We start from the raw sequence: 72,089 nt of genomic DNA on the forward strand, positions 1-72,089 counted from the left end.
CAGTGGGTTCTAGGTTAAGAAACGTTAATCTACGGTCAAGTTAACCAAGGAGTTTGGTATTTTAGGAAGAGACTAGGGTTGGCTGAGCACTAGGGAACCAGAGCTGGGAAGTCAGTGATGGCCTGGAGGGTACGGACGGTGAAGCCAGCATGAAGTGCTCAGGGAATGTCGTTTGAATAAATAGATGAATAAATGAATGGCCAAAAATGTGGTTACAACCTGATGTTTCTCTAGAATCATGATGGAATCAGATGGGCCAGTGGCTTTAGGGAAGAACACCAGTGTAAGTTACAATCTCATATATGATCTCTTGTCCTTCCTCAAGTTTGTCCTTCTGCTGAGCAGAGTTGGCCTTAAGATTGCAGGCAGGCAAATGCAGACTGAGCAGGGGTAGGGGGTCATGCCTGCACCTAATTTTGACTCTGTTTGAGGGTAGAGATTCTAGACAAGCCAGAAGGCAAACATACTGTCCTTTTGCTGGTCCTTGTACTGTTTCAGGAATTCCCATGCCCTAAGGGGCTCAGCCTTCATTGGGGCGTTCATTGCAAGCCTCCTCTTTTCATGCAGGGCGGCCTGCCTGTTCCTTCCTTTTCTTCCCAGCAAGAGGCCCACATCCCTGGTTCTGTAATCTCAAGAGGTAATCTGATAAATGAATTTATACCAGCCAGTGTATAACAACTGAACTCTGTTACTCAAAGCAATGGCTCTCCAAGGGTGGTAATTTGATTACTGGGACAGGCCAGCAGGGGAGGCGTTTGTGAATGGAGTAGCCGCATGCAGGGAGGTGACAGTGCTCCTTGCCCATGAGGATAGCGTGAGGTCTTGGAGTGCCAGATCCACATTTGGGTCCTGATTCCCCCAGTCACCAGCTGTGGGATCTCATCTCTTATGAATCTTTTTGAGACGTATTTCCTCTTCTCTAAAGTCTAAAGTGAGGGAAATAACTTCCAACCCTCAAAGGGTGGTTGGAAAGAATAGGCGAGTGTGTAAATATAAAAGAAACGACTGGGCATTTGGCAGATCTTTTAATTAATGTCATGTGCAAACCACTCTTGTCAGGGTTGGGGGTTGGAGGTGGGGCATTGTGGAAACAAGTCTAAATAATTCTGTTGAAATTCTGGTATCTAGGGGTCAGGATGGAGATAGATTTTAGATATGATTGAACACCATGATGCTCCTTTACCTCCAAACCCTGCCTCAACTGCCCCAAGTGGGCCTCAGGGTCTCCCAGCTATACATAGGAGGCCACTAGGGAAGCTATGCAGGCATTCTTTAATGAATCCTTCAGGCCTAGACATCACATATTCGCAGGAAGGCAGGAGTCCAGGCAGGAACAAAGGGCGAGAAGTGAGGAACGTGACTTGCGCTCCGTTCCTTTTCTTTTTTTTTTTTTTTTTTTTGAGACGGAGTCTCGCTCTGTCGCCCAGGCTGGAGTGCAGTGGCCGGATCTCAGCTCACTGCAAGCTCCGCCTCCCAGGTTCACACCATTCTCCTGCCTCAGCCTCCCGAGTAGCTGGGACCACAGGCGCCTGCCACCTCGCCCGGCTAGTTTTTTGTATTTTTAGTAGAGACGGGGTTTCACCATGTTAGCCAGGATGGTCTCGATCTCCTGACCTCGTGATCCGCCCGTCTCGGCCTCCCAAAGTGCTGGGATTACAGGCTTGAGCCACCGCGCCCGGCCCCGTTCCTTTTCTTGTCATAGAAGCAGTGGGGGAAACCTTAAGCTCCATGTGTCTTGGATATTTGCAGAGGGGTTTTGTGAATAAATAACTTGATGTCAATGTCAGGTCACATTGAGTCAGCCCCACAGAATGTTCAGCAGAGAGCAGAGAGCCTTGTCTCTGAGAAGCCCTCAAGAGGAGCAGTTTGAGGGACGCCCTTAGTGACTTGTCTTAAAGATGAGGATGCATCTCACACATTCCTGACAGCTCTCTTAATGGCTTGTTATATAGATTCATCTTCTGAGATCTGAATCACAGGGGGAGAAGCCGAGGTAGAGTCCAGTATCAGACACAGTGGGATGTTTAAGTGGAAATGTGCTTTAAGCAGCTGGATGATCCCACCAAGGAAGAGAGAGAGAGGTTCAGAAGCCACTAACTAGGAGGTGATAGGTGAATCTATGGTTGTTGATAATCTCTTCCAGTTGGGGTACTGAGGGAGAGGAGGGACTCGTATATATAGTGTTGCAGGCAAAGACAGCGTAGTGGGAGCAACGAACTGAATGCAGAAATTAAGGGAGCATTGTCTGTAGATAAATTTAAAAAATAATAAACCTAACTAAAAGTCAGCCTGCCCTTTATTATCATTAGTGCAAGTGATTCTAAGCAATGAATCACTGGATAAAATTTTCCTTCCTGCTGAGGCAGATGGCTCCCATGGCTCCATCCTTAGTAGGCCACCACCTATGTCTCTTGAGTTTTTTTCACCTTTTGCTTGAAGAATAACTTCCTGAGTGGCACATCACTCTGTAGGTGTGCTCTCACGAAGTACCAGGCCTGTGTTTGCCTGAGATGCTTGAACAGAATTGCAACATGGTAACCTCAGCAATGAATATAGGGGCTTCTAAGAGATGTGTGTGTGTGTGTGTGTGTGTGTGTGTGAGAGAGAGAGAGAGAGAGAAGAAAGAGAGACAGAGACTCCTGCTAGGGGCAGTTGACCACCTGGATCTAATTACACCTGAGGATTTCCCTAAAATGTTCACTTGCAAAAAATAACAAATTCCTCTTTGTGCTTAAACTGGGTTGATTTGGGTTTTGTTACCTGCAACAGAAAGAGTTCCAGTTATCTAAATACCATATCAATAACTGCAGACATAGGATACTCCAACAAAACTTGGTTGCTATACAAGGTGTTCTAATTTTCACCTAGTGGTTGGGTGAGAGGTTGTGGTTTCTTGGTTTTTTTAGGCTTTGGTGACCCCTGTTATCACTAAGCAACTAAGCAAACAAACATACTGGCAGGTCACAGAGACACCTTTCTGTATACAACTGAACTCAGTAGAAAGTTGCTTGGACCCCATCCAAAGTAATTATTTACAGATGTTCCCAAGGCACATAATTATAGGGTCACAGTACAGGGACCCATATTGTGAGAGGAGCTCTTGAGTGAAACTCTAGAGGGTTATACAAGGAAATCACTTGTTAAATCTACATTTGGGGTGAAGAAAAATTCCACTGTGTCGGGTTAGAGTGAGAACTGCATTAGCAACATTTCGCATGAGAAAGCTTTGAAGATAAAATTTTAGGGAGAAGGAGAAGCAGCCGTTTTAGGATTTTAAATTTATTTGAGGTCCAACACTAACCCGTAGTTGACACAGTGGCTAAAAAAGCTGACATTATATTCCCAATTAGGCACTCTTTCCATGACAGGAATATGATCCTGCAGCTTCAGGCTTACAGGATCCTTATGACTCATGATCTCTTAAAGTAAGAGATACTTTTTATCCCCAGCATTTCCTAAAACTGGCTGTGAATAGTCCTGCTTGGATCACATACCTGCCCGTGAACCAATCACTGCTCAAGGGGACAGGAAATAGGGATTGATGTGTTTGGGTGGTTTGTCTACCCCCGTGGAATAGGAGGTGATATAGCCCCACATAATCCCATGGATTAGTAACGGGCATTTCAACCAAAGACTGGATACAAAATAACGAATGTCCACAGTGATCCTGTGAGTTTCAAAACTTCATTTTATTCCTCCACATTGCTGCTCTTTTTTTTTTTTTTTTTTTTCCCTGATCACTTTGTTTAAAGGCCTACGGGTTGGATAATGTCTGTCCTCAATCAGCTTGCCCTTCTAGTCTCCTCTAGGCTGGAAGCCTGAAAACTACATTTCCCAGAATCCTTTCCAGCTTATTCTGTTAGGATCTTCCAACAGGAGGCACTGGCAGGAGACTGGAAAGTGAAAGAAAGGGAAAAGCCATTTATTCCCGGTTTCTGGTAATGCCTTTGGGAGTCACAGGGTGGGGGTGGGGACTCTTGAGGGTGCGGAGAGAAGAGGGTGTAGAGGCAAAGGCTGTGACCAACGGGGGCAGACGCCTGGATATGGCAGCCTCAGAGGTACAGTGTTTCTGGGCCCCGGGTGACACCATTTTCCCTCTTCAGTCCCAGGGTTAGTAGTCACTTTCTGCAATTGCTAATCTTTTGGAGACTTTTTTTCTTTTTCTCCTTCCAACACCTTTATAACCAATTCCTGGTATTAATTTCTCTTTGTTTAAAATATCTAGAATGATTTCTGTTTCCCTAATTGAAACCTAATACTGTTTTATTTTATTTATTTATTTATTTATTTATTTATTTATTTATTTATGAGACAGGGTCTTGCTCTGTCACCCAGGCTGGAGTGCAGTGGCGCGATCTCGGCTCACTGCAACCTCCACCTCCAGGTTCAAGCGATTCTCCTGCCTCAGCCTCTGGAGTATCTGGGGCTACAGGCACACGCCACCACTCCTGGCTAATTTTTGTATATTTAGTAGAGACAGAGTTTCGCCATGTTGGCCAGGCTGGAGCTCAAGCCATCCGCCCACCTCGGCCTCCCAAAGTGTTGGGATTACAGGCGTGAGCCGCTGCTCCCGGCACATTTTATTTTGTTATGAATTCTTAGTTGTTTCATTTAAAAAACTGTAGTAAAATATGCATAAATGAGTCATTAATTGTTTTGAACATACAGTTCAGTGCCATTAAGCACATTGACACTGCTGTATAACCATCACCACCATCCTTCTCCAGAACTTTTTTATCCTCCCAAACTGAAACTCCATACCCATTAGACAATAACTCCCCATTTTCCTCTTTCCCCCAGGCGCTAGTAACCACCATTCTACTTTGTTTCCATGGATGGGACTACTCTAGGTACCTTATATAAGTGGAATCATAAAATATTTGTCCTTTTGCGAGTGGCTTTTTTCACTTAGCCCAATGTCTTCAAGGTCCATCCATGTGGTGGCATGTATCAGAATATCCTTTATAAGGCTGAAGAATGCTCCATTGTACGTATATACCACTTTTTTGTTTATCCATTCATCTGTCAATGGACACTTGAGTTATGCGTTACTTTGCTTGGGTTATCATAACAAAGTATCACAGACTGGGTGGCTTAAATAACACAAATTTATTTTCTCACAATTCTGGAGGTTGGAAGTCCCAGATCGGTGTCACAGGATTCATTTCTTCTAGGCCTTTCTCTTTGGCTTGTTGATGGCCATCTTTTCCCTGTGTTTTCACATAGTTTCCCCCGTTCTAATTTCCTCTTCTCATAAGAACACCAGTCATATTGAATTAGGACTACCCTAATAATCTCACTTATCCTTAATTATTTCTTTATCTCCAAATACAGCCACATTTTGAAGAACTGGGTGTTAGGACTTCAACATATGAATTTTGTTGGGGGGATTTAGCCCATATTAGGTTGCTTCCACCTTTATTGTGATAACGCTGCTATGAACATAGCGTACCTATATTTATTCAAGTGCTTGCTTTCCTGCACAAGAGGGTGTTGTTTAAAAAAAGCCAGACATAGTGGCTCACACCTGTAATCTCAGATGGCTGAGAGAGGAGGTTTGCTTGAGTGCAGGAGTTCAAGACCAGTCTGATCAACATACTGAGACCTTGTTTCTACAAAATATAAAAAACTAGCTGATTGTGGTGGCTGACACTTGTAGTCCCAGCTACTCAGGAGTCTGAAATAGAAGGACTGCTTGAGCTTAGAAAGTGGAGGCTGCAGTCAGCCATGATGGTGCCACTGCAGTCCAGCCTGAGCAACTAGAAAGACCGTGTATTGGGGGGGGCGGGGGGGGAAAGGAAAAAAAATTCCTGCATTCATATTTTTTTGATATATACCCCATAATAGAATTGCCAGATTATGTAGTACTTCTATGTTTAATTTTGTTGAAAAACTGCCATACTGTTTTCTACAGTGGCTGTAACATTTTACATTCCCACCAGCAATGCACACAGGTTCCAGTTTTTCTACATGTTCACCAACTCTTGGCATTTCCTTTTAAATAATAGATATCCTAATGTGTGTGAGGTGGTATCGCATGGTGATTTTGATTTGCATTTTCCTAATGATTAGTAACATTGGGCGTCTTTTCATGTGATTATTGGCCATTTGTATTATTATTTTTTTTTTTTGAGAAATGTCTGTTCAAGTCGTTTGCTCGTTAAAACTTGTTTATTCTTCAGAGAAATCAGGCCGGGTACAGTGGCTCACACCTCTAATCCCGACACTTTGGGAGGCCGAGGTGGGCAGATCACTTGAGGTCAGGAGTTCAAGACCAGCCTGGCCAACATGGCAAAACTCTGTCTCTACTAAAAGTACAAAAATGAGCCGTGTGTGGTGGTGGACGCCTGTAATCCAGCTACTCAGGAGGCTGAGACAGGAGAATCACTTGAACCCAGGAGGTGGAGGTTGCAGTGAGCCGAGATCGCACCACTGCACTCAGGCTGGGTGACAAAAGCAACTCCGTCTCAAAAAAAAAAAAAAAAAAAAAAATCATATAAACACTATGGCAACATTCATTGACCTTCCAAAGAAATGCAGGAAAATATTCACCCACAATCTTTAAAGAGTTATGAAATGACCACATTGTGTGGCAGAATGTTGGTACAATCTTTCAGAGTCAGCTAAAGCAAGGTGACAAAGCAGGTGGGATCCAGAGCCATGATTGCCTAGGATTTTTCTCCCAGACATGGCTTATTGCATGATTATGTAACCTCATGAAAGTTTCTTAGTCTCTCTGTGCTTTAGTTTTCTGACTTATAAAATGAGAATAATAATACGGCCTACTTCATAGAGTTGTTATAAGTATTAAATGAGTTAACAATGAGAACAGTGTCTAGTACATAGTCAGCACCTAATATAAATTAATTACCATCATTATTCTTCTCTGGGTCCCAAACTTCTGGTCTGCCTCTACGTCTGGGCACCTTCTGGGATCCTCTCTCCTGATTCCTAGTGTTTTGGATTACCCAGTTATCCATGAGGCAAACAGATATATAGCAGTTCAATATGGTAAAATTTTTTTACATATTAACTTTATTTATTTATTTTTTTCAAGATGGAGTCTTACTCTGTCGCACCAGGGTGGAATGCCGTGGTGTGATCTCGGCTCGCTGCAACCTCCGCCTCCCGGGTTCAAATGATTCTCCCACCTCAGTCTCCCAAGTAGCTGGGATTACAGGTACTTGCCACCATGCCCAGCTAATTTTTTGTATTTTTAGTCAAGATGGGGTTTCACCATATTGGCCAGGCTGGTCTTGAACTCCTGACCTCAGGTGATCTGCCTGCCTTGTCCTCCCAAAGTGCTGGGATTATAGGTGTGAGCCACTGTGCCCAGCCTAACTTTAATTTTCACAACTACCATCAGCTATAGCTAGGTGATTATGAGCCCTGGTTCACAGATCATCTGGGAAGAAACTGAAATCCCATCTTTTATGGGAAGTGCTTTTAATAGAAAACAAAACAAAACAAAATAACAACAAAAAACAAATCCTGTCTATCTCTCCTTTTTAATGTGTGATCTTGCATATGGCACTTCATGTCTCTGAGCTTCAATTTCCATATCTGGAAAAAGAAGATAAGAGTCGTTTATAGGATCACTGAAGGATTAAATGAGATAAGGGCTGTAAAGCATTTAGCACACACAGTGCCTGGGAGATAGAAAATGCTTAATGGATATTGATTATTATATTCATATAACATATGAGAAAACTGGGTCTTAGAGAGATGAAATTATTGTGTAAGGTAATAAAGCTACCGTTGAGAGAAGATGGCCCAAAACAACGTTCTTTGTTGTTTCCTTTTACCTTGCATACATAATTTCTGTGTAGTTTCTGTTATGTGATGAGTGCAGACATAGTTTTAGATTAAAAAAATTTTACATTAGAGAGAAAATAATTTTCAAATTGCTACAGAGATATGAAAATCTAACTGAATAACATATCTTCATGCCTATTACTTCCTTTCCTTCTCTTGAGTTATTTTCTCACAAGAAATTCCCAGAAATGGAATTTGATAGGTAAAAGGTAAACATGATTTAGCTTGATGTAAACATGATAGGCAAACATAATTTTGATTCTGGATATAGAACATCCTATTGCTTTCCTAAAGAGTTTATTCATAGTAATTATGTTTGCCTACTGTAATTTATTTTCTAGTATCCTGGAAATAATTGGAACATTCACAAAGAATGAATAACCTTGACAGAGGTAAGAAATCGCCAGGCCGAAGAGGAATGTGGTGTGAAAGTTTTCAGAATCAAAATGGAGTCAGTAATGTTAAGAAAACTCTAACAAATACTGCTGGGGAAAGCCATGAAGTAAGGGTTTTCATGCTTGTATGCCTGTAACAGAAACTGTCACAAAAAATTACTAAAACTGCAACCTTGCACAAAGGCCATTTTGCAAAAACTACTTCTACGAAGACATCTGCCCAGCAGCTGCCTGTCCAGTCTGACTGTTCTTACCCTTGTTATTGATCTTTGTAGCCAAAGATAATTATTTCAGAACAATTATATAATCTTCCTCATTTTTTCTTGAAAAATCTTGTCTTCCTTTCCCTCCCTGAATACATGCGTAGTTTACCATGCCATGCATATTCCTATTGCAATTCTCTATTCCCAAATAATTACCTCTTGTTTTAGAGAGCCTCTCTCTTGCTTAGATTGACAGTGAGAACTTAGAGAAGTTGAATGAATAGGTTGGGAAGATGATAATCATGTTCAGAAACATGAGACAAAACCCCAAGTTACTGTATGTAGGTGTATAGTTTTTTGTCTACTTGATGTGATGCTCATGTTATACAGTTAAGGCATGTGCATATTACCTGCAAATGACCAGCTCAGTCTCTGGGCATGTGAGGAACTGAGAGTACCAGTTAATCAAACATTTACTTTGTTTACTGGGTCTTGCTGCTCGCTTGGCTTACTTGTCCTCTGGGAGAAACCTCTTGCTCTCAAAGGAACCTGAATCTGAGCTGCTGCCCCTGAGTGGGAATCATGCTTCAAATTTTAACTCAGGGTGTAAAGTCCTAGAGAACAACAGGGCTGACATCTTTCTGCCCTTGGTATTGATTTTGGGATCTACAGATAGCTCTGAGAGCCTCGGTTCCTTCATCTGTACAAGGGGAGTGATAAGGTAGATAGTTACTGTGTAGGGAGCTTTCTCTGGGCTTTACATATAAGTCATACAGTTCCCAAAGCAATGATATGAAGGAGGGTTTATCAGTAACTTCATTTTACAGATGAGAAAACTGAGGTTCAACTGGTTAAATAATGTGCCAGGTAACACAGTCAGTAGGCAGAGGGGACAGGGTTTGAATTCAGGCACTTGGGCTCCAGAGCTTCAGTCTTCAACACCACACATAATATTGAACAATATGGGAGGTTAATGATGCTTAGCTTTAAGGGTTGCTGTGAAGATTCAAGATGAAGGCACATGAGGCATATGGCTTCTGATCTCGCTATTCTACAAAAATGGTCACTCTTGCTAAGTTTGCCAATGACTTCTGAATTGCCAAACCTAATAAACACTCAGAAGGGAAAACTACGCTATTGGCTATTTCTCTGTTTTGTTTTCTCTTTTAACTGACCTCTAAATGTTGATTTACTCTGGGCTGTGTCCTTGGTCCTTCTCTTTTCTTTTTCTGGAAGATCTCACACAGTCTCATGGTATAAGACAGGGGTGTCCAATCTTTCGGCTTCCCTGGAACACACTGGAAGAAGAATAGTCTTGGGCCACAAATAGAAAACACGAACCCTGGCAATAGCTGATGAGCTGGAAAAAAAAAAAATCACAACAAAATCTCATAATGTTTTTGGGCCACATTCAAAGCCATTCTGTGTGGCGTGCAGCCCTCAGGCCGCGAGTTGGACAAGCTTGGCATAAGATACCATCTGTATCATGTATTTGTTAAGGACTCCTATATCAGATAGGGTTCAACCAGAGAAAGAGAGCAAGCAAGAATATATATTAAGAGATTTATTGCAAGGCATTTCTTATATGATTCTTACATAGCACAGGCTGTCAGGAAGAGTAACTCTTGGGCATGGAGTGAACTGCTGTTCATAGGCAAAACAACTTCTTTCTCAGGGAAGCCTCAGTTCTACTTTTAAGGTCTTGCAATTGATTGAATCAGGATAATCTCCCTTACTTAAATTCAACTGATTATGAGTTTTAGTCACAGCAATAAAATATTTTCACAGCAATACCTAGGTTAATATTTGATTAACTGGGGGCTCTAGCCCAGGCAACTTGACCTATAAAATTGGCCCTCAAATTCCCAAACTGACATCTCCAACCTCAACCTCCTGGCTGAGCCCCAGGTTTGAATATCCAGCTGCCTACCAGAGATGAGCATTTAGTGCCTCAAACTTGATGTTCTTTAAACTGAACTTTTGATTCCCTCCTGCTCCCCACTCCAGCCTGCTTGCCTTCTGTCTTCCCCATCTCTGTAAGTGGAACTTCACCACTGGCTCATGGAAAAGACCTCAGTGTCATCTTTGATTTTTCTCTCACTTCTGCTTCTGTATGCAAGTACTATGTTCTCCACTTCCCAAGTAGATTTTGGAGACCCAGTTCTCACCATCTCCACTGTCTCCACCCTAGCCCAGGCTCCCTCATCTCCAGCCTGAATGACTGCCAGAGCCACTTAACCAGTCTCTCTGCTCTCACTCTTGCCGCACTCTCTTCCTTTCTCCACCCAGAGTGATCCTTTTAAAGCATAAACCAGATTTACCCGATTCTGCTGATTTAAAACTCATCAATGAGTTTCCATTATTCTTGGATTAAAATGTAAATTTCTTACCTCGGTAGAGTATATAAGTCATGTGCTACATAATGACGTTTCAGACAACGATGGACCATACATACTGTGATGGTTCCATAAGATTATAATGGAGCTGAAAATTTCCTATTACCTAGTGACCCTGTAGCCATCCTAACGTTGTAGCACAATGAACTACTCACATGTTTGTGGCGATGCTGGTGTAAACAAATGCACAGCTCTGCCAATCCTATAAAAGTATAGCACATACAATTATGTACAGGACATAATACTTGATAATGATAATAAATGGCTATTTTACTGGGTTATGTATTTACTGTACTCTAATTTTTACTGTTATTTTAGAATGTACTTTTTCTACTTATAAAAAATATTAATTGTAAAACTACCTCATGCAGGTCCTTCAGGAGATATTATGGAAGAAGGCATATTTTTTGTTTTTGTTTTTTTGAGGAGTCTCACTCAGTCACCCAGGCCGGTGCTAATCTCACCTCTATTTCCTGAATTCAAGTGATTCTCCCACCTCAGTCTCCAGAGTAGCTGGGATTACAGATGTGCACCACTGTGCCTAGGTTTTTTTTTTTTTTTTTTTTGTATTTTTAGTAGAGACAGGTTTTTACTATGTTGGCCAGGCTGGTCTCAAACTCCTGACCTCAAGTGATCTGCCTTCCTCAGCCTCCCAAAGTGCTGGGATTACAGGTGTGAGAAGGCATTCTTATAGATGACAGCTCCATACATGTTGTTGCTCCTGAACACCTTCCTGTGGGACACGATGTGGAGGTGGAAGACAACGGTGTTGATGATCCTGACCTTCTGTAAGCCCAGACTAATGTGTTTGTGTCTTATTTTTTAACAAAAAGGTTAAAAAAAATGCTTATAAAGATATAAAGAAAGAACATATTTTTGTATGGCTATACAACGTGTTTGTGTTTTAAATTAAGTGTTATTACAGCAGTCAAAAAGTTTAAAAAGGTAAACAGTTTATAAAGTAAAACAGTTACAGTAAGCTAAGGTTAACTTATTATTGAAGAAAGAAAAATATTTTTAATAAACTTGGAATAGCCTAAGTGTACAGTCTTTATAGGATCTACAATAATATACAGTAATGTCCTAGGCCCTCACATTCACTCACCACTCACTCACTGACTCACCCAGAGCAACTCCAGTCCTACAAACTCCATTCTTGGTAAGTGCCCTATCCAGGTGTCATACTTTTTAAATCTTTTATACTGTATTTTTTCTGCATCTTTCCCAAGTTTAAATATGTTTATATACACAAATGCTTATCATTGTATTACAATTGCCTACAGTATTCAGTAGGGTAACTTGCTGTGGAGGTTTGTAACCCTGGAACAATAGGTTATACCATATAGCCTAGGTATTTAGTAGGCTATACTATCTAGGTTTGTGTAAATATACTCTATGATGTTTCCATGATGACAAAAGTCACCTAACAACACATTTCTCAGAAGGGATTCTTATTGTTAAGGGACACATGACTGTATATGTCTGCTCTTATGACAGTTCCCTGTGACTTGAAGAGCTTAAAGGCACAGAATAAGTGCTCTGTTAATATTAATTGTCATCCTATTGTTGACAGAAACCAATAAAAGAGAACAATGCTTGGAAGTTCAGTTTCCATGAATTTATCTAGTGCCACTCTGTCTAATATGGTAGTTACTAACCATATGTGGTTATGGAACCCATGAAATGTGGCTATAACAACTAAAGAACTGAATTTTAAATTTTATTTAATATTAATGAATCTAAATTTACATTTAAAAATTGAAACTTCATATAATATTAGAAAATATTTAAGCATGTTCAGAATACTTTGAGTATGTAATCTACATTTTTTTTTTCTGGTGAAAAGATATACATATATTTAGAATTAGCCAGATGGACTCAGTTTAGATGATCCCAATCTTTTTGGCAACGTGGCAACATCCAAAGCATTGTAATCAGGAGCCAGTCAAACATATGCCTTCTTCTCTCCATCAGGGTGAATCAGGGTGTTGACCTTGGCCACATCAATGTCACACAACCTGTTTGATCTGGTGCTTGTTGTTTTTAACATCCAAATGAACACAAGTGTGTTGTCTTCTATCTTCTTCATGGCAGACTCAGTGGTCAGTGGAAACTTGACAGCATAGTGGTCAAGCTTGTTTCTCCTGGGGGCAATCTTCCGAGGATATCTGGGCTGCCTCCGGAGTCGCTGTGTCTTGGGCCACCAGAAAGGTGGGTGACGTGCAGATATTGTTTTTTGTTGTTGACACCTTTCAACACTGCCTTTTTGGCCTTCAAAACCTTTGCTTTGGCTTCTGCTTTAGGAGTGGCAGGAGCTTCCTTCTTTGCTTTTGGCGCCACCTTGTGAAAAGGGCACGTAATCTACTTTTTCAACCATTAATTTTATGAAATATAAATACAGATCAAGTATTACTGGTGAAAATTTAGCATGAGATTTTTCAAACTGAGATGTGCTGTCAGTATAAAATATTTACCAGATTTAGAGACTTAGTGTAAAAAAAGAATATAGAATATCTCAGTAATTTTTATACTGATTACATATTGAAATCATAATATTTTGGATATATTGGTGTAAGTAAAATAGTTCATTTATATTGCCAGTTTCTTTTTACTTTTGAAAATGAAACTATTAGAAAATATGGACATATATAGCTGGCTCTCATTATCTTTATACTAGACAGAGCTGCTGTAGATGTTTTAATAATGAGCCCCCAATGCCATTCAACCCTAAAGTTAATTAATTACACAGCAAAGGCACTATGGTGAGTTCTACAGCGGAGATTTAAAGTTCCAATTAAATGGAGACCATATATGGGATTAATGAGGGAAACTAAGGCAAAGACTGGTCTGTGTGTTGATGAAGCATGACAGGCTCCCATGCCCATTTTTTCTTACTCTTTTGGTCCTTATGTACCTAGGCTTTTTTCTCAGGAGGTGAAGTTCTGCAATCTGTCCAGCCCCAAATTCTGGTGTCCACCTTTTTGTCCTCTCTCAGCCCTTCCCTCTTGTTACCAGTGGGTCTTTGTTCTTAGAGCTCCCAAGATGGTGGCAGGTTGCTCCCAAGATGGTGGTGGGCGCTCCCAAGATGGCAGGAAGCCTTTTGTTCTCTGACCTGGGGTTCTTGGCCTCGTGGATTCCAAGGAATGGAACCTTGGGCCATGCAGTGAGTGTTATAGCTCTATTAGAAGCCATGGGTCACGGAAGAGAATGGTGGACCCATCGATTAGTGTTCAGCTCAATTAGGATGAACCCGGGCACTTAGCCGTGCAGGAACAATGGCGAGCCTTTAGCCTGATGGGAGTGGCAATGGGCACCTTGCTGGATCAAGAGCACAGTGGACACCCTTCTGGATCCAGAGGGGGGAAGTCAGTGGCAGGTCTGTGGCGGCGGCAAACAGCCATGGTGGACGGGGAGCGAAAGCTCAGCTAGAGCCGTTAACAAACATGGACCGGAAGTGAGTGCAGTTGCAAGATTTAACAGAGTGAAAACAAAGCTCCCGTACAATGGGTGGGGACCCAAAGAGGGTTGCCCACTCCCCGCTCGAATGCCTGGGGTTTATATCCCCAATCATCCCCAATCATTGTCCCCTCCCCCTGTGCTCTCAGGTGATCAGGTGATAGATGATTGACTATTTCTTTACCTCCTGCCTTTAGCCTAATTGGTATTTTAGTGAGCTGTCTTTACTACCTGATTGGTTGGGTGTGAGCTGAATTATAAGCCCTGTGTTTAAAGGTAGATGTGGTCACCTTCCCCAGCTAGGCTTAGGAATCCTTAGTTGGCCTAGGAAATCCAGCCAGTCCTGTCTGTCACTCTCAGGGGCTCACATCCTTCTTACTCTATGTACCACCAATCTTCTTTGGAGAAACACAGGAAAGAAACTTAACTCTAAAGTACAGGTTGGGAAACTTTCTTAAGGGTTAGGGAGTAAATATTTTGAGCTTTGTAGACCAAAGAGCCTCCATCACAACCAGTCAACAGCCACGGTAGTCATAGACAATATGTAAACCAAGAGGGCTGTGTTCTGGTACATTTTTCTTTATGGACAATGAAATTAGAATTTGTATAGTTTTCTCATATCCAGAAATATACTTCTTTTGATTTTTTTCATTAGCCCTTTCAAAATGTATTCTAAGGTCATGGGCAGTACAAACACGAGTGGGCAGGATTTGGCCTGTGGGTCCTGGTTTGCTGACCCCTGCACTAAAGTACAAGTGAAGACCCAAATATAATGGACTAACCTTTTGGAAATGTTGAGGCAGAGGCTGGGTGTGGTGGCTCATGCTTGTAATCCCAGCACTTTAGGAGGCTGAGGCAGGCGGATCACCTGAGGTCAGGAGTTCAAGACCAGCCTGGTCAACATGGTGAAACCCCATCTCTATTAAAAATACAAAAATTAGCCGGGCGTGGTGGTGGGTGCCTGTAATCCCAGCTAGTCACGAGGCTGAGGCAGGAGAATTGCTTGAACCTGGGAGGCAGAGGTTGCAGTGAGAGGTTGAGATCGCTCCACTGCACTCCAGCCTGGCAACAGAGCGAGACTCTGTCTGGAAAAAAAAAAAAAAAAAAAGAAAGAAATGTTGAGGCAGAAGAATCTTTTCCTTCCTTTGCTGTCAGCTCAGAGCCAGCACATTGTAGTAACCAGTACATACTGTCTGAGTGATTGGAATTTCAGGGGCCTCAATGAGGGAGGGATGTTTAACACTGAAGGTCATCAGAAGATCCTGACAGAGGAGAGACTTTTGTGCAGTAGTCACTCTCAGGAGTGGGAGAGAAAGTGCACTGACCTGAGTCCTGTACTTTAAAAGGCCCATGTTGGTCCTGGGCCATGTTGGTCTTGGGCCCAAAGAGTGAGGGATCCCCAGAGCAACGAGGACATGCCCTCTTGGAGCCTAACCCCCACCTCCATGCTTCAGGCACTTGAGGCCCTGTAATTCCCTTCTCAAATAACCACCAGTCCACTTTTAGGTGAATGTGGCCTCCTCCCTCATCCCATTCTGTGCACAGACTACCCTTTCAATGTGCTCACACCCAGGCCTAAGAAATGGCCAAGGGGCAGCTGTTTGCAGAGTGTGTGGTTAGAGCTTGGAAGCAAGGGCTAGGGCTTGTCGGTGCTGAGGGTGGGAAGAGAAGGGGAGTTAGCCTGAGATGGAGGGCCAGAGATGGCTTCTTCTATGTAACCGTGTTCAGGCATAGAATTCTAAATTTAAACCTGGCTTTCCAGGTAGTTATAAAGGTATATTTGTCAAGGCAACAGAATAAAACATATTTTAGCAAACAGTTTGTTAGTTTGATTTATACCTTAAATGTCTAGACATAAAGTATGTGGGCCTCCATTTGTACCTGTATCCTAAACCCTAAAAATATTAGGGACAGGCCTGCTTTTACAGTAAAGATGTAACTTTGAAATGGAGGTGGGAGCTAGGAGTCAGTGGCGTGGTTAAGCAGGCGTGTTGTGGTTGGCAAGAGCCCATTGTGTGCATCTCTTCCCAACTGTGTATTCAGTGACACCATATTGGAAGCTTAAAGTTGGCCAAGGAAGGAGTATGTGCACCATAAAAACTGGCAAATGCTACAAGTCAGAGCTGTTTTGTTTGTTTGTTTTGAGAGCTGGTTGCCAAACCTTTTCCAGCTACTGAACACTGTGATTGCCCATTGCCCACTGGGAGAGGCTGGCTTATCCCTACTCTGCTCCATAGTCTTTCCCCAAAGAATGTATGATTATCAAAGAGATTACCTTTGACAGACGTGTTCAGCAGAAAAGTGTGACTGTGAGAGAGCATATGGAATCTCTTACTTATTTGTAAGAATTTCTGAAAGAAGCCATGTTCCTGGTTGTCCTGAGCTAGGCCCCTAAGCAATGCCAAGCTCTGATTCTTAGAGCAGACTCTCTATAGAGGTCAGCTCTTGCAAAGCATGAACACTCCCACCCTCATACTTTATGTTTGCAGAATACTTCTAAACTCAGAAAAACACAAAATGACTTTTGTGGTTGATCCCTGGATTCTTTTCTCTGAACATACCAGTAGTTGCAAAATCTGTGGTTTTTCATCTTTTATTTTCCATGTCTGCCCTCTAATGGTGAATTGAGAGAAATACAGGTAGATTCCTATCAATGTCATAGAATATGGAAGAGGGGTTGGTTTACAAACAGCCATCTCGTGGTCACAGGCAGAAAATATAGAAGAATGAAGATGGCAGGATGTGAGAAGAATGGGGAGTTGTGGAAGAGCTCATGTCCTATCTAAAAGGAATGACCTTACTTACTCGGGGCCTAATACTACCTCTAAGAGACTATGAGTAGAAGAGAAGTCATAGCCTGGCAACTTACAAATGGATGGCTTTTGTTTGACCTTCATAGTATTGATTCATTTACCATTTCCAAATAGTTAAATTAGTTGCATACATGAAAAACTTTTATTTCCAGCTTTTCTTGTAAAGATCTGAATATTTGGCAACCCCAAGTTCACACTACCATTTGGCAACAACGTGGTGATACTTTTGAAAATGGCAAATGACATTCAAGAACAAGTTATGATTTTCCCAGTCAAAGCAAGCATTATGTCTTCAGTATACCAAACAGATGTTTCCATATGCTTTATGCTCTAGATTTTCTAGAAACAAATAATCATATTTTAGTTGCTTTTAAAAATTAGATAATATATCATACCAATAAAACCACGCACACACACACACTACAAGGTATATGGAATAATAAACAGCTTTCTCCACACTACCAGTGTCCTAACGCATTGGAATCCTCTTCTTACTTCCACCCCTGAGGAAGAAAACCATTCTGACTGTTATCTTTATTATTCCCTTGCTAAACTCCTAGTGATTGTAGAAAGAAAGTTAGGCAGATAAGAGCAGGCCAGGAGAGGCCCTCACCCTATAACCAGGAATGTCAGACAACCATCAGTGATGGTCAGGTGGTTGTTAAACTGTCGTTCTACAATAATAACTGGTCGCAGCCAGCTCCAGGGAAAGACTCCAGGGAAAGTCTCCCAATGGATAGAAAACACCTAAAATGGTGATCAGTAGCTTTCTGATAAGCTCTCAGGAGCTAGGCAAGTAGGCTCAAGCATGTGCACTAAGAGGCAAAATGTTGGAGTTTAACTGGTAAATGACCTTCCTTTAGGAACACTCAACTGGTAAGGGAAAAACGCCTTAATGTGTGCAGACTGCCTGCACTCACCACTGTTATCAGGGCATGGCAAGAGTGAGACCGGCCTTGCCAACTGCATCTCAGCTGGGTGAGGCCTATTGCTACCGGCTTTCCCCCACTTCCATGGTGACAGAGGCAGCCATAATCTGCTCTGAAACATACCCCATTGGCCCAAGAGCCCCCCACCCCGCCCGCCAATTCTCTACAGTGGCTGCAGCAAGCCCTGCCCAAGGAGAGTCTGAGTCAGACTTGCCTAACCCTGTCCCCATCTGATGGTCTTTCTCTACTTACCCTGGTAGCCAATCACAAAATACATAAATTCTTGGGAGCTTTATGGCCCTGCCCCTTGCCTGAGAAACCTGAATACTTACACTGGCCAACTTAGAGCAAGCTTATATCCCCTTTCTACTAGTGCAGCTGGTGTACTCTTGAAAGTGCCATCTCTTGGATGGAAGCCAGCCAACTCAGGACATTAGAGTAATTCATGACAGAATAACCCTGCTCCAAGGAAGGAGCAAATAATAGCTAATTCAATTGCCTGCAATATCCTGGCTAACCAGAGATACTCAGTCTGTCCATGGGACAATTTCATTGCTAGCATAACCAACATATGTTCAGTACACTGAACATATCTACAACCAAGGACTCTCAAAGAGTCTATTTCATTCCTCTACTGCCTCCACCAGATCTGGTGCTGGTATCCATGGCTGAGAGACCTGAAGATGGATGACATCACAGGACTCTTTGCAGACATTCCCCAGCACCAGCCCAGAGCCTGGTAGCCCCACTGGGTGGCTAGACCCAGAAGAGCAATAACAATCACTGCAGTATGGCTCTCAGGAAGCCCCATCTCTAGGGGAAGGGGGAGAGCACCACATCAAGGGATCATCCCATGGGACAAAAAATCTGAACATTGGGCTGTGACTTCCAGATTTTTCCACCGAAACGGTCTACCCAAATGAGAAGGAACCAGAAAAGTAATTCTGGTAATATGACAAAACAAGGTTCTATAAAACACCCCCAAAAGATCACACTAGCTCACCAGAAATTGATCCAAATCAAGAAGAAATCTCTGAATTGCCAGAAAAAAATTAGAAGGTTGATCATTAAGCTACTCAAGGAGATACCAGAGAAAGGTGAAAACCAACTTAAAGATAGTCAAAAAACAATACAGGATATGGATGAAAAATTCCCCAGAGAAATAAATATCATAAAGAAGAAACAATCACAACATCTGGAAATGAAAGACACACTTGGAGAAATACAAAATGCACTGGAAAGTGTCAACAACAGACTAGAACAAATAGAAGACAGAACTTCAGAGCTCAAAGACAAGGCTTTCAAAGACAAAGACAAAGAAAAAAGAATAAAAAAATGAAGAACGCCTCCAAGAAATGTGGGATTATGTTAAATGGCCAAACCTAAGGATAATTGGTTTTCCTGAGAAATAAGAGAAATCTAAAAGTTCAGAAAACATATTTGAGGGAATAATTGAGGGAAGCTTCCCTGGACTCACTAGAGATCTAGACATCTAAACACAAGACATCCAAATACAAGACATTCAATATAAGTTCTTTCCCAGGCAAAGAAAAACTGGGAAATTCATTGCATAAAGATCATCATGCAGGCACAGAGTCATCAGATTATTTAAAGTAAACACTAAGGAAACAATCTTAAGAGATGTGAGGCAAAAGCATCAGGTAACCTATGAAGGAAAACCTATCAGCTTAAAAGCAGATTTCTCAGCAGAAACCCTACAAACTCAAAGAGATTGGGGTTCTATCTTTCACCTCCTCAAACAAAATAATGTCCAGCCAAGAATTTTGTATCCGGCAAAACTAAGCTTCATCGATGAATTAGAGATAAAGCTTTTTTCAGACCAACAAATGCAAAGAGAATTCACCATTACCAAGCCAGCACTACAAGAAATGATAAAAGTAGTTCTAAATCTTGGAACAAAACTTCAAAATACACCAAAATAGAAACTTCTTAACACATAAATCTCACAATAAAAACAATAATGATAAACAATAATGCAATGAAGAAAAACCATCTGGCAACAACTAGCATGATGAATAAAATAGTACCTCATATCTCAATACTAACATTTAATGCTGAACTTAAAATATACAGAATGGCAGAATGGATAAATGTTCACCAACCAAGTATCTGCTATCTTCAAGAGACTCACCTAACACATAAGGACTCACATAAACTTAGGGTGGAGGGGTAGAAAAAGATATTCCATGCAATTGGAAACCAAAAGTGAGCAGGAGTACCTATTCCTATATCAGACAAAACAGATTTTAAAGTAACAACCATTAAAAAAGACAAAGAGGGACATTATATAATGATAAAAGGATCAGTCCAATAGGAAAATATCACAATCCTAAACATATATACACCTAACACTGGAGCTCCCAAAGTTATAAAACAATTATTACTAGACATAAGAAACAAGATAGACAGCAACACAATCATAGCAGGTGGCTTCAATACTTCAGTAGAGCACTAAACAGGTCATCAAGACAGAAAACCAACAAAGAAACAATGGATTTAAACTGTACCCTATGGACTTAAGAACAAATGGACTTAACAGATGTTTACAGTGCATTCTAACCAACATATACTTTTTTTTTTTTTTTTTATCAGCACATGGAACATTCTCCAAGATAGGCCATATGATAGGCCAAAAACAAGTCTCAATAAATTTAAGAAAATCAGAATTATATCAAGTGCGCTTTCAGACAACAGTGGAATAAAACTGGAAATCAACTCCAAAAGGAACCCTCAAAACTATAAAAACACATGAAAATTAAGTAATCTATTCCTGAATGATCTTTGAGTCAACAATGAAATCAAGATAGAAATTAAAACATTCTTTGAACTGAATGATAACAGTGACACAAGTTATCAAAATCTCTGAGATGCAGCCAAATCATTGCTAAAAGGAAAGTTCATAACATTAAATGCCTACATCAAAAAGTCTGAAAGAGCATGAATAGACAATCTAAGGTCACTCCTCAAGGAACTAGAGAAACAAGAACAAACAAACTCAAACCTAGCAGACGAAAAGAAAGAAACAAAGATCAGAGCAGAACTAAATGAAATTCAAACAAAAAAAGAAGAAAAAAAGGAAGAAACAAAGATCAGAGCAGAACTAAATGAAATTCAAACAAAAAAATACAAAAGACTTATGAAACAAAAAGCTGGTTCTTTGAAAAGATGAACAAGATTGATTGACCATTAGTGGCAGTAGCCAAGAAAAGAAGAGAGAAGATCCAAATAAGCTCAATTAGAAACAAAACAGGAGATATTACAACTGATAACACAGAAATACAAAAGATCATTTAAGGCTACTATGAACACTTTTCCATGCATGAACTAGAAAGTCTGGAGGAGATGGATAAATTCCTGGAAATATAAAACCCTCCTAGATTAAATGAGGAAGAAATAGAAACTCTGAACAGACCAAGTAAAACTAATGAGACTGAAACAGTAATAAAAAAATTACCAACAAAAAAGTTCAGGACCAGATGGATTCACAACTGAATTCTATCAGATATTCAAGGAAGAATTGGTACCAATTTTACTGAAACTATTCCAAAAGATAGAGGAAAGAGAGAATCCTCCCTAAATCATTCTATGAAGCCAGTATCACCCTAATACCAAAATCAGGAAGAGACATTAAAAAAGGAGAAAACTACAGACCAATATCCCTGATGAACATAGATGCAAAAATCCTCAACAAAATAGTGCTAACCAAATCCAACACCATATCAAAAAGATAATACACCATGGTTTCATACCAAGGATGCAGGTTTGGTTTAACATACACAAGTCAATAAATGTGATACATCACATAAACAGAATTAAAAGCAAAATCATATCTCAATAGATGGAGAAAAAATATTTGACAAAATCCAGTATCCCGTTATGATTAAAACCCTCAGTGAAATCGACATGGAAGGGATATACCTCAAGGTAATAAAAACCATCTATGACAAACCCACAACCAACATTATACTGAATGGGGAGAAGTTGAAAGCATTCCTGCTGAGAACTAGAACAAGACAAGGATGCCCACTTTCACCACTGCTATTCAACAGTGTACTGGAAGTCCTAACCAGAGCAACCAGAAAAAAGAAATAAATAAAGGGCATCTAAATTGGTGAAGGGGAAGTCAAACTGTTGCTGTTCACCGATGACAGGATTGTATACCTAGAAAACCCTAAAGACCCGTCCAAAAAGTTCCTAGATCTGATAAATGAATTCAGTAAAGTTTCAGGATACAAAATCGATGTATACAAATCCATAGCACTGCTATACACCACCACCAACCAAGCTGAGAATCAAATCAAGAACTCAAATCCTTTTATAATAGCTGCAAAAAAACCCCCCCGAAAAACAAACAAACAAACAAACAAACAAAAAAACCCAACAAACAAAAAACAAACAAAAAACAAACATAGGAATATACCTAACTAAGGAGGTGAAAGATCTCTACAAGGAAAACTATAAAACACTGCTGAAAGAAATCATAGATGACACAAACAAATGGAAACACATCCCATGGTCATGGATGGTTAGAATCAATATTGTAGAAATGACCATACTGCCAAAAGCAATCTACAGATTCAATGCAATTCCCATCAAAATACCATCGTCATTCTTCACAGAACTAGAAAAAACAATCCTAAAATTCACATGAAGCCAAAAAAGAGCCCACATAACCAAAACAAGACTAAGCAAAAAGAACAAATCCAGAGGCATCACATTACAGGACTTCAAACTATACTACAAGTCTATCACCACCAAAACAGCATTATATTGATATAAAAATAGGCACATAGACCAATGGAACAGAATAGAGAATCCAGAAATAAAGTCAAATATTTACAACCAACTGATCTTCAACAAAGCAAGAACATAAAGTGGGGAAAGAATATCCTATTCAACAAACAGTGGTGGTATAATTGGCAAGCCACATGTAGAAGAATGAAACTCGGTCCTCATCTCTCACCTTATACAAAAATCAACTCAAGATGGATCAAATAATTAAATCTAAAACCTGAAATCATAAAAATTCTAGACGATAACATAGAAAAAAACTCTTCTAAACATTGGTTTAGGCAAAGAGTTCATAACCAGGAGCCCCAAAGCAAACACAACAAAAACAAAGATAAATAGATGGCCCCTAATTAAACTAAGAAACTTCTGCACAGCGAAAGAAGGAATGAGCAGAATAAACAGACCACCCACAGAGTGGGAGAAAATATTCACAAACTATGCATCCAACAAAAGACTAATATCCAGAATCTACAAAGAACTCAAACAAATCAGCAAGAAAAAAGCAAACAATTTCATCAAAAAGTAGGCAAAGACATGAATAGACAACTCTCTCTCTCTCTCTCTTTTTGAAACAGAGTACAGAGTTTCACTCTTGTTGCCCAGGCTGGAGTGCAATGGCACGATCTTGGCTCACTGCAACCTCCGCCTCCTGGGCTCAAGCAATTTCTCCTGCCTCAGCCTCCCAAGTAGTTGGGATTACAGGCACATACCACCATGCCCGGCTAATTTTTGTATTTTTAGTAGACACAGGGATTCACCATGTTGGCCAGGCTGGTCTCGAACTCCTGACCTTAGGTGATCTGTCTGCCTTGGCCTCCCAAAGTGTGGATTACAGGCGTGAGCCACCGCGCTGGGATGAATAGACAATTCTCAAAAGAACATCTACAAATGGCTAACAGACATATGAAAAAATGCTCAACATCACTAAATGGAAATGGAAATCAAAACCGTGATGAGATGCCACCTTACCCCTGCAAGAATAGCCATAATTAAAAAATTAAAAAATTACAAATGTTGACATGGATATAGTAAAAAGGGAACACTTTTACATTGTTCGTGGGACTGTAAACTAGTACAAGCACTGGAAAACACTATGGGAATTCCTTAAAGAACTAAAAGTAGAACTACCATTTGATCCAGCAATCCCACTACTGGGTATCTACCCAGAGGAAAATAAATCATCAAATGAAAAAAAAGTCTTACATACATATGTTTATAGCAGCACAATTTGTGATTGCAAAAATATGGAACAAGCCTACATACCCATCAACCAATGAGTGGATAAAGAAAATATGATATATATACACCATAGAATACTACTCAGCCATAAAAAGGAATGAAATAATGGCACTGACAAGAACTTGGGTGGAATTGGACATCATTATTCCAAGTGAAGTAACTCAGGAATGGAAAACCAAACATTGTGTATTCTCACTTATAAGTAGGAGCTAAGATATGAGGATTCAAAGGCATAAAGAATGATATAATGGACTTTGGGGACTCATGGGGAAGGGTTGGAGGGGGGTGAGGGATAAAAGACTATACATTGGGTACAGTGTGCACTGCTGGGGTGATGGGTATACCAGAATCTCAGAAATCGCCACTAAAGAACTTTTCCATGCAACCAAACATTTCCTGTTCCCCAAAAACTATTTAAATGAGAAAATAAAATAGATTAAAAAAGATGTGGTCTTCATGGTTCAGGCTTTCCCTGCCCTCTTGTTTCTTTGTTTGTAGGCCTCCTTGCTTGCTTGTTTTGGTTGCTGCCCTCATTGCTATCAGTACTATCATCTCCAATCCTTGTTCCATTCCCCTAGAACTCCAAGTGCAATGCCTACTATGGGGTACCCTCAGCAGAAGGGATGGCAAAACAAGCAAACAAACAAACAGCCTCAAGTGAGCATCAGTATAACTTCAGTAAAACACTGTGCATGTGGCCCCTTCCAAGTGCTGGCAGACCACTGTGCCTGCGGACAGCCCACCCCAAATGAAAAATCAGGGGAGAAGGCCATGTCAAAGGCCAAATAGAGCACTTGAATCTCTCAAGTTGCCCGCTGGGCCTCACTTCCAAGTGTACTTTACTGCCTTTTGTTCCTGCTCTAAAACCTTTTAATAAACTTTCACTCCTGCTCTAAAACTTGCTTTAGTCTCTTCCTCTGCCTTATGCCTCTTGGTCGAATTCTTTCTTCTAAGGAAGCAATAATTGAGGTTGCAGCAGATTCGTATGCAGATGCTAACAAATCTAATTTTTTACAGTTACTTTGGATTTTCTGTATAGACAATCATTTTATCTGAGAAAATGAGCTCTTTCTTTCTTCTTACTCCTGGCTTATACTGAGTCCTCTAATTCAGTGTAGCTGAGAAATAGTAATATTAGAGATAAAATATCCTCGTTTTATTCCTGATTCAAAAAAAGGAACTTCTGTTTCATTATTAACCGTAATGTTTACTGTAGATTTTGAAAGCACACTTTGTCAGGTTAAGTAAATTCCCTTCTATTACCAATTTGCTGAGAATAGTAAGTATGAATGAATTATGAATGAATGTTGAACATGATCGAATGAATTTTTCTGCATTAATTAAGATGATCATGTTTATCTTTTACTTTTTTATTACAGAGATTTTCAAACATACACAAAACTAGAGAGAATGTTATAATGAATCCTCATAACCCATCACCCAACTTCACTAATTATCAATTTTCTGCCATTCTTGTGTCATCTCTTCCCCATAGTTTTTTTTGGGGGGGAGTATTTGAAAGTAATTTCCAGGCATCTTATTATTTCATCTGTAAATATAGTACAAAACTATTTACCTCTAACAGATAAAGATTTTTCAGAAGCTTAGTCACAATACCCATGACCACACCATGATAACACCCCCCAAATAATAATATTAATCTATTATAACTATAATTTCATAATCATCTATATTGAAATATTAATACTACTTATTTGATGAGAAACGGAGTCATTTGAACTATAGAATTGCCTTTTATATTTATTTGACTTTATTTTTAAACTGTGATTTTACATGTTACATATTATTCCATTCCCTTTTTTTTCCTGAAAATGAGCAATTAGTACTGTGGATTTGATTACATTTAGGTTTTTCATTCATTTTTTTTTTTTTCGAGACAGGTATTTCTCACTATTTTGCTCAGGTTGGCCTCAAAAGCCTGGGCTGAAGTGATCCTTCCTCCTCAGCCTCCCAAGTAGCTGGAACTCCAGGCACGTGCCACTGCACCCAGCTATAAAAATTTTAAATACAAGTAGCTGGAACTCCAGGCACGTGCCACTGCACCCAGCTATAAAAATTTTAAATATGTATTTATTTGGCAAAAGTACTGTATGGGTGGTGCTGTGTATTTCCCATTGAATCACATCAGGAAACACATAAAATCTATTTTTTTAGCTTTCAGTGATCTTAATACTGATCAACTGGTTCAGGTGGTTTCAGCCTGATCCTTCCATTATAAAGTCTTTCATTCATCTTTCACCCACTGCTTTGGAAGCCATTGATGATCATTATCTGTATCTATGATTTCATTACATGTTGCAAAATAGTGGTTTTCCTAAATCATTTACTCTTCTTACACTTATTAGGTGTGATTCTTCGACAAAGAATTTTCATCAATTATTTGGTTACCCCAAAATATAGTCTGAATAAGAAAGGCAGGATAAATGCTTGATTCTTTCCTTTTGTGTGTCATTTCAGAATAAGTTGGTACCCCAGCAACCCCAAAGATATCCATTGATGGCTTTATAAAATTATCATTATGGATCAGTGAATTTTTATATCTTGTATGTGTTAAAAATATATTTGTACACATTTGGTATGTTTCAATCTGTCACAATTATCATTATTTTTGATGCTCACTTGATGCCATCTTTGGCCAGTGGGTGCTCCTTCAAGTTGGCTCCAATGTGCTATTGATGGGTCCCAGTAGTCTTTGATAAATTCTTTGATTTCTGTTATGACAAGATGTACTAGGTTCCTGTGTGTTTCCTTCCCCATATGTGGGGTAGTCATTTGTCCAAAGAGCTTTTGTTTCCTTTAAAAAATAATGGTTTTAGAAAGCATAATTTTGGGGCTAGGGGTGTGCCTGTTGCTTCTACACCTTTTCAAAATAACAATACCAGTATTGCAACCAGCCACATTACCACTGAATATATTATTGATTCCTTTTGGTTTGTTTTGACCTTATGATCCCTTCTAGGGATGTACAATCAAAATACTGTATATTCAGTCACTTGAAATAATTTTCTGTATGGTTATGGTACTAACTTGATATAGAGTTAGGTTCCTTTGTTTCAGTTTTTAATTTTTAGGGATTGCTTTTCATCTTGATTCCATTTTGTGATTCAATTTTGTAAAAACAATTTCATGATTTTAAAGTCAAGACCTAAAACAAGGTACTTTCAGAGAGGTATAACTTCCACCCTGTCCCAGTCCATCTGTGCTCTTCCTCCTCTTTTATATCATCATTTATTATTAGTTTTTGGTTTGATTGCTCATTGCTTCAGTAATTTCCAACACTAGCTACCCAGAGTTAGGCCAAACTTTATCAATTAAAAGCACAGTCCTCTACCAGGCTCTCTTTACTTCAGAAGCCAGCCACAGGTTTATGAGGTTTCCAGGGCCACCCTCATTTCTGAGCAACTGGCTACAAATTTAGGGGTGCTCACTACCTCCTCAGGTTTGATAATCTGCTAGAGTGACTCACAGAACTCAGGAAAGCATTATAGTTACATTTACAGTTTTATTATAGCAAAAAGGATGCAAATCAGAAATAGCCAAAAGAATAGTCACACAGGGCAAAGTCTAGAAGGGTCCCTAATGCCAAGCTTCCAGTGTCCTTTGCCTGTAGAGTCAGGATGTCACCCTCCCAGCACGTTGATGTGTAACAATATGCACAGAGGATTGCCAATCAGGGAAGCACAACTGAGTTTAGTGTCCAGAGTTTTTCTTGGGGTTTCATTATGTGGGCATGATTGACTGAATCATTGGCCAGGCAATTGAACTTAATCACTTAATCTCTATTTCCCCTTCCCTTCCCTGGAGGTCAGGCTGATATCACCCGGTTCAAAGTGTTAACCTTTTAATCACATGGTTGGTCTTTTGGCATGGCTAGCCCCCATGTTAAGCCAATTTAGCATAAACTCTCTAGTGAATCACCATGTGTTATCTGATTAGCACAAGCTCAGGGGTGATCTCAGGGGGCACACTATGAATAACAAAGATACTCTTATCACTCTGGAAATTTTAAAGATTTAGAAGCTACCTCTCAGGAACCAGGGACAAAGGCCAGCTGAATTCTTTTTTTCTCTCTCTTTTTTTTTTTTTTTTCTTGAGACAGAGCCTTGCTCTGTTGCCCAGGCCAGAGTGAGGTGGTCAGATCTTGGCTCACTGCAACCTCCACTTCCCAGGTTCAAGTGATCCTCCCACCTCAGCCTCCTGAGTAGCTAGGACTACAGGTGCATGCCAGCTAATTTTTCTATTTTTGTAGAGATGGGGTTTCATCATATTGTTCAGGCTGGTCTCGAACTCCTGAGGTCAAGTGATCTTCCCAACTCAGCCTCCCAAAGTGCTGGAATTACAGGTGTGAGCTTGTATTAGTCTGTTCTCATGCTGCTGATAAAGATATACCTGAGACTGGGCAATTTACAAAAGAAAAAGGTTTATTGGACTTACAGTTCCACATGGCTGGGGAGGCCTCACAATCATGGTGGAAGGTGAAAGGCACATCCTACATGGCAGCAGACAAAAGAAGAGAGCTTGTGCAGGGAAACTCCCCTTTATAAAACCATCAGATCTCATGAAACTTATTCACTATCATGAGAACAGCATGGGAAAGACCAGTTCCCATGATTCAATTACCTCCCACCGGGTCCCTCCCACAACATATGGGAATTCAAAGTGAGATTTGGGTGGAGACACAGCCAAACCATATCACTGTGCTCCCAGCCCCTCCCAAATCTCACGTTCTCACATTTGAAAACCAACCATGCCTTCCTAACAGTCTGCCAGAGTCTTAACTCATTTCAGCATTAACTCAAAAGTCCAAAGTCCAAAGTCTTATCTGAGACAAGGCAAGTCCCTTCCACCTATGAGCCTGTAAAATCAAAAGGAAGTTAGTTACTTCCTGGCCAAAACAAAGGGGCTACAGGCCCCGTGCAATTCTGAAATCCAGCAGGGTAGTCAAATCTTGGTTTCAAAATGATCTCCTTTGATTCCATTTCTCACATCCAAGTAACACTGATGTAAGAGATGGGTTCCCATGGTCTTGGACAACTCCACCCTATGGCTTTGCAGGGTACAGCCTCCCTCCCAGCTGTTTTCACGGATTGGCATTGAGTGTCTGTGACTTTTCTAGGTGCATGGTGCAAGCTCTCAGTGGATCTACCATTCTGGGGTCTAGAGGACAGTGGCCCTCTTCTCATAGCTCCACTAGATAGTGCCCCTGTGGGGACTCTGTGTTGGGACTCTGACCCCACATTTTCCTTCTGCACTGCCCTAGCAGAGGTTCTCCATGAGAGCCCTACCCCTGCAGCAAACTTCTGCCTGAACATATAGGCATCAGATCTGGCTGGGCACAGTGGCTCACATCTGTAATCCCAGCACTTTCGGAGGCAGAGGTTGGTGGATCACCTGAGGTCAGGAGTTCGAGACCAGCCTCACCAATATGGAGAAACCCCGTCTCTACTAAAAATACAAAAACTAGCCAGGTATGATGGCACACATCTGTAATCCCAGCTACTCGGGAGACTGAGGCAGGAGAATCACTTGAACCCAGGAGGTGGAGGCTGCAGTGGGCCGAGATTGTGCCACTGTATACCAGCCTGGACAACAGAGTGAGACTCCGTCTCAAAAAAACAAAACAAAAAAAACCAAAAAAAAAAAACAAACCAAAAAACCATCGGATCTCATGAGACTTACTCACTATCATGAGAACAGCATGGGAAAGACCTGCCCCACTATTCAATGACTTCCCACAGGGTACCTCCTATAACACGTGGGAATTCAAGATGAGATTTGGGTGGCGACATAGCCAAACCAAATCAGAGCCACTGCACCTGGCCAGGATTCTTTGTTATATAGAAATTGTTCTTTTATTTTTAAAAATGTAGGAAAATATGCATTGTACTTTTTCTTTAATATGTTAATTAAATACATTATATTAAGGGATTTTTTTTACAGTAAACATACTTTGAATTCCTAAGATAAACTTGACTTGGTAATGAATACATTATATTTTTCACAGATTGTTGGATTCAGTTTGCCAATATTTTATGATTTTTGTATCTATGTTAATGAGTGAGATTGGCCTGCAGTTTTCCTTATTTTATCCTTTTATGCCTTGATATCAAGGTTATGATTGCTTGAAAGCATAAAGGTGGGGAGTTTGAAGTATCTGTTTCTTAGAAGTTTGGTAGAACTCACTTGCATATCTGTCTGGTTTAGCCTGATGTTTAATTTTTGGAAAGGATTTTAAAATGTTTTAAACTATTTAACACACTTTCTTTAATGACTATAAATCAATTTAAGTTTTCTTGCTGAGTAATTTTGAAACCACATTTGTAAAAATTATGACAGTGAGAAATCCGATACAGCTGACTCCACCGTGCTTCCAATATCACAAGCTAACTGCCTTTGTTAACTTTGAAACAAAGATGATAACAGTCCCTTAATGAAACTAACTCCCTCCTTGCTCAGGGACCAAAACCATCTTTGTAAGAAGAGTGAGAAGTCACAAGATTAAGATTACGGTAGGGGTCTGAATCTGCTAAAATATGAGTATAGTTAAATGATAACAAGTCATTATTCCCTAGCCTGCCTTTCTATACTCATTTACTGCTCTCGAGTTCACAAGATTTGTAACTTCCCCAATTGCTCCTCTAGATAACATCATTATTGTCAAAACCTAAGAGTGGTGTTTTCTAGACCCTGCATTCTGATGGACCAGCTGATGTGCTATGTGGACTGATAATGCATACCAATAAACCGGCTCATCTGGTCTTGTGGTCCCACTCAGGAACTGACTCAGTGCAAGAACAGCTTTAACCCAACCAATCATGTTCCCCATTTCCTAGCCCTCTGCCAGCCAAACTATCCTTAAAAACCCTAGCCTCTGAACTTTGAAGAAGGGCTGATTTGAGTGATAAGCTCCTGTTCTTCCTGTTGGCTAGCCTCGTGATTATTAAACTCTTTATTGCGATATGACTGTTTCAGTGAATTAGCCCTAACTGTGCAGCATGCAAGAAGAACCCATCAGGTGATTGCAGTTTTATTAAGTTAGATTTTTCTGGGAATATGTATTTTTTATATTTTAAAATTTACTGATACAATATTGTTCACAATATTCCCTTCCATTCCCTTTCCTTCCCTTCCCTTCTCTCTCTCTCTTTCTCTCCCCCCTCCCTCTCCTTCCCTTCTCCTTCCTTCCTTCCTTCCCTCCCTCCCTCCCTCCTTCCTTCCTTCCCTCCCTCCCTCCCTCCTTCCTTCCTTCCCTCCCTCCCTCCCTCCCCCCTCCCTCCCTCCCTCCCTCCCTCCCTCCCTCCCTCCCTTCCTTCCTTCCTTCCTTCCTTCCTTCCTTCCTTCCTTCCTTCCTTCCTTCCTTCCTTCCTTCCTTCCTTCCTTCCTCTCTCTTCTTTCTTTTCTTTTCCTTTCTTTCTTTCTCTTTCTTGACAGTCTGGCTCTGTTGCCCATGTTGGAGTGCAGTGGCACAATCTCAGTTCACTGGCACCTCCATCCCCTGCCCCAGCCTCCTAAGGAGCCAGGGCTACAGGCATGCACCACCACACCCGGATAATTTTTTTTCTTTATATTTTTATCCTATAAGCTTTTTTTTTTAAAAATTATACTTTAAATTCTGGGGTACATGTGCAGAACATGCGGGTTTGTTACATAGGTATACATGTGCCTTGGTGATTTGCTGCACCCATCAACCCATTGTCTACATTAGGTATTTCTCTATTGCTATCCCTCCCCTAGACCCCACCCCTGGACAAGCCCCATGTGTGATGTTCCCCTCCCTGTGCACATGTGTTCTCATTGTTCAACTCCCACTTATGAGTGAGAACATGTGTTTGCTTTTCTGTTCTTGTGTTTGCTGAGAATGATGGTCTCCAGCTTCATCCATGTCCCTGCAAAGCATGTGAACTCATCCTTTTTTTATGGGTGTGTAGTATTCTATGGTGTATATGTGCCACATTTTCTTTATCCAATCTGTCATTGATGCGAATTTGGGTTGGCTCCAAGTCTTTGCTATTGTAAATAGTGCTGCAGTAAACATAAGTGTCCATGTGTCTTTATAGCAGAATGATTTATAATCCTTTGGGTATATACCCAGTAATGGGATGGCTGGGTCAAATGGTATTTCTAGTTCTAGATCCTTGAGGAATCACCACAGTCTTCCACAATGGTTGAACTAATTTACATTCCCACCAACAATGTAAAAGTGTTCCTATTTCTCAACATCCTCTCCAGCATCTGTTGTTTCCTGACTTTTTAATGATCGCTATTCTAATTGGTGTGAGATGGTATCTCATTGTGGTTTTGATTTGCATTTCTGTAATGACTAGTGATGATGAGCTTTCCTTCATATGTTTGTTGACTGCATAAATGTCTTCTTTTGAGAAGTGTCTGTTCATATCCTTTGCCCACTTTTTGATGGGGTTGTTTTTTTCTTGTAAATTTAAGTTCCCTGCAGATTCTGGATATTAGTCCTTTGTTAGATGGATAGGTTGCAAAAATTTTCTCCCAAACTGTAGGTTGCCTGTTTGTTCTGATGACAGTTTCTTTTGCTGTGCAGAAGCTCTTTAGTTTAATTAGATCCCATTTATTTATTTTGGCTTTTGTTGCCATTGCTTTTGGTGTTTTAGTCATGAAGTCTTTGCCCATGCCTATGTCCTGAATGGTATTGCCTAGGTTTTCTTCTAGAGTTTTTATGGTTTTAGGTCTTACATTTAAATCTTTAATCTATCTTGAGTTAATTTTTGTATGAGGTGTAAGGAAGGGATCCAGTTTCAGCTTTCTGCATATGGCTAGCCAGTTTTCCCAACACCATTTATTAAATAGGGACTCCTTTCCCCATTGCTTGTTTTTGTTAGGTTTGTCAAAGATCAGATGGTTGTAGATGTGTGGCATTATTTCTGAGGCCTCTGTTCTGTTCCATTGGTCTATATATCTGTTTTGGTTCCAGTACCATGCTGTTTTGGTGATTGTAGCCTTGTAGTATAGTTTGAAGTCAGGTAGCATGATGCCTCCTGGTTTGTTATTTTTGCTTAGGATTGTCTTGGCTATGCAGGCTCTTTTTTGTTTCCATATGAAATTTAAAGTAGTTTTTTATTCTGTGAATAAAGTCAATGGTAGCTTGATGGGGATAGCATTGAATCTGTAAATTACTTTGGGTTGTATGGCCATTTTTACGATATTGATTTTTCCTATCCATGAGCATGGAACATTTTTCCATTTGTTTGTGTCCTCTCTTATTTCGTTGAGCAGTGGTTTGTAGTTCTCCTTGAAGAGGTCCTTCACATCCCTGTAAGTTGTATTCCTAGGCATTTTTTCCTCTTTGTAGCAATTGTGAATAGGAGTTCACACACACACACACACACATATGTATGTGTGTATATATATGTTTGTGTGCGTGTGTGTGTGTATATATATATTTTTTAGACGGATTCTCACTCTGTGGCCCAGACTGGGAGTGCAATGGTGTGATCTCAGCTCACTGCAACCTCTGCCTCACAGGTTCAAGGGATTCTCCTGCCTCAGCCTCCCAAGTAGCTGGGATTACAGGCGCCCACTACCACTCCTGGCTAATTTTTGTATTTTTAGTAGAGATGGAGTTTCGCTGTGTTAGCCAGGCTGGTTTCCAACTCTTGACCTCAAGTAATCTTCCTGCCTCGGCCTCCCAAAGTTCTGGGATTACAGGCATGAGCCACTGCACCTGGCTCTACAATATTTTCTTATCCCTTTATTCTTAAAGCTTGTTTACATTTTTATATTGAAGTAATTTCAAACTTACAGAAAAATTATAAGAATCATAGTAAATCCTGTATATCTTTTAACCAGATTCACCCATTGTTAATATTTTGCCATATTTGCTTTATCATTCATCTTTATATCATATATATGAAATATATGATATGTACATATATCACATATATGAAATATATGATACATGTATATATCATATATAACATATTGAATATGTCATCTATATGAAATGTATATGATATAAATGTATATATCATATATGAAATGTATATGATATAAATGTATATATTTCACAGGAAATATATATATTTGACACACACACATATATATATTTTTTTCTGAATCATTTGAGAATAAGTTAGAGACATTATGCTCCTTCAAACCTTAGTAATTCAGTATTTATTTCCTAAGAACAAGATAACTGTTTTATATAACCACAGTATAATTAATGAAATATATATGATATATATAATATAATATAAATATAATATAAATATAATAATATAAATATAAATATAATATAAATGATATATACATATGTATCATATATGAAATATGTATCATTTCTCCATATATATGAAATATATGATACATATGTATATGTATCATATATGAATAGTATATGATATAAATGTATATATCATATATAAACTGTATAATATAAAACGTATATTATATATCATATATGAAATGTGTATATGTATCATATATGAAATGTATATATGTTTACATATATGTATGAAATGTATATGATATAAATGCATATATATCGTATATATGAAATGTATGATATAAATGCATATGTATCATATATATGAAATGTATATGATATAAATGTATATATATCATATATATGAAATGTATATGATGTAAATGTATCATATATGAAATGTATGATATAAATATATATCATATATGAAATGTATATGATATAAATGCGTATATTTCACATGGAATATATATATTTGACACACACACACACACATATATATTTCTTTTCCCGCGAATCATCTGAGAATTAGAGACATTATGCTCCTTCAAACTTTAGTAATTCAGTATTTATTTCCTAAGAACAAGATAACTCTTTTATATAATCACAGTATAATTAATAAAGAAACTTGATGTTTAAGCATTAAACAATTTGACATATAGTCCACATTCCGCTTTTGCTAGTTGTTCAATAATGCTTTTCATTGTTTCTTCTGGTGCAAGAAGAAGGTTGCATTTAGTTGTCATCGCTCTTAGTCTTTAGATTTCCTTCAATCTGGAATAGTTCCTCAGAGATTCCTTGGTCTTTCACAACGTTTATATCTTAGACAGTACAAGATAGTTATTTTGTAGAAGTTGCTCATCTTGAATTTGTCTCGTGTTTCTGCTGGTCAGATTTGGTCTATGCATTTTTTTGGTAAAAGTACTACATAAGTGATACTGTTTGCTTCTCAGTGCATAATGGTAGAAGTCAACTGATGATGATTTGGGATTCTAACTTTAATCACTTGGTTAAGATGGTGTCCAATAGTTTTCTCCATAGTAAAGTTAGTATTTTACTTTCTGTAATAAATAAGTAATTTGGGGGAGGTACTTTGAAATAGTGGACAAACTTTTACAAATGCATATTCATTATTGATTCTTGCCTGTATCAACCATCATTATGATGTTTTCAAAATAATGATTTTCTTATACCTTCATTCCTTCTATATTTATAAGTTGACATTCTCATTTCTAGTAAGGATGAATTGTAATGTCCTCCAGGGTGGAAGAGACCTGGGGTAATAAACTTGCCACTGAGTGACTGCTTTATGTCTTCAAGTGATTGTACCGTATCAAGCACTCAGTACTGGTGACTGTGGCTAATGGTCAGGCATTCAGTAATGGTGGTAGCTAGATCAGCCTTGGAGAGAGAGATCCCATCATTTCAGGCCATCACGACTAATCCATTCATTCATGGGCCCTTTGTAAGGATTGAGATGGCTGAGGACAGGGGCCTACAGGTGTTCATTAGATCGGTCATCCTGTCCATATGCTTATTCAGTGCATCTTCTGCCACATATGCTTTCTGGTGGGTACTAGTGTGAGACAAAAAGATTAACACATAATGTGCCCATTCTTATAGCTCCAGCCACATGCCTCTTCCTCAGACATGATTGGTTTTAATCCTCTAGTGTTGTTCCCTTAAGGCCCTTGACTAGGCAACCAAGCCATTCTCCACCACCTAGAAGACTGTGTATATTCTTACTTTGGGCCACTTCTCCCCAGACACAAAGCAGATGACCACAGGACTTGAATTAGCACCCAGGGTTATTTTGGGTGTATCTTTAGTGCAGCAACAGTCCATCTTTTTAGCTCACACCAGCATATCTTGCTAGCCTAATCATTATAAAGCCCTTTTGCTGCTCCTTTTCTATTCTGTCAACTGTCTGTGGAGAAATCCCCAAGGGGCCATAAGTATTGTGTCTGGAATTGGTTCCTTCCGGTGGGTTCTTGGTCTCACTGACTTCAAGAATGAAGCCGCAGACTCTCGCAGTGAGTGTTACAGTTCTTAAAGATGATGTGTCCAGAGTTTGTTCCTTCAGATGTTCAGATGTGTCTGGAGTTTCTTCCTTCTGGTGGGTTCCTGGTCACGCTGACTTCAGGAGCGAAGTCGCAGACCTTCGCAGTGAATGTTACAGCTCTTAAAGGTGGCACGTCCAGAGTTGTTTGTTCCTCCCGGTGGGTTTGTGGTCTCACTGGCTTCAGGAGTGAAGCTGCAGACCTTCGCGGTAAGTGTTACAGCTCATAAAGGTAGTGCGGACCCGAAGAGTGAGCAGCAGCAAGATTTATTGTGAAGAGAGAAAGAACAAAGCTTCCACAGCGTGGAAGGGGACCTGAGTGGATTGCCATGGCTGGCCTGGGTGGCCAGCTTTTATTCCCTTATTTAGCCCTGCCCATGTCCTGCTGATTGGTCCATTTTACAGGGCGCTGGTTGGCCCATTTTACAGTTTGGTCCGTTTTTACAGAGTGTTGATTGGTGTGTTTACAAATCTTTAGCTAGACACAGAGTGCTGATTGGTGCATTTTTACAGAGTGCTGATTGGTGCGTTTACAATCTTTAGCTAGACACAGAGCACTGATTGGTTTTTACAGACTGCTGATTGGTGTGTTTACAAACCTTTAGCTAGACACAGAGCAATGATTGGCACATTTACAATCCTTTAGCTAGACAGAAAATTTCTTCAAGTCCCCACCCGATTAGCTAGAAACAGAGTGCTGATTGGTGTGTGTACAAACCTTTAGCTAGACACAGAGCACTGATTGGTGCATTTACAATCCTTTAGCTAGGCAGAAAAGTTCTCCAAGTCCCCACAAGACCCAGAAGCCCAGCCGGCTTCACCTCTCAATCCCCCCTCTAAGCAGGACACCCCAACTACTGTTAGGAATTGGCCAATGACTGCTCTAGCTACTTCCTGCTGGATAGCGGCAAAGAAGGGGCCCTGCAGTTGTAGTGTCCTCCAAAGGGGAACTCTTTAGGCCAGTGAAAGGGCCAGCAGGTCAGTCCAGGGATCCTCGGTAGAAGTTGTGAGTTGAGCTCATTTGGGGTTTCATTTGTAAGACCATCTGTAGCTTGATGGCCTCGATTCTAGAGGAAACAAATTTGACAAGGAGGTTAAAAACACAGGGCCTGAAGGTGAGTAATAGCAAGGTGGCTGCCATGGGACCTAGAAAGGGGAGAAGCCATGTTGCTTAACTCCAGAGGTTGGTGTAAGAGTTTGAAAGGCGTTGTCTGATTTCAGAAGCCTTTTCCTATAAACACTGGGCAGCATCTCGTACTATCCCCAACTGGTTAGTGTAAAAACAACACTCTTCCCCTAAGAAGATGCAAAGTACTCCTTTCTCAGCAATGAGGAGGTCTAGGCCTCAACAGTTTTGGAGAGTCACTGCTGCCAAAGAGTCTGTTTGGGATTGGTAAAATAAGGATAGATTTCATTATGTCTTGCAAACTGTCTGAGAAATCCTTTGAGAGTGTGTGGTAGTAGGATAATGAAGTAGATAAACTGGCTATTCCAGTTCCTGTAGCAGTAGCCATTCCTAACCCTGTAAGTAGGAGTATTAGTTGTATGGCTCTACGCTGATGGACTTGAGCTTTGAAGGGCACTGATAGGGTCTGATTTCCACAAGATTAGAAGTTAGGATAATATATGTTTACACTATTAACTTTTAGCAAACTTTACTTTTGTTGAAAACCTTGAAAGTTTGGAATTTCAATTATTCTTTGCTATTAATAAGACCTTGTTCAGTCCATATTAACTTAGAATTGGTATAGATGGCTTCTTCCTGATTCTGTAAGTACTTTAAGGTTTGGCTGAGTGCAAACAGCTTGCACATTTGAGCAGACCAATTATTAGGCAATTCTCCTAACTCTGCTTCTGTAAGAGTTTCCTTATCACTTACTGAATACCCATTGTGTCTTTTTCCTTAATCTCCTGGGAGGAACCCTATCGCCCTGTCCTGAAGGGAGTTCCTCCTGTGTCTGGTTGGACCTTCAGATTTAGATCTCCTGTTAGGAAACCTGCTGGGTTAAGGATTTTTGATCGGAAGGCTATGGGTTGTCAGTGGCCTCAGTGCTTTCAGGATTTGCCCTTGTTTACACTGACAGCAAGGTGATATTGGGGTGTTATAGAGTTACAGAGAAGACCTTCAATGATCAATTATAGGTTTTAAATTTACCCTGGCTCTTAAAGGAATAGGGTACACTGTTTTTTCTTTACTACTTCTAGCTCTTTCTCTGTCTTTGACTCCTTTGTGTCTTCCTCTCTTTCCTTCTCTCTTTGACTTTCTGTCTGTCTCTTCCTCTCTCTCTCTCCCTCTTTCTGTCTCTCTCTTCCTCTCTCTGTCTCTCTCTCTGACTTTATGTCTCTGTCTCTCTCTTTGACTCCTTTCTGCTGGTCTTTCCCTGCCTCTACCTGCCTCTTATGCTGCTGTTCTCCCCTCTCCTTCCCCTTTTGATGGCTTTGGCAGTGTAAGCCTGCCACTTCCTTGGGTTTTTGCACTGCATGCAATAACTCCATGGTTTCCTTATGGTATTTAATGGGGGTTCCCCCAGAGGTTAGGAACTCCCTTTCTTTCCATATTGCAGCATGGGCATGTAGGATTAGATAAGCATGCTTGCTATCTATATACACATTTATTCTTTTTCCCTTTCCCAGTTCTAAGGCTCGGGTAAGCACCACTAATTTTCCTAACTGGGTGCTGGTCCCTGGGGGAATAGGCTTACTTTCAAGTATGGTTACATCACTAACTATGGCATAACCTGCCCTTCGCATCCCATTTGCCACAAATGAACTTCCATCAGTATATAGGTTAAGATCAGGATTAGCTAAGGGGACTTCTAAGAGATCATCTTGGGTGGCATAAGTCTGGACTACGACCTATTGGCAGCCACCCTCGACTGGCTCCTCATCCTCTGGGAGAAAAGCGGCATGGCTGAGGGCTGCACACATACGCACTTGAAGCACTGGTTCTTCAAGGAGTAGCACCTGGTATCGAAGCAGGTGGTTGTCTGATAGCCATAAACTTCCTTTGGCACCTAGTATGCCATTTACTTCATGAGTAGTCCAGACAGTGAGATCCCTTCCTTGTATTATTTTGATAGCCTCTGACACTAAGACAGCCACCGCCACAACTACCTGTAAACAGTGAGGCCAGCCTTTTGCTACTATATCAATTTCCTAACTTAGGTATGCCCCTGGTTGTGTGGTTGTCCCATGAGTCTGAGTAAGGACCCCAAGAGCTATTCCTTCTCTCTCTGTGACGTATAAAGAAAAATTTTGTCCTGTGGGAAGGCTTAATGCTGGAGCTTGAGTTTGTTCCTTCCAATGCCCAGACTTCAGGGTTGATTCCCTCCTCAAGCAGGGGACAACAAATGGGTAATTTGTTCCCCATATTCATGTAGATAATAGCTCCAGCCTTGGCTAATATATCCCTCCCTAATAAGGGTGTGGGACTTTCAGGCATAACAAGAAAGGCATGTGAAAAGAGCAAAGTCTCCCAATTATAACTGAGGAGGTGGGAGAAATACCTGGTTACAGGCTGTCCCAGGATTCTTCTGATGGTAATGGACCTTGAGGATGGCTTTCCAGGACAGGAAATTAACCCTGAGAAAGCTGTGCCAGTGTCCAGGAGGAAGACAATTTCCTGGCCCTCAACGGTTATACATACCTGGGGCTCAGTGAGAGTGATGACATGAGCTGGCGCTTGCCCCGGACACCCTCAGTCCTGTTGTTGGATCATCTGGTTGGGGGCTTCTGTCCTTTGTCCTCTGGGGCACTGTGCCTTCCAGTGATTGCCTTGGCATAGTGGACATGGGTAAGGGGGCAGCTTGTTTCTCATAGGGCAATCTTTTTTAAAGTGTCCTTGTAAACCACCAGGTGATTGGCCTGCTCCATTTTCTGTCCTCTCTGAACCACCAATGTTTGTTTGTCTGAGGGCCATGACCAACGCTGTGGCCTTTCTCTGATCTCACTTTTCCTTTTGGGTCTGTTCCTCTTGGTCCCTATTATAGAACACCGAGGTTGCCACGTTTAATAATGCCTACAGATTTTGTTCAGGGCCCAGGGCTTGCTTTTGGAGCTTTCTCCTGATATCTGCAACTGATTGGGTAATAAACTTATCTTTTAGGATCAATTGACCCTCCAGTGAGTTGGGTGACAGGAGAGTATATTTTCTTAAGGCCTCCCGTAGCCACTCGAGGAAGGCAGAAGGATTTTCTTCCTTTCCCTGAGTTATGGTAGACATCATTGAATAATTCATGGGCTTTTTCCTAATTCTCCTTAGTCCTTCTAGAACACAAGTCAGCAGATGTTTACGACTCCAGTCCCCATGATCTGAGTCGAGGTCCCAGTGGGGATCCATTCCGGGGGTGGCTTGCTGACTGGTAGGGAATTTGTCCCTTTCTTTGGCTGTTATTCTATCATTTACTTGACTGAGATACCAGGTGTCTCCAAACTCTCAGGCTGCAGCTAAAACCACATTCTTTTCATTAAAGGCCAGGGTTTGATCTAACAATAGCATGACATCTCTCCAAGTGAGATCAAAGGTTTGCCCTAGACCCTGTAGGACATCTATGTACCTATCAGGATCATCTGAAAACTTCCCCAGATCTAACTTGATCTGCTTTAAATCAGAGATGGAGAAAGGGATATTTACCTGGGCTGGGCCAAATTCCCCTCCCCCTACAGTTTGAAGGGGATATAACCAATAGCCTGGGGGTTTTTGTGGTCCTTTGGAGATTTCTTTGCTTGTTTCCTTCTGGGGAGGGGAGATTAGAGGAGGCTTATCATTAATAGGAAGGGGAGCTATAGGGAGGTTAGGATATGGAGGTAAGCTGAGAGGTCCTCCTGTGGGATATAAATTGCAAGCTTTGCATAGTTGTGGATTCTCCGTCAATGAAAAGAAAGCTTGGACATAAGGTATTTCACTCCATTTGCCTTCCCTCTTACAGAAAAGGTCAAGCTGCAGGATAGTATTGTAATTTATACTTCCTGCAGGTGGCCATTTTTCCCCATAAGAGAGAGCATACTGGGGCCAAGCCATAGTGCAGAAAAAAATGAGCTGCCTCTTTTTCAGGGTTTGCAGGTCAAATTGGTCCCAATGGCTTGGGATGCATTTCAAGGGTGAGCCTGTTGATGCCTGAGTGTTTCGCATCTAAAAGACAAAACTGCCTGCGGTTTTGATTTGTTTGTTTCTCCCCCTGCCCAAGAACCTGCAAGGGTCCCTGGACCCTGCTGATCACAATAGTTGTGCTCACCGATGCAGCAGTAGAAACACTAGTTTTCCTCTTAGACCACAAGGAGGACCGAGGAATGTCAGATTTAGAAGTCCTTACCAATGCATTCTCAAAAATCTGCACCCTTGCCTGCCCTCCTAGACCACAAAGAGGACTGAGGAAAATCCGATATAGTGGCCCTTACTGATGCATTCTTGAAAACCTGTTAGAGTCCTAAGCATTCTCCTGTTAGTACTGGGACCTTACCCATGTCCTATAAAGATGTTATGCTCCAAAAATGAAGTGGAGGGCCATACCCTGAGGGAGGGGAGGGATCTCCAGAGTTGGAAGAGTGATACCTTTTTGTCCTCACTTATATGAATAGGAAGGATATCATTTCTGAAGCTCCTGATATCCTAGCTTCCAGAATAGCTTTTGTTAGGCCTGCTAGTCTGAGGAGGGATCCTAAAATTCCAGATAAGATAGTCCCCCGCCCCAATGGGGCTTTGGGCAAAAATTATGTCTTTCTGATTGGTGAGCCCAGGTGCCTAAAGAAGTTAACAGAATCCTGAAGTTTATACTAGAAATCATTCTTACAGGAGAAACTAGAAAAGCACCAGAGACAGAGAGTGGTTTTTAGAAGTGGGACTAGCCTTGGAGAAGAGAGGCGAGAGGAAGTTTGTCTGACAGGCATTAGGACCCAGGAGGCAAGGGTTAGGATAGATAGGATAGATGGGTGAGTCTCGCTTGGGCGATATGACTTTGAGAGTTCTGCTCATGGCCATAGGGTCAACCAACATGTTGTCGGGACCCCAGAGCTGAATGGCTTTCCTCTCTGTTTACTCTCGGCTCAGCCCAAAAGTACAGGAAAAGTGAAAGCTGGTTCCAGGCATACCAATGCTCCCAACTCTGAAGAGTCAGAGGTTGTTAGAGAGCCCTTTCCCAGAAAGCCTGACACCCGTGTCTTTAGTCCAGCGGCCACGCTAGTCACTTTTAACTGGCCAACAGGTGCCTGGTATCTAGCCCCCAAATTCGAAGGAAAAATAGGACAGAATAGCAAGCAAAAGGGGTCCAATGGGTACTCACTGCTTGGTGATAGGCGATAGTCCCTGTGGTCACCAAAATGTGTCCAGAATTGGTTCCTTCCAGTGGGTTCTTGGTCTCACTGACTTCAAGAATGAAGCTCTGGACCCTCGTGGCACGTGTTACAGTTCTTAAAGATGGTGTGTCTGGAGTTTGTTCCTTCAGATGTTCAGATGTGTCCACAGTTTCTTCCTTCTGGTGGGTTCGTGGTCTCGCTGACTTCATGAGTGAAGCCGCAGATGTTCACAGTGAGTGTTACAGCTCTTAAAGATGGTGCGTCTGGAGTTGTTTGTTCCTCCTGGTGGGTTCATGGTCTCACTGTCTATAGGAGTGAAGCTACAGACCTTCGTGGTGAGTGTTACAGCTCATAAAGGTAGTATGGACCCAAAGAGTGAGCAGCAGCAAGATTTATTGTGAAGAGCAAAACAACAAAACTTCACAGTGTGGAAAGGGACGCCAGCGGGTTGCCGCTGCTGGCTCGGGTTGCCAGCTTTTATTCCCTTATTTGGCCCTGCCCATGTCCTGCTGATTGGTCCATTTTACAGGGTGCTGATTGGCCGATTTTACAGAGTGCTGATTGGTCAGTTTTTACAGAGTGCTAATTGGTGCATTTACAAACATTTAGCTAGACACAAAGTGCTGATTGGTGCATTTTTACAGAGTGCTGATTGGTGCATTTACAAACCTTTAACTAGGCACGGAGTGCTAATTGGTGCATTTACAATCCTTTAGCTAGACAGAAAAGTTCTCCAAGTCCCCACCTGACCCAGAAGTCCAGCCGGCTTCACCTCTCAGTATAAGCTGATGGTGAGACATCAGTGCTAGAGAGGCAGAGTACCTAGGGGTCTGGGCCACCTGTTCATATAATTTAACTTTTCTCCTACTTGCTTGAGGCTGATCCCAAATGTACCATTTGTATTGCATAACAGAGTGCAACTGGGCCTGCCCGAGCTTATGATTTGGTGGGTCTGAGAATTATACCAGCTTATGATGTTCAATGGTCATGCTCAGTTTCTTCCAGTGTCCAGTAGTGTGCCAGAGCTGCTTTTAAAAGTGGCAAATAGTTCTCTGCTGTAGGCAGCATGACCTTGCTTCAGAACCTTAGGGGTCTGGGCTGCAACTCTCCTATAAAGGCTCACCAGAGACACAATAAAGTGTCCTTAATGACCACATTTGCCTCTAACATCACTGGATCTGCCAAACCATATGGCCCAAACAGTAGGATCTCATACAGCAGCCTGAATGTGCTGCAAAGGTCTCTCTTGGCCTTCCATGTTATCTGGAAGTGGGTCAGAGAAGTATTTTTAGTGCAGTATATGCCATCTCCCAAACCTGAAGCAAGCATTATATTTCTTGTTAGTGGTAGGTGGCACAAAGTACAATAACTTGTTCTTTACTCTGGAGAAAATATGTTGGCATATCCCAGACCATGGACTCCTAAAAACTTGGATGACAGTTCCTAAGAACCAACATGGCAGTCTCTGAACCTTTGTTAGGGTTTATTTCCCACTCTCTGGTATGAATACATCTTGCCAGCATGTCCAAAGCGCTTGCTACTTCCTAGTCTCCAGGTCCAATTAATGTGATGTCATCAATGTTATGGACTAACCTTTGAATGTCAGGATTCCTGACATTTGGAAAGTCAAGATTCCTTCCCAATATTGTAACACAGAAGGAACATTTCTTTAGCCCAAGGGCAAGATTATGAATATGCACTGCTGTCCACTCCAGGTGAATGTAAAGTTATTTAATTATTTTTCTTACTGGGGATAGATCAATTGTTGCATTTGAAGTTTCAGAGGCTATGTTCATCTGTTCTAATAAAGGTATCATCTCTGGCACAGCAGCTACAAATGTGGTTGGCCCTGTAGTTAAGTTTACAGTAGTCTATCATCATCCACTATGACCCATCTGGTTTTGAAGGGGTTACACCAATGAATTAAAAGGGCATATGTATCCTTTAAGTCTTTGAGAGTGGCACTTCTTTGGTATCAGTGTCACCTCACAACTTGTATGCAACAGCACTCAAAAGATTTGCGTATTCCCTTGCCTCAATGCACAGTTACTCTGGAAAGTGGCTGGTGGTCACTTAAGGATAAGAACTGGAAGAAACGCTTCTTTGAGTACTTTGATGCAAGGTTCTTCATCAGTGGAACCTGGCCTCCTCTTCTGTAAATGAGCTCTGGATTTGAGAAGTGTCTTATTTTGTGAATGAGGCAGGAGCTGTGATTTTCCATTGCTGCAGCAGACTCCAGCATTCTGTTCACTGGCTCATGATCATTTTTGCTTATATAACTGAGGGACAGATCCTTGTTATTAATGTTTTTTAAACCTTGTTATTAATATAACAAAGTCTAAAGTTAGTTTCTTATTTTTCTTCTAAATCTTAGCTCACTTCAACATTAATCACCTTCATTCAGCTTATATCTATTTTTGTTCAGTATTTTAAATCTTTTTATTATTGTTATGTTGACCACACAAATTAGAAATTATTATTATTCTTTTATACAACTGATGCTTGTTTAGATATACCCATATATTTCCTGATTTCTTTGCTCATCATTCCTTTCAACCATTCTATACATACTTCTTGGGATTACTTCCCTGCTTCCTAGAGTACATCCTTTGAACGTTCCTTTTGTGAGTTTTTTTTTTTGGACAATGAATAATCACTTTTTAAAATTTATCTGATGATATCATCACTATTATTCTTTTCATGAATTGTTACATTGAATTACCACATATATACAGTAAAGTGCACAATATTTAGTGTACAGCTCAATGAATTGGGGAGAACTCAGCTAGTGCCTATGGAGAGAGTATTTAGATAAACCCTAGAGAGAGGGGAATTGCCCATCGCAGTGGTTGGAGTCTGAGTTCTGGCAGGCCTAGCCACCGTGGGCTAAAATACATTGAGTCCTAAATGAACTTGAAAGGCAATTTAGGTCATGGGGACCACCATTCCTGGGCAAGTTCTGACACTGTGCTAGGCTCGGAACCACTGGACTTGGAGGGCACATAACCTAATGACACATCAGCTGAGGCAGCCAAGGGAGTGAGTGCTTGTGTTACCCCTCCTCCCAACCCCAGGCAGTGTAGCTTGTAGCTCCAGGAAGAACTCCTTCCTTCTGCTTTGGGAGAGGAGAGGGAAGAGTAAAGAGGACTTTGTCTTGCAACTTGGATACCAGTTCAGCCACAGTAATATGAGCACTAGGCAGTTCAAAGCTTCCATTCCAGGCCCTAGCTCCCAGGTGACATTTCTAGACACACTTTGGGCCAGAATGGAACCTACTGTCTTAAAGGGAAGGACTCAGTCCTGGCAGGATTCATCACCTACAGACTAAAGAGCCCTTGGGCCCTGAATAATCAGCAGTGGTAGCCAGGCAGTTCTTACCATGGGCCTTGGGTGACACTCAGAGATATGCTGGCTTCAGGTGTGACCCAGTGCATTCCTAGCTATACTAGATACAGGGAGACTCCTTCTGCTTCATAAAAGAAAAGGGAAGAGTAAAGGGGACTTTATCTTGCAGCTTAGATACCAACTTGGCCACAGTGGAGGTAGAGCAATAAGCAGGCTTTGGGGGTCCCTGATTCTAGGCCTTGGCTCTTGGATGGCATTTCTAGACCTGTCCTGGACCAGAGGGAAGCCCACTGCCCTGAAGAGAGAGTCCCAAGCCTGGCAGCATTTACCAAAAGCTGAGTGGAGAATCTTTGAGGCCTTCGGTAAACATTGGCATTAGCCAGACAATACTCCTCGTGTGCCTGGGGCAGTGGTGGCCACAAGGAGAGAATCCTCTGCTTATGGAAAGGGGAGGGAAGAATGGGAAGGACTTTGTATTGTGGCTTGGGTGCCAGCTCAGCTATAATAGAATAGAGCACCAGGTAAATTCCTAAGGTTTCTGATGCCAGACTCTGGATCCTGGATATCATCTCTGGACTTGCTTAGGGCCAGGGGAACTTGTCACCCTTAAGGGAAGGACACAAGCTTGGCTGGCTTTGCCACATGCTGATTTTTTGTGCCCTATGGCCTTAAATGAACATAACATAGGCAGTAACCAGGCAGTGGTTATCACAGGCCTTGGGCAAGACCCAGTGATATGCGGGCTTCAGGTCTGATCCAGAACAGTCTCAGTGGTGGTAGCCAGAGGGGTACATGTGTTACCCCTCTCCCAGCTTCAGGCAGCCCAGCACAGAGAGAGAGAGAGAGAGAGAGAGAGACTGCATTCGTTTGGGAGAAAGTAAGGAAAAAGAGTAAGAGTTCCTCTTTGGTAATCCAGAGAATTCTGGATCTTATCCAAGATCATCAAGGCAGTACCTCTATGAGTCTTCAAGAGGCACAGGATTACTGGTCTTGGGGTGCCCCCTAATGCAGATATGGCTGCAGTGACCAAAAACCAATTAAAACACTCGAGTCTCTTTGAATACCTGGAAAGCCTTCACAACAAGGATGGGTACAAACAAGTCCAGACAATGAAGACTATAATAAATACCTAACTCTTCAACGTCCAGATACTGATGAACATCCACAAGCATCAAGACCATCCACGAAAACATGACCTCACCTAATGAACTAAATGAAGCACCAGGGACCAATCCTGCAGAGACAGAGATATGTAACATTTTAGACAGAGAATTCAAAATAGCTGTTTTAAGGAAACTCAATGAAATTCAAGATAACACAGAGAAGGAATTGAGGGTTCTCTCAGACAAAATTATCAAAGAGATTGAAATAATTAAAACGAATCAAGCAGAAATTCTGGAGTTAAAAAATGCAACTGACATACTGAAGAATGCATCAGGGTCTCTTAACAAGAGACTTGATCTTTCAGAAGAAAGAATTAGTGAGCTCGGAGATAGACTATTTGACAACATACAGTCAGAGGAGACAAACTAAGAGAAAAAGAGAGACAACCCAAATAATTAGAATCAGAGATTTTGAAGGAATACTTCCTAACTCATTCTACCGGGCCAGTATTACTCTGATACAAAAACCAGATTAAGACACATCAAAGAGAGAAAACTACAGGCCAATATATCTGATGAACATTAATGCAAAAATCTTTAGCAAAATACTAGCAAACCAAAACCAACAACACATTAAAAAGTTCACTCATCATGGCCAAGTAGAATTTATTCCAGGGATACAAGGATGCTTCAACATACACAAATCAATCAATGTGACACATCATATCAACAGAATGAAGGACAAAAATCATATAGTCACTTCAATTGATACTGAAAAAGCCTTTGATAATATTCAACATCCTTTTGTGATAAAAATCCTAAAAAATCTGGGTATATCTCAACACAATAAAAGTCATATAAAACAGACCCACAACTAGTATCGTACTGAATGGGGAAAAACTGAAAGACTATCTTCTAAGATCTGAAAGAAGACAAGAACGCCCACGTTCACCTCTGTTATTCAACATTGCACTGGACGTCCTAGCTAGAGCAATTAGACAAGAGAAAGAAATAAAGAACCTCCAAACTGGAAAGGAAGAAGTCAAATTATCCTTGTTTGTAGATAATATAATCTTATATTTGGAAAAACCTAAAGACTCCACAAGAAAACTCAGAACTGATAAATTCAGTAAAATTGCAGGATACAAAATCTACATATAAAAATGAGTACTATTTCCATATGTCAGCACCAAACAAGCTGAAAAAGAAATTAAGAAAGTAATCCCATTCACAATACCTACAAATACTGTAAAATACCTAGGAATTGAGCAAAGGAGTGAAAGATCTCTACAATGAAAACTATAAAATATTGATTGAAGAAATCGAAGAGGACACAAAAAAATGGAAAGATATTCCATGTTCATGGATTTGGAGAATCAATATTGTTAAAATATCCACACTACCCAAAGCAATCTACAGATGCAATGCAATCCTTATCAAACTACCAATAACATTCTTCAGAGAAATAGAAAAAATAATCTTAAAATTTATACAGAATCACAAAAGACCCAGAATAGCCAAAGCTAGCTTGAGCAAAAAGAACAAAACTGTAGGAATCATATTACCTGACCTCAAATTATACTACAGAGCTATAGTAACCAAAACAGCATGGTATTGGCATAAACATAGACACATAGACCAATGGAACAGAATAGATAACCCAGAAACAAATCAATACAACTACAATCGACTCATTTTCAACAAAGTTGCCAAGAACGTACACTGGGGGAAAGGACAGTGTCTTCAATAAATGGTACTGGGAAAGCTGGACATCCATATACAGAAGAATGAAACTAGACATCTATCTCTCACTGTATACAAACATCAAATCAAAATGTACAAAAGACTTAAATATAGGACCTGAAATTATGACACCATGGAAAGAAAACATTAGGGAAACTCTCTAGCATTGGACTGGGCAAAGATTTCTTGTGTAATACCCCACAATGATAGACAACCAAAGCAAAAATGGACAAATGAGATCACTTCAAGTTAAAAAGCTTCTTCAATGGAAACAATCAACAAAGTGAAGAGGTAAGCCACAGAATTGAAGAAAATATTTGCAAACTACCCATCTAACAATGGATTCATAATTAAAATACATAAGGAGCTCGAACAATATAGGAAAAAATATAATAAGTTAAAAATAGGCAAAATATGTGAATAGACATTTCTCAAAACAAGGCATTCAAATGGCAAAGAGGTGTATGTAAAGGTGCTCAACATTGCTAATTATCAGAGAAATGCAAATCAAAACTACAATGAGATATCATCTTACCCCAGTTAAAATGGCCTTTATCCAAAAGACAGGCAATAACAATTGCTGGAGAAGATGTGGAGAAAAGGGAACCCTTATAAACTCAGGGTGGGGATGTAAATTAGTACAACTATTAGGGAGAACAGTTTGGAGATTCCCCAGAAAACTAAAAATAGAGCTACCATATGATCCAGCAATCCCACTGCTAGGTATATACCCAAAATAAAGGAGATCAGTGTATCAAAGAGATATCTGCATTCTCATTTTGTTTCAGCACTATTCAAAATAGCCAAGATTTGGAGGCAACCTAAGTATCTATCAACAGATGAATGACTAAAGAAAATGTGGTACATACACACAATGGAGTACTATTCAGCCATAAAAATGAATAAGATCTTGTCATTAGCAACAACACGGATGGAACTAAGGTCATTATGTTAAGTGATACAAACCAGGCAAAGAAAGACAACTTTGCATGTTCTCACTTACTTGTGGATGCTAAAAATTAAAACAATTGAATTCATGGAAATAGAGAGTCAAAAGATGGTTACAAGAGGTTGGCAAGGCTAGTGGGAAGGGTAGTGGGGGTGGTTAATGAGTGCAAAAATATAACTAGAATGAATAAGATATAGTATTTGATAGCACAACAGGGTGACTACAGTCAACAATCATTTATTGGACATGTAAAAATAACTGAAAGAATATAATCAGATTGTAACACAAAAAATAAATGCCTGAGATGATGAATATCCTATTTACTCTGATGTGATTATTACATATTATATGCCTATATCAAAATATCTCATGTTACCCATGAGATACATACATACACACATATACCTGTAGTATGTACCCATACACACACAAACAGATTTCTTCAGCTTGGTTATTCATTCCCCCATCTGTCTTTTCTGCTGCTCCCTGTTTTTCTAGGATTATCAACTAGTCAGGTATCAGCATGCTTCACAGGAGGTTTGGGAAGAGGCATGATGGAAAAACCTTTGCCCATAAGGCAGCCAGGTCAAGGGTTCAGGTCATGAAACACAGAAAGGGGCACCTCAGTTCCTGGAGTCTGTAAGAAAGTGGAAAAGAGAGCAGGAAGTTGTCCTGGACTGGGGTTCATGTGTGGGGCTGTGTCATTCCCTGAGGTCTCAGACCTAAAGGAGTAAGTGAAGCTTTCCAGTATAGGAAGTGGAGGAGTTGCAGGAGGTGGCCATAAGTCATGTGCAAAGCTGGTTTTCCACCACCCTAACTCCAAATCCTGTTGGATTTCCAGCACGTGCCAGGCTCTTTACACACTTGATGTCTTTTATTCCCCTCAACAACTGTGAGTTGAGAAGTATTATCTCACTTTATGGACGTCAAGACCAAAGGTAAGATAAGTGAAGTGATTTTACCAAGTAAGTAGTAGAGCTTGGTTTTGAATGCAGGAGTCTCAGGTGAGGCTCCCCTCTCCGGTTATTGCATTAAACTCTAATAATATTCTTTTAATAATAAGTGTTACTCTAATTTGGTCTTTTGTAACTTCAAGGAAGTTGCCTGCAATTACTGTTTTTTTATTTTTTTATATTTTAATTTTTTTAGGTTCTCTCTTTGAATATTTGATTGAACCAAATTCAAAATTTGCCAGCAGGTGGCGACACAAAACCAATAACTCAGGATACCAATCTCGGCGCTTTCCAGAGGACAGAATGGGACTTGCCACTGTGTCCTTCGCAGGTTGGGTGTCTGGCTTCATTTTGTGATTTCTAGGCCACTAGGCCCTCCACCTCTGCTCCCTGGGGGCTCATTCCGGTTTCTCAAGGGCCTCAGGACAAAGTCCCTACACCCTAGCCCTGTCTCACTTCCTGCCACTAAACTTCTCAGGTGACTTAATGCCCCTCGCCTCTCCACACTCTCCTACACACCCATTGCTTTGTCCCTGCTAGCCCCTCTGCCTGGACAACCCCTTATCCCCTCCCCCATCTGGCTATTCTTTTTCATCCTTGGGGACTCAGCTAAAAGGTCACCTACGAGGAGCCCACCCTGCTACTGCCCCCCTGCCAGGCTGTGTGGGGCCGTTTCTCTGTGTATGTCCCTGTTAGAGCGCTGGTGGTCCTGGGGTCCTACTCTTTTTTGCTTGACTGCCTTCCTAGTAGACACTCCCCTTGAGGGCAGGGACTGTGTCCTATCTGTGTTAGGTCATTTTTGCATTGCTATAAAGAAATGCCTGAGGCTTAGTAACTAATTTCTTATTTATTTATTTTTAACGTTTAAGTCCAGGGGTACATGTGCAGGTTTGTTACATAGGTAAATGGGTGTTATGGGGGTTTGTTGTACAGATTATTTCATCACCCATATATTCAGCCTAGTACCCATTAGTTACTTTTCCTGATTTTCTCCCTCCTCTCACCCTCTGATAGGCCCCAGTGTGTGTTGTTCCCTTCTATGTGGCCATGTTTTCTCATCATTTAGCTCCCACTTATAAGTGATAACATGTGGTATTTTGTTTTCTGTCCTGTGTTAGTTTTCTTAGGATAATGGCCTCCAGCTCCATCCATGTCCCTGCAAAGGACATGATCTCATTCTCTTTTATGGCTGCATAGTATTCCACGGTGTGTATGTACCACATTTTCTTTATCCAGTCTATCATTGATGGGCATTTAGGTTGATTACATGTCTTTGGTATTGTGAATAGTGCTGCAACGAACATGTGTCTTTATGATAGAATGATTTGTGTTCTTTTGGGTATATACCCAGTAATGGAATTGTTGGGTCGAATGGTATTTCTGTCTTTAGGTCTTTGCAGAATTGCCACCCTGTCTTCCACAATGTTTGAACTAATTTACACTCACATGAACAGTGTATAAGTGTTCCTTTTTCTCCAAAACCTTGAAGAATCTGTTATTTTTGGATTTTTTAATAATAGCCATTCTGACTAGCGTGAGATGGTATCTCATTGTGGTTTTGATTTGCATTTCTCTAATGATCAGTGATGTTAAGTTTTTTTTATATGCTTGTTGATCACATGTATATCTTTTTTTGAAACGTGTCTGTTCATGTCCTTTGCCTATTTTTTAGTGTTTTTTTCTTGTAAATTTGTTTAAATTCCTTATAGACACTGAATATTAGACGTTTGTCAGGTGCATAGTTTGCAAAATTTTTCTCCCATTCTGTAGGTTGTCTGTTTACTCTGTTGACAGTTTCTTTTGCTGTGCAGGAGCTCTTAAGTTTAATTAGATCCCATTTGTCAACTTCTGCTTTCGTTATGTTTGCTTTTGGTGTCTTTATCATAAGATCTTTGCTCATGCCTATGTCCTGAATGATATTGCCTAGGTTGTCTTCCAGGGTTTTTATAGTTTTGGGTTTTACATTTAAGTCTTTAATCCATCTTGAGTTAATTTTTGCATATGGTATAAGGAAAGGGTTCAGTTTCAATTTTCTGCATATGGCTAGCCATTTATCCCCACAATGTTTATTGAACAGGGAATCCTTTTCCCATTGCTTTCTTTTGTCAGATTGGTTGAAGATCAGATGGCTGTAGGTATACAGGTTTATTTCTGGGTTCTCTATTCTGTTCCATTGATCCATGTGTCTGTTCTTGTACCAGTACCATGTTGTTTTGGTTACTGTAGCCTTGTAGTATAGTTTGAAATCAGATAGCATGATGCTTCCAGCTTTGTTCTTTTTTTTTCTTAGGATTGCCTTGACTATTTGGGCTCTTTTTTGGTTCTACATGAATTTTAAAATAGTTTTCTCTAGTTCTGTGAATAATGTCAATGGTAGTTTAATGGAAATAGCATTGAATCTATAAATTGCTTTGGGCAGCATGGCCATTGTAATGATGTTAATTCTTCCTATCCATGAGTGTGAAATGTTTTTTCATTTGTTTATGTCATCTCTGATATCTTTGAGCAGTGGTTTGTAGTTCTTCTTGTATAGCTCTTTCACCTCCCTCTTTAACTATATTCCTAGGTATTTCATTCTTTTTGTGGCAATTGTGAATGGGAGTTCATTCATGATTTGGCTCTCTGCTTGATGTCTGTTGTTGTATAGGAATGCTAGTGATTTCTACACTTTGATTTTGTATCCTGAGACTTTGCTGAAGTTGCTTATCAGCTTAGGAAGCTTTCGGGTGAGATGATGGGGTTTTCTAGATATAGGATCATGTCATCTGCAAACAGATATAATTTGACTTGCTCTCTTCCAATTTCAATGTCCTTTATTTCTTTCTGTTGCCTGATTGCCCTAGCCAGAACTTCCAATACTGTGTTCAATAGGAGTGGTGACAGTGGGCATCCTTGTCTTGTGCTAGTTTTCAAGGGGAGTGTGCTTCCAACATTTTCCCTTTTATCACGACGTTGGCTGTAGGTTTGTCATAGATGGCTATTATTATTTTGAGGTATGTTCTTTCAATATCTAATTTATTGAGAGTTTTTAACAGGAATGGATGTTGAATTTTATTGAAGAGGCTTGGTAATTTATAAAGAAAAGCAGTTTAATTGACTCACAGTTCTGCAGACTGTACAGAAAGTGTGGCACTGATATCTATTTCTGGGAAGGCCTCAGGAAGCTTGCAATCATGGTGGAAGGCAAAGGGGGAGAAGGTGTCTTACGTGGCCAGAGCAGGAGCAAGAGAGCAGGAGGTGCCACACATTTTTAAACAACCAGATCTTGCATGAACTCACTCATCACCAAGGTAATGGTGCCAAGCCATTCATGAGGGATATGCCCTCATGACCCAAACACCTCCACCAGACCCCACCTCCAATACCAGGGATTACATTTCAACATGAGATTGGAAGAAGCACAAATATTCAAACAATATCACTATCCATCTCAGTATTCCTAGTGCCAGGCCCAGAGATTCCTAGTGCCAGCACAGAAGAAAATTTTGAGAGAATGTACAAATACAGAAACAAGTGTTTACCGAGAGGGCTAGTGACCTGGTCCTGGGAAATTCCATCCAAGGGCCTTTGTGGAGCCCCAAAGTCCAGAGTCTTTTGTAGACATGGGCAGTCATCACTGTGGGGAGGGTGGCTCTCCTTGGCTTTCAGGATGGAGTGTTTGTATTTTGTATTTGGGGCATTTCTTGCTTCACTTTAACAATCTCTTTGAATCTTTTTAAATACTTCCAAGAAAGGATGTACTTCCTTCAGATGTAAAAAAGAGTAATTTAAATAAGTGGAAGGAAAATGCATTTTAATTGCATTATTATACTAATTTATGTCTCCTTCCCCCCTTGAAAAAGTACTTTTTCACAGTATGGAAGCACATTAGGGCTGAGAATTGAGACTAATTGTTTCAGATGGCTGCTGAGAGACAATGTGCTTTGTTTTTACAGCTCTCAAAGCAGGTGGGTAAACAGGCCTATTTTATTCTCTCTACAAGGCCAGGTTGGGTTTCATGAGTCAGGGACCACAGCTGCAGTGTCTGTCCACATAGCATTGTGCTTGGCCCATAGTAGATGCTCAGAAAGAATTTTCTCTGTAGATACATGAATGAATAATATAGAGAGCTAGGTGCAAGATTGAGAATGATTCAAGATGGCTGGGTCTCTTCCACCACAAAGTCCTGCTAGGTCTGGTTGTAGGGAGAAGAGAAAATGACCAGATATCTGCTGGACTCCTTTGTGTTGCCAGGTGCAGGGCAGCCACTGAACACATGATTTCTCTCTTAAGTTTCACAACCACCCTGTGAGGTAAGCCCAGTTTACAGATCAGCAAGTCAAGGCTCAGAGGAGTTAAATAATTTGCCCGAGGTCTCATTGTCACAGAGGGGCAGAGACAGTGTGAGGGCTGGTGGTGTCAGATTCCAACATTCAGGCTCCTTCCTTCTCGTGAGTCAGGCTTTTTTAAACAGTAGCTGCCACATATTGAACATTTATTGTCTTAGTCCATTTGTGCTTCTATAACAAAATTCCATAGGCCGGACAGCTTATAAATAACAGAAGTTTAGGCTAGACATGGTGCCTTATTCCTGTAATCTCAGCACTTTGGGAGCCTGAGGTGGGAGCCAGGAGTTCAAGACCAGCCTGGGCAACAAAGCAAGACCCTATCTCTACAAAAAATAAAAATAACAAACATCACAGAAATTCATTTCTTGCAGTTCTGGAGGCTGGAAGGTCCACGGTCAAGGCACTGGTGGACTTGATATCTAGTGAGTGCTTGTTTCTTGGTTTATAGTGGGTGCCTTCTTGCTGTGACCTCACATAGTAGATAGGCATGGGCAGGTCTCTAGGCCTTCTTCTATAGGGACACTAATCCCATTCATAAGGCTTCACTCTTATGACTTAATTACCTTCCAAAGGCCCCACCTCCATCACCTTGGGGTTTAGGTGTCAACAGGTGAATTTTGGAGGAATTCAGACACAGCACTTACTATGTGCAGGCACTAAGCTAAGCCCCTCCTCTAGATTATCCTAGTATCTAGCACATAGTGAGTATCAGGTAAATGGCAGTAATAGTGTTAAGAATCTTCACAAAGTTCTTTTGAAAAAGGTATTATTTCCACTGTGTAACTCAGTGCTTGCTGAACTTCAATAAAACACAGATTCTGATTCTGTAGTTCTGGGGTGCAGCCTAAGATTCTGCATGTCTAACAGCTTGATCTTGTTGGTCAGGAGCACGCTTTAAGTGACAGGAATGTAGACAGTAGAACTGGAGCTCAAAAGAAGAAACTGACTTGCCATGCACACCAGCTCTCAGGCCCAGGTGCGTCTGGTGCTAAAGCTCAACTTCCTTCCCTCACATTCTCCTGCCTTTTGGTCTCTGGGTCCAGTCCCCCGATCCTGAAAGCAGACTACTTGCAAGGCTGTGCTCTCCACATGTGGTCAGGACACTCTGTTCTGGGACCTCCCAGGGGCTATCTCATGGTGCTCAGGAACAAGTACACCCCTGAATGAGAACCACTGCTCCAGGCCAGCTCAATCCATCCACTGAAATCATTTCTGTTTTTGCCTGGATGTTGTTTTCCATTATGTCACCTTTTTTTTCATTAGTGGCTTGATTGAAATATAATTCACATACCATGCAATTCACTCATTTAAAGTGTACAAGTCAGTGCTTTTTAGTGTATTCACAGAAGTGTGCAACCATCATCACAATAAATTTTGCAATGTTCTAATCATTTCCCAAAGAAACACTGTACCCTGTAGCTGTCACTTTCCAATCTCTCCAGCCCTAGGCAAGCGCTATTCTGTTTTCTATCTTTATAGATTTACCTATTCTGGACATTTCACATAAATGAAATCATAAGTGTGACTGGCTTCTTTTACTTTGCATAATGTTTTGAAGATTCACCCGTGTTGCAGCATGAGTATTTCATTCTTTTTTATGACAAAATAAATTTCCATCTTATGAATATACCACATTTATCCACTCATCACTTGATGGACATTTGGATTGTTCCCACTTTTTTTTAGCTATTATGAATAATGCCCTGAACATATGCATTCAAGTTTTTTTGTGGACATGTATGTTTTTATTTCTTTAGGATATAATATACCTAGAAGGGGAATTTTTGAATCAAATGATAACTCTATGTTTAACTTTTGGCAAACTGCCACCCTGTTTTCCAAAGTGGCTGTGCAATTTTTATGTTCCCACTAGCAACAAATCAAGTTTCTGATTTCTCTACATCCTTTACAATATTTGTTATTATCTGACATTTTTATTACAGTTATCCTAGTGGATGTGAAGTGGATAACACTAGTTGCTATGAGTTGAATGTGTGTGTCCCTCCAAAATTTATATATTGGAATTTAAACCCCAAGATGATAGTATTGAGAGGTGTGGGGCCTTTGGGGGAAGTGATTAAGTCATGAGGGCTCTTTCCTCATGAATGGAATTAATGCCCTTATGAAGGTTTCAGAGAGCTGCCTAGCCCTTTCATTCCTTCTGCCACGTGAGAACACAGTGTTCATCCTTCTGCCATGAGGGGGTACAGTGACAATGTGCCATCTTTGGAGCAAAGAGCAAGCCCTTACCAGACATAGAATCTGCTGTCCCCTGGATTTTGGACATCTCAGTCTCCAGAATTGTGAGAGATAAATTTCTGTTCTTTATCAATTATCCAGTTTCAGGCATTCTGTGATAGCAACCCCAAATGAACTAAGACACTCTATCTCCTAATACCATCACCCTGGGAGTTAGCATTTCAAAATATGAATTTTGGAGAACACATACACTAACCTCATTACTTTCTGCTCTGTAGGGCAGGGAGGAGGCCTTACAGGGCATCTGAGTAGGATGAGGAAGAGCTGTTTCTGAGAAGACTCAAGCTAGGCAGACAAAGCAATTGTAAATTGCTAGGTGATCTTGGTAGTTGTAAATTTGAATGATATTCTAATGAATAGGTGTGAAAAGCATTTCCCAGGGTTGGGGTCACCAGTGTGGAAGCAGACACAAAATGTAGGAATAGGCAGTTGAGAAAGCCCTATCAATCAGCCTCAGCATGCTTATCTTGCACCTTTTCAGCACATGCACTCCCAGCCTGGACTGGACTGAATAGTATTTACTATTTGGGTGGGGCATGGTTTCCAATCCATTTATCAAGTTCCTAGCACAGTGGCTAAGAGCGTTGCAATTGGGTTCATGCTGCTTGGCTTCAAATCCCTACTCTACTAGCCATGGCAACTAGAGGGAGTCACTCAGCATTTCTAAGCTCTAGGGTCTTTGTCTGTAAAATGGAAACATCAACACTCCTACCTCATAGGCTTGTGAGACTGAAAAAAGGCAATGAGTGCATGTACCTTATTTCAAGACTGTACAAATGGAGTACTCAATTTTCCCTTCCACACTTCCATCACAATTTGCTCTCAATGAATAATTTAACATATGAATTTAAGTAACCTGCCTTCTCTAATTGCAGAAGGAAAGACTTACGTCCTGGTGTAGAGAAAGCCATCAACAGTGGGAGAGAGAGGTTATGTGGAGAGGTTTGAAGGGTATCTGCAGAAGCTTCTCACCCTGGCAACTTCTCTGCCACTTCCACTTTCACACAAAGTTGACCCAGATGCTTAGGGGACTCCCTTCCACTGATGGAAGTGATTGTGTGATTTTGCCCAATCACACAAGATGGAGTAGCTATACAAGAAGGGACCGTTAATGTTGCTTGATCTAGTGCTATGTTAACAAATTCAAATCTAGCCTGATTCAGATAATATAATAGTAAAAAGAATGAAATTGTATTAGTTTGTTCTCATGCTGCTAATAAAGACATAGCCAAAACTGGGTAATTTATAAAGGAAAGAAGTTTAATTGAATCACAGTTCCACATGGCTGGGGAGGCCTCACAATCATGGCAGGAGGCAAGGAGAATCAAAACCACATCTTACATGGCGGCAAGCAAAAAAGAGCTTGTGTAGGGGAACTGTCCTTTATAAAACCATCAGATCTTGTGAGACTTCTTCACTACTACAAGAACAGCACGGGCAAACCCATGTCCACGATTTAATTACCTCCCACTGGGTCCCTCCCATGGAAAGTGGGAATTATGGGAGCTAAAATTCGAGATGAGATTTGGGTGGGGACACAGCCAAACCATATCAGAAATATTTTTTAAAGCTCCACATTGTGTCTAGATCTAGAAAATAATAAAAGCACTTTTAATTTTATTGAATATTATAAGGAAAATCACAAATTAAAAACCGAGACTACAGGGATTTTATGTTATAGAAAACAGAGAGGCAGGTAAATAATTTTAAAAAGTTCATTTTGGGTTAATAACAGCTCAATTTCTGATGACTCATAAATACAATTAATAAACTATGAGTATCTCATAATCTTATCATTATATGATATTCCACAATTAACATTTTTTTCACACTTAGACGTCTCTATGAATAAAGGGCTATCATTTAGATGTGTAAGGACAAAATCTGTAACACATGAAAATAATAAACACAAAAAATTTTGCTCCAAAATATACAGAAGAGCATGGTTATCTCTGGTCTTACTTAGGACCTTCGAAACCACCTTTGCAAAAATTGTAACAGTGAGAAAATTATGACAGTGAAAGGGATCTGACCTGACTCCATCTTGCTTCTAACCTCCAACCTGTCCTTATTCATTCCTGCATGTAGGCCAGACTAACTTTGGGAGGAATTTAGCTTATAGTTTAACTTTGAAACAAAGATGATAACAGCCCTTTCCTGAAAGAAAGCCCTTTCTTGCCTGGGGACCAGACTGCCTTTTTAAGACTAACAAATTAGCCACAAAATTAGAAATTATGGGTCAGGAATCATGCAGCCAGAGGTCATAAGATTCCGAACCTCCCCTGTTACTCCTAGGGATAACATTACTGTTGTAAAATCTATGACTGGTGCTGGAGATATTTTTCAGACCCTGCATTCTGGTGTACCAGCTGACATCACCCAGACTGACAATCTGGCTCAGCCAGTTCTGCGATCTCACCCAGGAACACAAGACAGCAAGAAGAACCACTTTAACCACCTGTGATTTCATCTCAGGCCCAACCAATCAGTACTTCCCACTCCCTGGCACCCTACCTGCCAACTTATCCTTAAGAAATCCCAGTCTCTGAATTTTTGGGGAGATTGATTTTAGTGATAAAACTCCAGTTGCTCATTTAGCCATGTCTGTGAGAGTTAAGCTCTTTCTCTATGGAAATTCACCTGTCTTAATAAATTGGCTGTATGTGGACAGTGGGCAAAATAAACCATTAAGTTCTTACACCTTCACCTCTGTTAACCAATCAGCCAACCACAACCTCTCTGTATAAACAACTTGAACATTCAGTTTCCTTTTATAGATAGCATCTTAATTTTTAAAGCACTTCTGGATGCTAGGAGATGGTTCCATAGTTTTCTCTTAGTTAGACATGATTTTCTTGTCAGATGGAGATAGAAGTTCTGGTCTTTTGAATCTGTTTTGTCCTAGTTTCATCCCAGCACGCTAGTGCAAGCTCTTAACTTCCAGTATGCTGCCTTACCTCTTTTGGAATCTGAGAAAGGATACCAGGTTGGCGTATCAAGGATCTGACTGATTTTCAGCCAACAGTCAGAGTCTCAGATGCCTCAGTAACAACATCAACTGATTTTGATGACTCAGTGAGAATATCAAGCAATCAGCTTCATCCCTGATTTCTGTCCCTGACACATGCTGTTACCTCTCTTGGGTGCAGTAGGTTTCTTTGTTACCTTCATCCTGTGAGAGGGGAGAATTAAGAATTATGCCTCAGTCTGACTGGGTCCTGTCCCCTTCACCCTTTATCCCAGCTCCTTCTTAGGGGTACTTGGCTTTTCCCTATTCTTACCTGTTTTTGTTTCTCCACATCTGACATTACTCAGCTTGATACTGATTCTTCCCTACCACACCCACGTGTCTGCTTGTTGTCTCTGAATCCACACCCCTTTACCATTAGGTGTCTAATCATCAGTGCCTGGCCTAGAAGGGGACAGGTTTCCCAAATGGGTATTAATTAATCATTGTATATTTCATGTATAGAACACTCTTACACAGACTGTCTGTTTCTCTTCCTGTACACACACACACACACACACACTCTTAACTTTAAATATAAAACATTATAAATATATAGGAAAAATATAGTAAGCATAATTACTTTTTGTGTCTTCTTTCTTTGCCTAATTTCCTTCATCTTTAGTAGTTTTTCAAATTTTTTTCAAGTTGGGTCTGAAGTAGTAAACTTAGTCCTTATTTGCTTGAGATAACCTCACTGTGAAATATAAGCTTAGCTGACTATAATGCTGTAAGTTGACAATCATATTCTCTCAGCATTCTGAAGATATTTTCCCATAGTCTTCTGACCACCATTGATGCTGTTGAGAAGTTTATAACAGTCTAATTGCTATTTTGTAAAAAAAATCTGTTATTGTGCAGTTTGCACCAGTGTAATTGTTATTATTTTGTTGGAAATTTGTCCTTTATCTCTGGTTGCTTATAAGGTCTTCTCTATATCTTGGGTGTGCTGCAGTTTTTCTCTATGATGTGTCTAGGCTTAGATTTATTTTCTTTGAATTCATTGGAATACAATGAATTCTTTTCAATCCATTCTTTTAAATTTTTCTTTTTAAACCTGAGAGCCATGTTCTCATGAGTTTTGGAAAATTATCAGCCATTATTTCTTCAAATATTGCCTCCTTCATTTGCCTTGTCTCTGGAAATTCTACTACATAGGGGTGGACATTAGCATTTAATCCTCAGCTCTCATAAACGCTCTTTCATATTTTCACATCTCATTCTTTGTGTTGAATCTCTGGAATTTTCTCAAGTCCATCTTCCAGTTAATCACTTTTCTTTTCTGCTTTGTGTAGTACTATTTTGCTAAACCTTTCAAGTTTTAAAATATTATTTGAATGTCTGAAATTTTCAAATAAGCTTTATTCAGATGTAATTACATACCATAGTTTATCTCCATAAAGTGTGCCATTTAATGGTGTTTAGCATAAATGGCTAAATTTTAAATTTTTAAAAAAATTTCCTGTTTCCCCCCCATAGTGCCTTGTCCTTCTCTTAAAGTCTCAATTCCTTTAGTTTGTGCTACTATTTTAAATATAGTTATTCACAATTCCTATTATGTTGTCCTATTATCTAAAACTTTTGTGAGTGTAAGCATCCTTTTTTATTCTGTTTAAATTGTGCATGTTTTCTGCTTCTAACTCAAGGTGGATTGGTTCCTCATTTGCTTCAGTGGACATTTATGTGTTGGGCTCATACACAATGGGGAATGAAATCGTGTCCTTCCGCAATGGCTTTTTGTTTGTTTCTGTCAGGGGCCTCACCTCGGGTTATCATTTGGTTTGTAGCAAGTTTCTGTGTTAATTAATCCGCTTTGAGTTTTCTGGACCATGCTGATTGTGTAAATTTTAACTCCAGAGTTGTCAGGTATGAGGTTATGATTATAAATTTCCAAGGGAGAATTTTCTTCCCACTCAGATCTCAGACAGAGATGGATAGGTGTCTTCTTTTTCTCCCTGAATTTATGGATTTCTTTCCTAGTCTACACTATTACCAAGAGTACAGTCCTTTGATGGTCTAGTTTCATGTGACATTATTTTAAGCTTCATTTCTCTACTTTGCTTAGGCTGGCCTCAATGTCCCTAGTTGAGCATAGAAACCCATGCCTTTCATATATCTGCCAGAAAACATATATGAAATGTTCATAGCTGCTTTATTCATAATAGTTCCAAACTGGAAACAACCCAATGACCATCAATAGTGGAGTTGATAAATAAATAGTGGTATATATTTTACAGTGGAATACTACACAGTGATGAAAAAGAACAAACTGCAAATACATGTAATAACATGTTGAATGTCACAGATAGTATTGAGTAAAATAATCCATCAAAAAGAATATCCACTGTGTGATTCAATTTCTATGGAGTTCTAGAATAGGCAAAACTAATCTTTGATGTTGAGTCAGGAATGTTGTCTCTCTTGAGGGAAGTTATTGACTGAGGGTGGCATGAAGGAGTCTTGTGCAGTTCTGGAAATATTCTATATCCTGAGCTGGGTGGCAGTTACATGGTTGTATGTATATGTAAAAATTCATTAATTATTGTGGATTTTACTATATACTAATTATACCTCAATAAAAAAGTAAATGAATAAACAAAAACCAGAGCAGCCATAAGATGGTTAACATAGTTGCCTCTCTGGTTTTTAGTTCTTCTGTATTTCTGGACCCTGGAGATTTCCCATGCTTTTTTGTGAGTTCAGCTGAGGATGTAAAAGAATATTTGTGATTTGATTGCCCACATTCCTTGCCTGTTCCTTGAAGATGGCTCACAAGAGTCTGCCATACTGCGGACCTGGAAGTCCTTGGTTTCCTTCCATCTTAAATCACTTTTGTATGCATAAAGCAGGTGGCTCATCTTATGGAATACAACATATTTTTAGAATAGTTGTTTCTCCATCTAGGTGTTCACAACAAATTACACTGGAGTACATTTCTGTTTGGGGAGAGCTGTTGGAGTGGTTCCTTTTGGTTATTTAAGTGTAATTTCCTCAGTGGTGAAAGAGCATAAGAGGGCCTGTGTGGCCTGATGGAGACAAGTCCTAGCAATGCTTTTTGTGATCTGAGATGGTTTGGGAGAAAAGGTATACAAATTTTCATAGAGGCCAAGGAGTCTCCTGTGGGGAAGGCATTGAGAGTCTGATTGCCATCATCTAGAAGTTCAGCTGTAGTAGACCTGTAATGGATTGGGATGATGTAGTCTGAAGTCTTCCAGTGAGAAAAGAGGCATTCTCTGGGAAGTCTGGACTGATAACCCAGGCTCAAAATTAGGGGATAAGGGATCATGGAGAAGCAATTTCTGACACAAGATGAGGCTGACATGAGAAGCCCTTTATGACCCACCCACATTTTCACTAAATTTATGGTTGAGGAATAATGGCTGTGCATGACAGTGTAACTTAAATGACTACAACGTGAACCAACCATGAGAGTCTTGTGGCCTGTACAGGGACAGGGGAGCAATAAGAGCACCACCTCTTCTGGGGACAAGGAATCAGCTGATTGTTTGGCACTAGTTGTTAACAGCAATCCTGGAAGGCAGCAACACATTCAATGACAGATGAAAACTGAGTCTTCCTGTGGACAGGACAGACTTTCCAATTCACACTCCATCTGGCCTTCAGGTGGAACCGAACCCTTCAGGTTAAATAAGCTCCAGTGGTGTGGTAGACTAAGAACTTGGTTAACCAAAAGTCATTCACAGGTTCTTCCCTCCTTGGCTTCTCTATGATAGAGGGTGGAAAATGAACTTACTCAACTTCCCAGCTTCCCTTGCAACTAGAGGTGGTCATGTGATCTGGTTCTGGCCAATAGATGTAGGCAGAATTCATATTCCAAATTAAAAGGTTAAAATCTCTTTGGCATTTGCTCTTCCCTCTTCTTCCTGTCTAGAGGTGCAGCAGCCTTCCTGTGACTACAATAATGAATGACATATGAAGGATGGTGAGACAGGAGCCTGGATTTTTGAGGCATCCTTGTGCAGCATTCCAGCCCTGGGCTGTCTAATTCTGGATTTCCTGTTATGGAAGGGAAACACATGCCCTTTTGTGTAAGCTACTATGAGTTAGGTTTTCTGTTGTTTACAGGGGAACCCATTCTATAGTGCTATAAGGGTGAGACCTCAAGGTGGTAGATACTAAACTGCTTAATAACAAGAACTTGCAGCTGCTCAAGTGACTAATGGGAAAAATGAAAGAAACATGTTCATGTTGGTAACCTCAGCTGGTGATATGGATCATGCAGTTTTTGGCATTATCTCATTTATTCCCAAAATAGCACTATGACAGAAGCAAAGCAGGTGCAATCCACACTTAATACTCAATAGCCTTGGAGACTACAGCCCAGAGATACTCAGTGAGGAGTTTTCTAATTACAAAAGAAATACATGTTCACTGTATGAACAGTATAAATAGAGAAGAGCATAAAGAATAAATTACTTGAAATTCACTCACAGTACATTTTGATGTGTTTCATCCTGCTTTTTTTCCTTTGTGCAAGCAGCCATTTATACACACGTACTTTATGAGATTTGGATCATATTCCATAGAGTGATTTGACTTTTTTTTAAAAATGACTTTCCAAAGGTCACACAGATTGCTCCTATGGAAGTCAGGACAGAAGCTGGGATTAACGTATTCAGGACTAAGAACAACCCTTTTGCTTTGATAGACAGAAGACCTTGATGTACCTTCTTAGCCTTCCCTTTTTGGAGAATGAGAAGAGAGGGGATCCAGAGAAGGCCAAGGAAGGCTATTCAAGGACAGTGGTGAGCAACATGTAGCCGTCTCTTCAGCCTCCTTTGTTTTTTCACTTGGAATTCTCTTTGCTGTGCCTTGTCCTTAGTGGATCACAGTGTCCTCTGCACAAGATTGTCTTGTTTTCTAGGGCGAGGGCTCAAGGTCTCTTGACTGGCCTCAGGGGAATGGTCAGTAGTCAGAGTGGAGCCACTTGTGTTCCTCCATGCCAGTTGGAGTCCTGGGGCTCAGAAGGGTTGGAAGACAAGGAAGGAAGAGGAAAGAAGGGATTGTGGGAGAAGAATAAAGGTGGAAGGAGAAAAGAAATAACAATATGGAAAAGGCGAAGCTCTATAGACCCCTGGTAGATGGGTTTCTCCTATCCTCATCCCCTAGCCCTGCTTTCTTGGGTCTGCACTTGGGCCTGCACTTCTGTCTCGCTATCATGTTAATGAAACACAAGCATACCCAGTTTCAAATTCTACCTCTTCTTACTTGTTCTGACTTTAGCAAGTTCTTTAAATTCCTTGATACTCCATTCCCTTTTGTGCATTGTGAGATGACAGACAAGGCTTCCTGAACAATGTCCACCCAACCGGCTAAGCCAGCAGTGTAAGCCTTACCCTACCTGGGCATGAGGGTGGTGGGAAGAACCCTGACATCTGACTCTTGCTACGGCTGGGTAGGATGCCTAGTAGAAAGCATTACAGGGTGTCCTTGCTTCTGTCACAGCTGGCAGGGGTTGTCTGTGTTAGCCGAGTTCTTCACTCAGACTGAACCGATTCTATCTTCTAACATGATTGGCATAATTCATATGGTGCAGGGAGATAATTATCTACTGCTTCATTTACATACAAATATTGGTGGAGGAGAAAAGGAAGATTGCATTTCAAATCCACCAGCAGTTCCTGTTGCTAGAAGGTGACAGCCCAAGAGATGGAGCTGAAGAACAGGGATGTGTCTGGGCTCTGGGAACTCCAAAATGGGTGTCTTGGGTACTGTCATGACTGTCTCTCTCTTTTCATCTCTTGTTTTTTCTCCTCTTGGCTCCTTTTTGTAAACATGCTTCATTCTCTCCCTGAAAACTGGCTTTCTTTTCCAGCTGAAACATGGCATTCAGCAACTCTAGAGATTGATACATTTCAGCTGATGCTTAAGCAGCAGCTCACTTTGGCTTAAGCAGCACCTATTATTCAGCTGATGCTGAAATGTATCGATCACTAGAGGTGCTGAATGCCTTCAGAGAAGGGCTGACCCAATTGCTTCTCTGGTCCTGATTCCAAAATGCACAGGGAGGGGCCTCACTGGCTGAACATGGAATAGATGGCACACCTTGATCAGTCACTGGGGTAATGTAAGAACCCTATAGACCCCCTAGGATTCTTATGGATGGGTAAGGGGCAGGATTTAAAATAAGTGCTTCTACATAGGCAATTCCATAAGTGTTCACCAGGGGAATTCACATGTGAGGAGTGTCTTCAGGGGAAGCCTGGAGTGTCTACGGAAAAATTAACAGTGAGAAACTCCCAGAGGCACCTGAACAAAGGATATGATGGGCAAGATTGTCTGCTAGTCAATCTTATGCTGTTTACTTTGCTAGGATGTAAAACCATTCTGTCTCCCAAAACATAATGCAAAGCCTACCATATGCTTTTTAATGCCTTGCGCGAGTGATCTCTGCGTGAAATCAAAGGTTCTACATCTTAGGTCTGCGCTGGTGCCCGACAGAAGGGGGAGATCAGCTGTGGGCACAGCGTGTGGTGAGGTGAGTGTGTCTGAAACTAGAATTTACCTCAAGAACATGAACTCCCTGGGAATTTTCCAAAACCTTGAAAATAGCATTTGGGTTTTCCACAAAATAACAGGTGCTGCTTAAGCCAACTTTAGTTATTATCAGTGAATTGGAGACCTCAGTTGAAATTTGCGTTAGTGTACCAAATGGGTATAAGCCTTATGTCACTAAAAAGAGTTAAATGATAGAGTTCAGTGTCCAGTAACCATGCAGTAAATGATAGTTCCCGCCTCCCTCACCTATTCATTGCTAGTATTCAGGTACAATGGCTTTAAATGCTTCCTAAGATTTACTTTTGTGTGAAAGAAAATATTTTAGAAAGAGTTTTGGAAACAGACCTAGCTTTTCATCCGTTATGTCTCCTACTAGCTGAGTGATTTAACCTGTCAGACATTGATCTCTGTATTTACATGCTGAAGGTATTGATGCCCATCTCAGGTGTGGGTATAATGGTGGGGTGAGAGAAGGCATGTAAAGCATTCCACTGCCTGAGGCACACTTAGATACCCATGAAACAGTGATTCCATCCCTTTCATATGTTTCTTTCTGATTTCTTTAATTTCACTACAAACTCCTTGAGGGCAGAGCCATGTTTATTAATAACATTTGATCATTCTAAGGTACTATGGTATTTGCAAAGTCTTTTTTGCACCCCCTGTTTGTTGCAAAGTTTTCTTTAAAGCCTGTATTTCCCATTTGATTCTCATAATGGCCTTGTGAAGCAGGTAGAACAGATTCTTATATTTTCCACTTTTAGGAGGGGCTGACTGAGTTGTGTTTAGCATAGAGCCTGGCATTTGTTGGGTGCTCAATGTTTGTTGGGTGGATTTGAGTGAGCTCCACTTGGGTAGGTACTCTATGCCTAATGATTGAATCTATGCATTTGTTAATTCATTAAGCAAATATTTATGGACCACCTGCTATCTGCCTATCTGCAAACAACACAAATCCTGCCCTTGTGGCACTTACCTTCTAGGGAAATGAATTAATAAATTAATGATCAAATGAATTGAGAAGACAACGAGGAGGAGCTGCTTGAGTATCAGTCCTGGATATTTTCTTTCTGACTTTTGAAAAAGGAGTACTTGTAGAATTTTAGAAGGAGAGATATGGAAGGAACCTTGGGGAACATTTAGTCCCACAGAATGAACATTTTAAAGCCTGGGAACACTGTTTGACTGAGAGCTTACTACAGTCATCCAATTTATATAGCAGGCACAGTAACGGCTTCTTTGTAACTACCTCCAGTTCTTTACAAAATTTTCTCAATCCCCAATCTTTTTCCAGCTACCATTTCACTTCTCTACTTCTCTCACAAAACTGAGAAGGGTGGATCACACTCTATCTCTATTCTCTACACTTCTTGCTCCTTCTCCAACCCACTTCTGTCCGGGTGTCATTCCTATCCTCCATCAAAACTGCTCTCAAGGACCTCTGTGTTGACAAGTTCAATGGCACTCTTCTGTTCTCATCGTTCTTGACCTCTCAGAAACTTTGACACAGCTATTTCCTCTTCCATGAGACACGCTCCTCTTTGATCTCCATGGAATCATTCTCACTTTCCCTCCTATCTCTCTGATCATCTTCAGTCTCTTCTGTTGGCTCATCTCTTTTACCTTTGTGTTTTGCAGTTTCTTATAATTCAGTCTTAGATCTTACTCTTATTTCTCGTCATAGTCACTCCATAAGTAATCTCATTGATGCCTTCAGCTTTGATTACCATTTATATTTTGATATCTTCTAAATTTCCATCTCTAGCTCAAATTTCGGATGAACTCCAAACTTAAATATGCAAATGCCTACTCACCAATTTCATATCTCACAGTCAACTCAAAATTAGTTATACCAGGCTGAGATCTCCATCTCTTCACTATTCCAACTGTTTAACTTAAATTTTCTCTTTCTCAGGAAATGACCTCACCATTCAGCCACCTGCTCAGTACAGAAAGTCCTCCCTTATTCTTTTTTCTCCCTCAAACCAAGCATCGGATTCTACAAGCCCTGTTTCTTTCCTCCTGCTAAATGTACTTCTCATCTTCCCAGTCTTTCCACTTCCACAGTCACTACTGTAGTTTCAGCCACATTAACTCTTGCTGGATTACAACAATCACAGCCTCTTACCCAGTCCCTCTCTTTCCACACTTGCTCCCCTCCAAATTATTCTCCACATATAAATTTTTAAAAGCACAAATAATTTCATTATACTCTGAGGCTTAAAGATCTTCGAGTGGCTTTGCATTGCCTTAGAGTAAAATGTCAACTCCTTTCCAGGGCATGCCGTGCACTGTGTGATTGGACCTTGCCTGCTCCCTAGGTGCAGATCTTTCCACTCTCCTCTCACTAGTATGTTTCATCCTATTTTTCTATTTATTTCCCAACATGGCGCCAGGGTCTTTCCTGTTTCAAGGCCTCTGTACACAGAGCTCCTTCGCTGAGCCTGGAACAGTTTTCCCCTCACTCTCTTTGGCTGGCTTCTTTTAAGTTTTTGATCACAACTCAAATGGCCCCTCTTCTGAGCTTTTCTAAACATCCCATTTGAACAACTCTCTAGTTTTTATTTTTTCACTTCACCCTGTTGCCTTCCTTCATGGCACTTGTTACAATTAGCAGTTACTGTTCTGTCTCTTTACCTGTTTATCTTCTGCCTCTCTCATTCAATTTTGTGACATAAGGGCAGGGACCACATCTGTTTTGGTCCTTGCTAGGTACCTACTGCAATATACATGCACTCATTGAGTCAGTAATAATGGATGAGGTGCAAGTCGGAAGGCCTGCCTCCTGGTCTGTTTGTTGTGGCCTTCCTAACAGTGACCACAGAGGCTACTGTTTTTCCTTGCCTAGTCCCCATCCCCCTTACTTAGTCTAGAAACACATCCAGGGCCATTGATGGTTTCCCGTGCCTATAGCCACAGTGGTGGCCCAATCTGGCCAACCAGAATGCTCTCCAAGGTTCTGCTACCTGGAGCTGGCAGAAAAGACTTTCTTTTCTTGTTATTTGTGAGGCTATAAGGGTTATAGGTTTGGTTCTGTGTCTTCACCCAAATCTCATCTCAAATTGTAATCCCCACATATCAAGGGAGGGAGGTAATTGGATTATGGGGGCAGTTTCTCCCATGATGTTCTCATGCTAGTGAGTGAGTTCTCAGGAGATCCGATGGTTTTATAAATGGCAGTTTCCCCTGGGCTTCTCTCTCTCACCTGCCGCCTTGTAAGAGGTGCCTGCTTCCCCTTCTACCTTGGTTGTAAGTTTCCTGAGGCCTCCCTAGCCATGCAGAACTGTAAGTCAATTAAACCTCTTTTCTTTATAAATTACCCAGTCTAGGGTAGTTCCTTATAGCCATTTGAAAACAGACTAATACAAAGGGTTTTAGCTTGGAGCTTCTGAGGCAGTTGGCCTGAGATAACAAAGCTGGAAAAGCAGAAACAAGAGGCAGAGAATGAGGGAGTCCTGATGGTACTAAAATCCCTGAGTTCTGTTGCTCTTAAGCCCAGTTTTCCCAGCCCTTCCTGATTATGCCTGTTAATCTATTTCTTCTTTTTGGGGGCTCAGTTTACTTTACTTGCAGCAGAAAAATATATTATCTTTGAGCAAGTTATTTAACCCCTCTGAGTCTCAATGTTCTCATCTGTCCAATCTGGTTAGTGATGTTTAACCAGTGTGATTTAAGGTGTTCTTATGAGACTCGAAGGAGAGAATGTCCACAGAACTTCTTTGAGGTCCGTCTTTGCGATCATGAGAATGTGCACCTTTTATCTCTTAGTCATAGCAATATGCAGTTTACTTCTGCTTTTCCCCAAGGAGAATTTCTGGAGTTAGCATGAGCAGCTGGGTTGCATAATTTAGGAAATTGTTAGTTTGGGTTGGAAGGCCATGGTGCCTGTTGTGGGTAGCTCTCTGAGCATGCTAAAATCCTGGAATGTGTGCTCCTTTCACTCATTACCCTGACCTTTCCTTTCCTCGACACTTTTTCTCATAGATGTTGCAAATATTGAGGAGCAAAGTTTTTTTTGGATGAGTGTCAAAGCCTTTTATTTTCATTATTTTTATTTTCTTGAGCTCCTGGGAGACTTTCTTCTTCATTAACAGTGTCACACAGAGAGCTCGCATGCCGCAGGCTTTGAGCTAAAACTGTTTAAAGTGAAAGCAGCTGCTTTTGCTGAGCAGTCGCACCCTCAGATCCCCCGAGAATGCAATTGGATAATGAAGTGCAGACTCTTTGACCAGGGCTCTGCTGGTCAAGGATGCCCTGCCTGCTTCAGCAAATATGGGGCCATTTAAAGCCTGGCTCCTCACAGCTTCTCCAAATGGTCTTTCCCATCTCCAGCCACACCCTCCCAGCCAGTCCAAGCATCTGAGACATGGAGCATCCATGTGAATTTGAATTTTTTCTCTAGCTGTCACATGCATTTAAACCACTGTCATCTAATTTCTTCACCATGTCTGCTTCATTCTCTGTGGCTGAGAGCATGCCTGGTACCTCCAAGCTACCCAAAGATTGCTGAGTGACTTGCATCTTCTGTGCTCCAGTTCTACATTCTCCCTAAACCAGTCATTTAGTCTCAGTAACCTCCTGTCATATTGCCCTCTACTCTCAGTTCCTCATCCAGCCTGTTTATTTCCCATCCTCCTGTCCTGTCTTTCTTCCCCTATCCCAGGCTCTGACCTTCAGACTTATCTTGACCCTTCACTTTAACTTGCCTTACAGATTCAGGCAGTGCCTGCTGATTTGTTGATTGATTGTTTCATCCAATCAAATTACCAAGGACTCTCTGTCAGACCCTGTGTAGGTGCCAGGGAGACAGAAAATAGAGCTGCTGTCTCTCGGTCTAGTGACTGGACCACTGAGGCAGAACAGCTCTGCCCCGAGCTCAAGGTCAGATGAATGCTCCTTAAACTGCCTTGTGCATTTCACTCCTCTAGGAAAAATCCATCATGGCTCTCCATTGTTCATAGAATGAAGTCTAACTTCAGTCTAAAGCTGTCTAATACCACAGCCTCTGGTCACATGTGGCTATTGACTGTCTGAAATGTGGCCAGTCTGAATTAAGATGTGTGATAAGTGTACAATAAATACAGGATTTCTAAGAGCTAGCACAAAAGAAAAAAAAATCTCATTAGTTTTATTTAATTGCATGTCAAAATCGTAATTTGTATATTGGGTTAAAGAAAATATTATTAAAATTCTTTTTTTACTCAAAAATTTAACATGGTA

The 72,089-nt window shown here is 40.7% G+C and overlaps 1 long non-coding RNA gene across 1 annotated transcript; it reads left to right on the top strand.

Annotated features, from left to right (window-relative positions):
- The first annotated feature begins 3,780 nt into the window (after positions 1-3,780).
- Positions 3,781-12,320, top strand: LOC119625779 (uncharacterized). Its single transcript, XR_012095574.1, has 4 exons — positions 3,781-3,938; positions 7,058-7,180; positions 8,157-8,207; positions 11,181-12,320. It is a non-coding gene; the product is annotated as an uncharacterized lncRNA (long non-coding RNA).
- Positions 12,321-72,089: the final 59,769 nt, after the last annotated feature.

This window comes from Chlorocebus sabaeus, chromosome 15 (genome assembly GCF_047675955.1).
Source record: "Chlorocebus sabaeus isolate Y175 chromosome 15, mChlSab1.0.hap1, whole genome shotgun sequence".
Lineage (NCBI taxonomy): Eukaryota > Metazoa > Chordata > Mammalia > Primates > Cercopithecidae > Chlorocebus > Chlorocebus sabaeus.